Raw genomic sequence first — 68,269 nt, forward strand, 5'->3', positions numbered from 1 at the left:
ATTTGAATCGAAAAGATTCAACGACTCATTGGTAGGGTTATGCCCCTTTGAAAATTAACCGATGTCAGTTGGCCACTAAAACTCAGAACCCGTAAGTCGTAGCCACCTAGGATCTTCACCAATGATCATCAATCCATGTGACCATGTAAATGCTTCAAGGTCAAAGGTCAAGGTCATGACCTAGATTTTGACCGTAGCTTGTTATCGGATTTACTCTATAACCGTAAAAGATGGCTGATAAAATGTAATGTAGAAAATGTGGGTCTTATTGAGATAAGTTCAAACGTTTGTTATGTTGGATCCAAAGTTATTGGACCAACTATTATGGACCTAGGGCACCAAAACTGTTTTCGGGGTCCGAAATGAAGATTTTTTGCTTATAACTCAAACAAGGTTAGAGATAGAAAGAAACTTTGAATTGCAAAAATTTTCAGCATAATATGAACTACAAAATTAGGTCAAGGTCAGAGGTCAATGTCCCAGCAATGACATAAAAAAAACCTTAGCAACCATATATTTTTGAACTTAGAAGGCTATGAATAGTATAAAAATGATTTTTTTAATACTGGAAATCACATTTTGTCCCTAGCAACGACATATAAATCCTTAGCAACCACTTATTTTTTTTAACTTTAAAGGCTATGAATAGTAGATCTGACATTTTTAATACTGGAAGTAATACTTTTGTCCTTAACAATGATTTTTGTCCTTAGCAACCGCTTGTTATAAACATGAAAGTCCTTAGCCACCATATATTTTTGAACTTAGATATCAATAATATATATATTTATTATTATTTTATTTTCCACCAAACTTTAACGGCATTTGGTCATATAGGGTACAATTGCTCAATTATTCACAATGCATTATCAATAGGGTACATTGTCTGTTTGGAACCTGACAATTAAAAAAAAGGTATAAAATTCTGAATAGATTCTGAAATTAATTAAACTCATCAGCTGCTGAAAGTACATAATAAATTATTTCAATGAAAAAAAATTAGCATTCTTATCACTTGAAATATCCTCGACAAGCAGTGGTTAAGGCTCGGGGGGAGGGGGGCACTACCTATATACAAGGTGATAGGATGTGCAGCTGGAATAGGTCACCTTTTCAAGCTTGAAAATATGCGAATAGGTTGGGAAAACTATCAAAAATATATGATAAGGTCAATAAAGTTCCCATAACATCTTCGTCTGTCATCCTTCTTGGTGTTCCCGGTTGTTTTTTTATCAACCAACTTCTCTCTTTTGACACTTTGGTATTCCACTCTTACATTACACACCACATGAAACCCAAACAATATTGGAAAAGGTTACATTTTTGTCTACGCAATATATGAAAAGGTATACATTTCTAAAATCTTAATTATATGAAAAGGGTGGGGTGACAGAACCCCAGCGGTACCCCCTATTCATTAAGTATTGAAGTGGACCCCCGAGGGTTAAGGACGCTCTCAAATTCCGCACTAAATGACACTGCATAATTGTCAGTCAGCCTATTCCAATAGGAAATAAAATGTCACAGAAACTTTCAAATGTATCACTCTAAATTATAGTTATTTTGGCACATAAAAGCATATAACATCCAATAATGAACCTCACAGATTTTTATTCTTACTACTTGTAGTAGTGCCGTACCATCTGCAAAAAGTTCCCGGTGAAATGTAAACAAAATGGGGACCCATGGTGTAGGGGAGTGTAACATGATTTTAGAGTTAGTCATAGATATACCTCTAAATTCCTCCTATCAAGAGACAACACCAGTATGTTGGTTTGACAAGTGTATGACAGTATTTTTTAAGAAAATATATGAAAGGAAAGACCTTTCAATTGTTCGTGAACAATTGATCTTTAATTTTTTTATTACATTTTGTGTTATGTTTAAAAAGAGGTTAGACTCTATCAAATATTTTGTTGTTGTATGATGTGCTGTTACATTCCTTACATAAAATTGAGAATGGAAATGTGGAATATGTCAAAGAGACAACAACCCGACCGAAGAGCAGACAACAGCCGAAGGCCACCAATGGGTCTTCATACATGTTTAACACAATCATATTCTATGTGTGCCTTTTTCTATGTCAGAAACCTTTAAATCGGTGGTTTCCTTTGGTTGCTATCCGTCATATTTGTTTTATTTGTTCTATTGTTTTGTAATGAATCAGGTCGTTGGTTGTTTTGTTTCAATTTTGTCCATATCCAGAAATCAACGCCACTTTGCTTATTTGAATATTATACTAAAGAAATCGGATACGGGTCACGGAAATTATATTGAAATGATAGGGAATTTAGAAAAAAATGTCTGTTTTAACTTTGATTTAAGTGATAGACAGGTTGCCGGGGCAGAAAATAAATATACACAACAATATACACCATTTAAACGAAATATAATGACTGGCGTTGCAAAAATCAAGGTTCCTGAGCTATTTTAAAAATCGAAGCGAGAGGCTTTTCACATTGCAGTCTAAAACACAGGCTAAAATGGCTGAAACGTCAAATTTGCAAACTTCGTGTTGAAAATTGGCTAACAAGGTCATTAGAAATACAGGTTGCCGGGGTGAAACTTGAAACTTGAATGTCCAAAGAATAAGCAAGTCCAAACCTTGTATGTGTAGTCGTTGAACTCTAGGTTCCCACGTAAAGTTAAAATGCCTCTATTTCAAGAAGAATAAACTCAAGAAAACACGAAAAATTCACTAAATTCGCGTTCATTGTTTTGATTTTGACCGCCTGACAACTTTACGGAAATATCAGAGTGATTATAAACAAGGACTCTGTGACGGGCAACTTATAATATCCGTGTTTTAAAGATTTTAATGATATCAAGCCAGTCCAGTTCAAAATATTATCACGTGGTACAATTCTCATTTACATATTATGAATATTAATTAGCAAAAGTACTACTAATTTCTGGCTATGCACATCATGTCATGCCAGGGTCCTGTATAACTGACTCTACAGTAGAGATTTTTCTCATTGTTGAGAACGTACTATGACCTATAGTTGCTTATAGCCACAACATTTGAAATCTGGTGATAGTTGTCAAATTGAAAAGCATTACCACATCTCCTTAATTATTTTTATATTATAATAATTCTTCCAATTTGTCTTTAAGTTATTTTGAAAAAGATGAAGATCGAATTTTTATATTACCCAAAGAGAGGGACCTATATTGTACATAACAGGTCCTTAGAATGTTTTAGTATCCACGTTTGAATCACACTGCTCCTAGAGTAAGAAGTTTCACAGTATTGAATTTGCGTATTCAATAGAGTGAAGACAGTGTGGTTTGAACTCAAAATGGACATAAATCACTCTAAGAATGCGGGATAAATGTTTGGTTATCAAGTGTATTTTTAATATCTGAATTCGTTTTTCATTTTGCCAGGGTTTTGTCTGTTTTTCCATGACTTGTTATTATGACATTTCCATTAAGTATATTCCACCTCATATTATGATCCCCTTCTGAATAATAAGATAAGACAGGTGTTAAGCGACATTTGGGTCTTTCAAAATAAATGAAGCATGAGCGTTCATACATCTTTACAATTTTTAGATTCTGATTTGAACTTGAACAAGTGTAATAAAAAAGATTGATTGAAATTGTTAAGTCGCAATAAGTATTAAAAGTATAAGTGATGTCTGAAACAGAAAGTTCTTTATTAAAGTACACATATACTTACCTGATACGGTTGATGGTAACACAGACCCGACGAATGTATGTGATCTGATTGATATCTTAGTTTTAGATGCATGTTTTCTTTTAGTAGTTGATATTGGGTTTGAACTAGCTGTCAGTAACTACGAGTACTGTCAGAACTATATGTTGTGTCTTTTTTTATGTTATGGATGTATGTATACCCGGCCACATCTGGTCTGTGTTTTTATTCGATGCATTTTTGCTTTGTATCGACCCGATGATTTAAGCTCTTTTCAACTGATTTTTATATTTTGTTTTTATGTTGTGCTGTAACACCACTGTCCCAGGTTAGGGGGACGGTTGAGTGCTCACAAACATGTTTAACCACACCACATTCTTTATGTGTCTGTCCCATGTTAAGATCCTCTATTAAGTTTTTGCCGTTGGTTCATGTCTGTCATATTTGTTTAAATTTTTTTGTAATATTAAATTAGGTTGTTAGTTTTCTTAATTGAATTGTTTCTTATTTTTCATGTTGGGGCCTTTTACAGCTGAATATGCGGTATGGCATTATAAATATTGTGTTTCTGGCATGTCTTTCACATCATGTATTTTAAAGGTAAAATTACATCTGTTGGGAATTATAACTATAAAAAAGGAAAACAACTGTTACACATTTTAAATTTCATGCGTCCGAAGCGCTTTTCTGAATTTACCTTCATCAGCAACGCTCAAAGCCGATAACTGAAAGCCGATGATGTATAAGAAACGAAAAAGTTAAGGAGTTATATGACCAAAAACGGATCTTAAAATAATAGCCAAATAAATCTAAGGTCAACCTTTCATGAGGGAGTTGAAACCTTTATTTCTTCATGATTATAAAATTATAAATATATAGATGTCACGTTTTGTTCCAGTTACATTCGTCGAGATAGCGACTACATTCACCTGGTAATATCCACTGGTTAGGTCAATAAAAAGCGATTATAGCTCAAATATGTTTAAAACACCTGATGACTTACGATCAATCTTAGTCGTAATTTTTTTTGTGAAATCGAATACAGTCTTTTGTTAAACACTGTATGTTGACTTCTTTATGAATTTGGATTGCTTAGTCATTGATGTATAACTCATATCTCTTCTTATTCATATCTGTTAACTGTATTCACATTGTCCCCACACTATAGGTATTTTATCTCTTTCCTTGGATTGTGACATTATCAAATGCGACTTATTACCGTTTTTTCCCTACGAGTAACGCAACGGGTGCCGCGAGTAGTAAAGTAACTGTTTAATCTTTTAAAGCTACTAACTACGTTCATATTCTAGAGCTACTACGCTCATCTTCTGGAGCTATTACATTCATCTTCAAGAGCTATTACGTTCATCTTCTAGAGCTATTACGTTCATCTTTAAGAGATACTACGTTCATCTTCTAGAGCTACTACGTTCATCTTCAAGAGCTACTACGTTCATCTTCTAGAGCTAAGTACTACGTTCAACTTCTAGAGCTACTACGTTCACCTTCTAGTGCTACTACGTTCACCGCCGTTTTTTTTGTGATATTTGTGTCGCTCAATCTTCAGTTTGCTGTGTAGTATTTTGCTATTACTGTTTGTCTTTTAGTCGTTATTCTTTTATGACATCGTGTAACAATTTTTATCAAACTTATGATTTTTGATTGCCTCGTGGTATCTTCTCAATTCTTTTTGATATATTATATATGTTCCTGTCTGTTGTTGAAAATCGTATGTTTAAAAACAAGATGTGGTATGATTGCTAATGAGACAACACTCCAACAGAGATCAAATGACATATAAGTTAATAACTATAGGTCACCGTACGCCTTCAACAATGAGCAAAACCCATACCCTCTGCCTTCTGGATGACCTTTGGTTTTTGATGTCGTTTATGTATTGCTCTCTTTAATACATAAATACGCGGTCGATATCTCTGAAGTTGTTCACGTTTCATGTAATTGTTGAAATAAACTTTGATCTTGAATTTCGGTCATTTTTCAATATTTACATATAGAAACTTGAAATCAAGGCTGTAAGAATCCAAAAGTTAATTCATATTTTATGTTATGTAAAAAGTAAAATAACAAAAATATCGAACTCCGAGGAAAATTCTAAACGGGAAGTCCCTAAGTAAATGGCAAAATCAAAAGCTCAAACACATCAAACGAATGGATAACAACTGTCATATTCCTGAACTGGTACAGGCATTTTCGTATGTAGAAAATGGTGGATTAAACCTGGTTTTAAAGCTAGCTTAACTTATCACTTGTATGACAGTCGCATAAAATTCCATTATATTGACAACGATGTGTGAACAAAACAAACATACATATTAGGTAAAAATGTACATTGCATTGTATATGTCAACAAAGAAAAACAAAAAGGCATATAGACAAAGCACATTAGCAAAAACAAAAGACAAGAAAGCATGATAAGGGTTCTTCGTGCTTCATGATTCATTACGAGCGTTATCGAGTTCTTTTCAGGAAGAAAGATGTTGTCATTCTCTTCCAAACTTTGTTTAAGGTTTAGTGTTCAAGGCTCAAATTAATGCTTGATTTTTTTTAATCAAGAATATTTTTATGGTCATTGCAATATTTAAAATTAATGCTCGACTTCTTTTTCATGCATTTTATTTTTGGATTAGACTAAATAATAATAGTAGTCTTCATTATCATAAACCATAAGTTACAATGGTACAGAGATATACATACATATAAGTATACAACAAACTTATTTATAATAACACCAGACACATGACCAAACACACAAGCATGCACAAATTATCAGTAAACATCCACATACACATACATCATTATGTACAATATAAACAATAATGAGGAGTTATGATTTTGCATGGAGAATAGATATTTTACTTATTTTCCGTATAAATCTACGTACTTTTTCTATTTCAAACATGTCTGTACAGCTCATGATTCCTTTGAATTTCAAAATATTTTGTCTTTGTCACACATTTTCATCTTTTAGCTTTTTCCTGTCAATTGCAAATGTTTTACATTCCAGGATATAATGATATTCATCACTAAAACAGTTATTATCTCATTTCAGACATATTCTTTTTTCCTTTCTATATCATTCCACCGTCCTGTTTCTATATGTGATCTATGATTTCTGATTCTGGACTTACAACGCGTATAGATATCTTTACCTTCCGATATTTTAAAAAAGTTTTTTGTCAAATTCAAATGTTTCTATAAACGATTTATATTATATACATTTTGATGAATTTAACATAAGACATGCTATTCCTGTCTAAACCGATCATATAGGCGCATCTTTTTGAAAACACAAGCCAATCTGAGCTAGGAAAAGTTAACATGTCATCCAGTACAAACACTTTTAACCATGGCGATTCAAAATGACTGTCGACTGACAATTTGTATAATAACTGATACGCTAAATAAGAAAGATTGTAATCAATCCAGACAGAAGTCGTGGCTAATATGCAATCATTTTTAGTTTGATATCTAGTTGAACAGGAAAAATGCCAAGTTCGACATAAATCATATAATTTTAGGTGGACGATTTCAACTTAAGTAACAGTTTACAAAATTGCAACGGTATCTTTTCGATGCACTGCGTATTTTTGCAAAACCCGAAAATATATGAGCCGTAAACAATAATTGACTTTGCCATTTCATTAAATAGTTCTTCTTGACTTTCCAGTGATAAATTTTGAATGCGACCTCTTTTCAAAACATCAATTGCTTTTGTTGCCTTCTCTGCTTGCTTTACCAATCGTATGATATTAATATGGCTAATTTATGTATATTCCGTTTTAAATGGTGCAATATATGCACCGTTGCATATAATTGCTCACATCCACTTCATATGAACTTTGGGGGATAGTTGTCTCATTGGAAATTTTACCACATTTCCTTTTTTTATAAAGCTTAAGGGCATGCAAATTTTGATTGAATGGTATACATCTAACGCGCAAGATAACCGCAGTTATTTTTTTCTGTCAACAATCCTATCCTTTTTTTTTTCTATTTAAGGTATCCCCGAGTGTGATTTATATCCAAAACTAGTGGATTCCCATCTACTAAGTTTACCTAAGGTTTCAGTGGGGTTCTTTTGCTCAATCTATGTTTCCTATGAAGTGTTATATGAAATGTTGTTTGTTTGTCTTTTTTCATTCCGCCATAGTGTTGTTTGTCTTTTGTCATAGTTTTTGTATTTATTGCTTCCTTGGTATCTTCTTTCCATTTTTTATAGAATATATTTTTCTTTCATACATATTCTACATTCATTCCAAACACAAAGTTGAAAGTAAATTCTCTATAAATTCTCTATACATTTGGATTTGTTTTCAGAAATGTTGCTTTACATCAGAGTTAAATACAGTGTCTCCAGATTTTACATGTCTTTCCTTAACCATAATTCACACCAAGGTCAACGTTAGAATAACAAATTTGCACAACTATGAATTTTACCTTACTTATATTTCTCAACTTAAATTTTACTTCTAGGATGGACCAGCCATTTGTGTATGACTGACTTAAACGAGTGTAAGCTTAAGGCAGATATATGTAATTCTGGAAAATGCACCAACACAGTTGGTAGTTACCACTGTATCTGTCCACTTGGAACTTACGGTAAACAATGTGATATAGCTGAGACATGTGATAGTCATCCCTGCAAAAATGGTGCTACATGTGTAGTTGGAAGCAGTAATACTATTTCATGTAGATGCGTATCTGGGTATTCAGGACCGAGATGTGAAATTAGTCCTCATTTGAAATCAACAAAATCTCTGGCAACATCTACAACGAAACATATAACAACTAAGCAATGCCCTAAAAACTGCAATAGACGGGGAAGATGTAGCAAAGGAAAATGCTTTTGCAGTGCCGCATGGACTGGAATTGACTGTTCTATAACTAATCACTGCAGCACACATCCTTGTAAGAACAAGGGAAGATGTATCAATAGCGCAAGAGGACATACGTGTAATTGCACCACTGGATGGACTGGTATAAATTGTGAAAAACGTAATTATTGCTCACAGTCTCTATGTAACAATGGTCACTGCACAAATGGACAGACCTCATTTTCTTGTTCATGCAGCAACGGCTGGACGGGTACTAAATGTGATGTTCGGGACTACTGTTCAACACATCCATGTCAGCATGGAAGTCGATGTAGAAACCAAAGAAATACTTACCAGTGTCCGTGTTCATCTGATTGGACCGGGAAAAACTGTAGTATTAGAAATTACTGTTCCGGTTCTCCATGTCAGCATAATAGTACATGTACAAATGGAGCTAATACATACTCTTGTGTATGTACAAAAGGCTGGATTGGGAAGAATTGTAGCATTCAAGATTTCTGTTCAGGAAAACCTTGTCAACATTCCAAGTCTTGTACAAATACAGGTAACTCTTATTCGTGTCAATGTGATAGTAGATATACAGGAAAGAATTGTGAAAAAAGCAATTATTGTTCTAGTTCTCCATGCCGAAATAGGGGCACATGTTCAAACAAAGAATCTACGTACACATGCACGTGTCCATCGCCTTGGATCGGCAGGAGTTGTGAAAGAAGAAATCATTGTGCCAGTTCACCTTGCAGTCATAACAGCACATGTACAGCCAGAGGAAGCACCTTTTCTTGTTCTTGCTCACATGGATGGATTGGTACCACGTGTGATACTAGGAATTATTGTTCGAACCGACCTTGTCAAAATGGTGCTAGATGTTTAAATAATGGTACATCGTACATGTGTGTCTGTTCCAGTAGATGGACTGGGCAGAATTGTCAAACGAAAAATTACTGTTTCTCTAACCCATGTAAAAATAAAGCGGAATGCTTAAATAAGGGAGGTAAATTCTTGTGTAATTGCAGAGCAGGGTGGATAGGACATACATGCGAAATTGTAGATCACTGTACATCACATCCATGTCTGAATAATGCACAATGTACAAATAAAGGAAACGGATTTTATTGCACTTGCTTACCGAAATATATCGGACAAAGATGTGAACAACAAGATTTCTGTTCAAGTTCCCCGTGTTTAAATGGAGGTAATTGTACTAACAACAAATCTTCATACTCATGCCACTGTTCAAATGGATTCATAGGTAAGAAATGTGAACAAAAAAACCAATGTGTATCAAATCCATGTAGAAATGGGGGTCAGTGTCAGAACAGCGTACATAACTTTCAATGTAGATGTACACAGGGATGGTCTGGACCGACTTGTCTCTTGGAAACAGGATGCCATAATAATACATGCCATAGTCATGGAAGATGTACAATGAGAAGTAATAACCCTGTTTGTAGATGTTATACCGGATGGCATGGGGATAAATGTGAAACAGAAGATCATTGTTCCAGTCATCCATGTCAACATAATAGTAATTGTACAAATAATGTAAATACTTTCTCGTGTCATTGCACTCACGGATGGATAGGAAACACATGTACTGATACTGATCATTGTGCCGGTAGTCCATGTAAAAATACGGGAAAATGTAGTAATTTAGCAAATGGTTTCAGATGTCAATGTGTTAATGGTTGGGGTGGAGCAACATGTCAAACAGAAACAAAATGTCATACAAATACTTGTAACAACCATGGAACATGTCGAAATAGTCGAAATAATCCTATATGTACCTGTCTTAAAGGTTGGCGTGGGGATTATTGTGCCGAGTTAGATCACTGTTCTAGCCAGCCGTGTAATCATAACGGCACCTGTACTAATAGTGGCACTGCCTTTTCCTGTCGTTGTAGTAAAGGGTGGATTGGAAAAACATGTACTGATATTGATCATTGTGCTAGTAGTCCGTGTAAAAATTTGGGAATATGTAGTAATTTAGGAAATGGTTTCAGGTGTCAATGTGTTAATGGTTGGGGTGGAGCAACATGTCAAACAGAAACAAAATGTCATACAAATACTTGTTACAACCATGGAACATGTCGAACCAGCGGAAATAAACCTATATGTACCTGCCTAAAAGGTTGGCGTGGTGATTTCTGTACCGAGGTAGATCACTGTTCTAGTCAGCCGTGTAATCATAACGGCACCTGTGCTAATAGTGGCACTACCTTTTCCTGTCGTTGTAGTAAAGGGTGGATGGGAAAAACATGTACTGATATCGATCATTGTGCAACTAATCCATGTAAAAATACGGGAAAATGCAGAAATTCAGGAAATAGTTTTAGATGTCAGTGTTCTAATGGTTGGAGTGGAGCAACATGTCTCACGGAAATAAATTGTCATAACAATACTTGTAACAGCCATGGAACATGTCGAACCAGCGGAAATAAACCTATATGTACCTGCCTAAAAGGTTGGCGTGGTGATTTCTGTACCGAGGTAGATCACTGTTCCAGTCAGCCGTGTAATCATAACGGCACCTGTACTAATAGTGGCACTACCTTTTCCTGTCGTTGTAGTAAAGGGTGGATGGGAAAAACATGTACTGATATCGATCATTGTGCGACTAATCCATGTAAAAATACGGGAAAATGCAGAAATTCAGGAAATAGTTTTAGGTGTCAGTGTTCTAATGGTTGGGGTGGAGCAACATGTCTCACGGAAACAAATTGTCATAACAATACTTGTAACAGCCATGGAACATGTCGAACCAGCGGAAATAAACCTATATGTACCTGCCTAAAAGGTTGGCGTGGTGATTTCTGTACCGAGGTAGATCACTGTTCTAGTCAGCCGTGTAATCATAACGGCACCTGTGCTAATAGTGGCACTACCTTTTCCTGTCGATGTAGTAAAGGTTGGATTGGAAAAACATGTACTGATATTGATCATTGTGCTAGTAGTCCGTGTAAAAATTTGGGAATATGTAGTAATTCAGGAAATAGTTTCAGATGTCAATGTGTTAATGGTTGGAGTGGAGCAACATGTCTTACTGAAACAAATTGCCATAAAAATACTTGTAACAACCATGGAACATGTCGAAACAGTGGACATAAACCTATATGTACCTGTCTTAAAGGTTGGCGTGGTGATTTCTGTACCGAGGTAGATCACTGTTCTAGTCAGCCGTGTAATCATAACGGCACATGTACTGAAAGTGGTTCTACCTTTTCCTGTCGTTGTAAGATGGGATGGTTGGGAAAAACGTGTGCTGATATTAATCATTGTGCAAGCAGTCCTTGTAAAAACTTGGGACAATGCAGAAATTCCGAAAATAGATTCAAGTGTCAATGTAGTGATGGTTGGAGTGGTACAACATGTCTGAATGAAGTAAAATGTCATACTAGTACATGTCTAAATAATGGACAATGCTTAGAAACAAATGGTAAGCCTTTGTGTACATGTACCAGTGGTTGGACAGGATCTCAATGTTCAGACGAAGATCATTGCGTTTCAAATAAATGTAAAAATAGTGGAAAATGTGTTAATAATAAAACTGGATATTTATGTAGTTGTTTAGTTGGATGGAGTGGAACGTTTTGCGAACTGGAAATGGGGTGTCATCAGAACACGTGTAATGGTCGTGGTAGCTGTAACGAAACAAACAATTCCTTTAAATGTTCTTGCAATAATACCTGGACAGGAGATCAATGTCAGATTAGAGATTACTGCCTGCCAAATCCCTGTTTAAACGAAGGTACATGTAAAAATTCAACACAAGGTCCGTTTTGCTCTTGTAAACCAGAATATTTTGGAACAAAATGTGAGAGCATACGTACTACTACCGTATCTACTACAGAACAAACCACGACCAGTGCCACGCCTACATATAGAACTACAGTAATGGCTTTGATTCCGTCAATCGTCACAGATTCGTTAAAAACAACAGGAAAGAATATATCGTCGCATAACACAAATAAACAAATGCATACTTCCAATTATCGTACATCTACAGTCTTGGGGACAAAAACCGTTTTACCTTCAACGCAAAATTCTCAGTCTGCGTCGCAGCCTTCATCAGTACAGACCGTTACAAGCACGTCTACACAGAGCATGACATTTTCATCAAAAATGAACTTTATCGAAACATCCACAGGTCAGTTTTCAGCTTCAAATCCGTCTGTGACAAATGAACCGCTACTGACTACATCATCTTCAACACAACCAGTAGGAAGTACAACAACACAACAACATTCCACTACAGGTACATCAATCACAGGTCAAACAGCAACAATTAAGACAAGTAAGGATCGTGTAAAAGAATCCACCACAAATATACACACTACAAGTGCAAGGCCGGAAACTAATCTGTTTACTGTAAGTAGTGGTCGTGTTAAAGAATCCACCACAAAACTACATTCTACAAGTCAACCAGCAACAAGTGCAAGGCCGGTAACTAACCTGTCTCCTGCAAGTAGTGGTCGAGTAAAAGAAGCCACCACACATCTACATTCTACAAGTCAACCAACAACAAGTGCAAGGCCGGTAACTAACCTGTCTACTGCAAGTAGTGGTCGAGTAAAAGAATCCACAACAAATATAAAGACTACAAGTCAATCAACAACTGGTACCACACATTCGTCAACAATGTCTTCTACGATTCCAACGATATCTATCAATACTCGGCAAACGACTTCAAACAAAGTTCTTACAGACAATCAAACCGCGATAATGACAACTTCAAGGAAACCGAGATTGACACCGTCTACGCCTAACCCGGATGCAACAAAAAAAGTTGGTAAGTTTGTTAAAATGTAGTACTGTCCCTTCTATAAAAAGATTTAAGTGTATATAGCTGCAATGAAATACTTTTGCACAAGATTAATAGATTACATGCAAATTAAACTTTTTCCAACATCATTATACATACTTCAGTGAAATTTAGTAAAAAGGCCAAAGGTTTGGACGAAATAATAATACTTTAGGAAATATTGACTTTATCATGTTTAGAGTTAATAATTTTACCAAATTGTGAAATGAAGAAAAAGCTTTTTAAAAAAAGAAAGAAATACAGACTGTATTCCAATTTTTTCAATTCTTATTTTATATGGCAGGATAAGACATGACTTTTCAGTTGCCTAAAAAAGATTTATTTTTATTCGGCGACATAATTAAGTTCTTTGCAAGTCTTTCCTGGGCAATTTACCCATTAACATCAGTGTTTACTTTGATAGAATAGTTTTGGGGTAAAATAAAGTTACTATCATGGACCTCGTCATTTCTATGATCACCACTTAAGCTGTTTCAGATGATTGGTACTCTTTGTTTATGTGCTTAATGTCAAAGATTTCTTTTTCAGGCGTACATGCAACACTGCAGTTCAAAGGAGTTGTTAATGGTAATGGCAATGGAAAAACCATGAATGAAATTTTGACGGGCATAACAAACCTTCTACAGGATAAAAGCTGCAAGAAAGTGGAAGTGGAATACCTGAATAAACAAGAAGATATGAGGTATGTGTTGATGATTTCTGTGTGGAAACTTTCTTTGTCAGTTTCTGTTTAAGAATTTCCAGACAATCTTCGATAATATAAATAAATTTAGTAATGTTTGGAAAAGCTATTGCAATTTTTACTTTGTCGATTTCAGAGGATGATAATCTGTAGCAGTAATTATCACTTAGCTAACAACCTATTAAATGTCCCGTTATATTACCGTCCTCCATATGGAAGACAAATACTTACTTCTTCAATGAGATACTGTTATTGAATATAAATAAAATGAGATCTTTTAAAATACGAATTTGATCATATTTTTCGATTTATACATGTGATGAAATTTTTTTTCTTTTTATGCATGTACTAAACACATTTTTCGTTTTAAACATGTACTGAAGATAGTTTTCGTTTTATACATGAACTGAACATATTTTTATTTTTATACATTTGATAATCACATGCGTCCCTTTTCTTACATATATAAAACACATTTTTCAGTGATAAAACAACAAGCGTATCTGTAAGAGTGAAATGTGATCGAACATATCTAACAACGGAAATGTTAAACGACAAATTTAAAAATATCCCAGAGAAAGATTTAAAAGCAACTTTTCCTCTTCCAATGATCACTAAAACAGAAACCAAGCCACAGACTTCAGACAAGGTAAAGTAATGGTAGTTCAATTGACAATAGTTAATGGTATTTGGCCTTCAATGTATCCTACGATCCTGTAATGTCCAGAAAAGATTGCTTTGCACAAGAACCGTTCTATGTACTACATACACATTTTGACAAACATTTAATCTAGTTTAATTGTCGCGGCAAAATATTTGGGAATCCAAAACATTAAACTAAATATTGAAAGCCAGAAACAACTCAAATATGAATCTATCTTAACACAGCACATCTCTTTAAACAAATTCCACATTTTCTTGCCGATACTAAAGAGCTGGCTTACATGGCTGGTGATACCCTCGACAATTACAGAGATATCTACAGTGGTAGAAGTTACATTGAACTATTACTATTTAATGCATCAAGTTGATTCAGAATTCTTCTAGTCAATTTTTCTTGCTGTGAATAATTTGTTCCTTTAGAAATAAAACAACAGTGACTTATGCGAAAACTAAATAAATTCTATAATTTATTTCAATTCTGATAAACAATATGATGATGTAATCGTTTTTTGCTGTACGTCTATTGGCAAATATTTCATGTATGTTCAGAACGAGAACAAATAAATAAGTAGAACAATAGGTAGGTCCTGCAAAAGGGGGTCGAATGGGAGGAAGGGAAATTTGGAATACCACTGGAAAATGATGGTAATACAGACTCGAAATGTTTGAAATTCTTACAGGCTTTCAGCAGACCATTTATATATAAATTACAAAAAGAGAGGCGAAAGATACCAAAGAGATATTCAATATTGCATATAACTAATGTATGTTAAGGAGGGCGTATGGCAAGAGCAAATCTTTGATCCCAAAATTGCAAAAACGAAGAAGTAAAATTCTTCACTCCTTTCACTATAATGTAACTTTAATGATTAGAACGATATAGTCTGGTCGTTTGTTCTGTAAAAAATGCATGTGTGATGCCAACGTGACGTCACAAACAGGTCCAAATTTACATATTAACAATTGTAATTTAATAAGTATAGATTATTACATGGCATTTTTCATATCAGACCCTTTATCGGTCCTAGGTCATGATATCAGCCCAAGAGCCGCAGGCTCGAGGGCTGATATCATGAACGAGGGCCGATAAAGGGTCTGATATGATAAATGACATGTAATTATCTTTTTATCATATACTTCAACAGAAGAAATACAGACAAGAACTATTAATTAAAATTTTGTCTTTCTATGAATTTTTAGATAATAATTTACAGACAACCAAATACAAATTTCTTAACTTTAATTGTTTTTATTGATATTACAAGCATTTTATTTATCTTGTCACAACAATTATCATGTTCTTAGTTTGAAATTTGCTCCTCAACCATTTTGTGAAAAGTCTTAAATCACTTGCGGTTTTCCGCACTGTGTTGTCGTTTTCGAACAAATTTCCGGAAATGCACTAAGTTGCATGTGATAAACGTCACGGAAATTAACGGAAAGGCATGTGATAACATTCCGGAAGCAGTCAATAAAGGTTCCTTTATCAGCCCGCTGAGGAAATTCTTAGGAATCTGATCAATAAACCTAGTAATCCTTTCATAGCCTTTTAATATTTTTAAATGTTATTGAACTGTAAAATTTTAGTAATATTTTATACAAGTATATGATAAAAGTCTATATAATATATACAATATATATGATATAATAAAATATACGGTTTTTGGTGAGTTCGTGTTGCTCAGTCTTAAGCTTTCTATGTAGTGTTTTGTGTACTGTTGTTTGTCATTTCGTCGTTTTTCGTTTTTTGCCATGGCATTGTTAGTTTGGGCATTGTCAGTTTGTTTTCGACTGGTGATTTTGAATATACTTTGGTATCAGTTCATTCTCTTTTAATACAAGCTAAAGCCTTACACTAAAGTTATTTAACTCAAATAAATATATTAGAATCAGACATCTTGTAGCAAATAAGGCTGTTTCTTATAGCAAAGAACCCAAAATCCGGCTTTTAGACGACCTTTTTGTTTGCAATGTTTCCTCAATTGAAAAATTTGGAAATAAATAATTAATACAAATTTCAAAAGTATAAATACTTCTGATAAACTAGTGTATTGTAAATATCTAAAGGATCGTGTTAGATTGTTTATAATACTCACTCAAGGAGCCCAAAATATGTGACATAATCATACCTTCTCCGTTGTATATCTTTATGTTTAAAGTTAATTGCCTGATTCTAGAATAATCTCTCATATTGTATTGCAATTATAATTGTACACAACGACACAAAAAAAAATATTCCCAAAGGTCTACATAGTCTATAAACAATGTGTGTTATGTTCAATGTAACGTATGAAAGCAGAAGTCCATTACTACGGCTAGTAATGGACTTCTGATGATAGCCATTTTTGCACGACACGTGTAAACTATATTTGCTTGTAGGGTAGGTCACAGCACATCAGTTTGTTTTGGTTTTTTTTTTTTTCAGGCATAAAATATGTAATTGTATAATAATATATAATTCATGTACATCCTTTTTACACCGAATATCTGTTTTGCAGTCCTGGGCGTCGTCGAATTGGCAGATACTTGTTGGTGTCCTTGTGGGAGCCTCTGTAGTTATTGTCGCATTCATTGTTGCAAAGAAATATTTCACGTAAGCAGACATGTAAACTTATTATATCGTAAACCACAGAACTGTATTTCATAGGTTATATATTTAAACTTTCATTGTGCAAATATGAAAAAAGTTGCTGTACGATTTTGTACTATTTTTGTACTGGAAATGAGCTGAGTAGTTGTGCGCCTTTCCTACAAATATTAGTCAATACGCCATATTGTCTAAAATCTACAAAAAAGTCTTGAGTTGAGAAATTGAGAAGATCAATATTACTCCTATCAGAACTTTACTTTTAAAAGCCATTTTTAATATGTGTTTTAAGCACATTGTTTAACGAGTTGACAAGTATCTATACAATACAAATTTAATGTCTACTCAGAATAGTTATGCAAGAATGGAATATTTTACTTTCGAATTAAAATTATTCAATTTGTATCATTAAAGAAATCACATTCATATATGTTTCAAAAGACTTTCCATCTCACGTGGATTTTACGACTGTGCTGCGTTGTTTTCTCTTACACAACTGTCTCCGATATGGGGAACGGATGAGTGCTGTCAGACCTTATTGTTACGTTTCATTCCTCGTACGATTTTTTTTTCGAAATTCCTGTTTAAATTGAATCTTTCTAGCTTAATTTGAAGGATTTGTTTTCCGTGAAAATATGCATATTGTCTAGATCCATTTTTGTTAATTTATTCACAAATTTAATTGAGTTTCAACAACGAGCGAATGAAAGTAAAATTTTCCATTCTTTGCAGGAAACATAACAGTACAACAGACGTACTAGATGATATGGTGCTTGTAGGCCAAAATAATTACAGCCAAAATGACCTGTCTCCTTCTGGAACGTTTACGTACTCTGAAAAATTATAATGTAAGATTTAAGTAGAATTTTCAAATCGTTATTTCACGGACTAACGTGTTGTTGAACTCTGGGTATTATTTAAAATATTTCTAACAAAGTTACACGTACATAGTTTGATTCGTTCGATGCCAAGTCTGAATAAAAAGAGACACATATACAATAGTTATACATATTAAAGTAAAGAGAGAACTATATTTGATGGTCGTTTCCTCGTATATCGATTTAGTTTAAGACTCTCCACCAGAGCCCAATTACAAGGAATTTAACAACTTTAGGTCACCGTACGGCCTTCAACAATGAGCAAAAGCCATACCGCATAGTCAGCTATAAAAGGCCCCGAAATGACAAATGTAAAACAAATCAAACGAGAAAACTAACGGGCTGATTTATGTACAAAACAAAGAACAAAAACAAATATGATATACAGCAACAAACGACAACCACTGAAATACAGGCTCCTGACTCGGGACAGGCACATACAGAACGTGGCGGGGTGAAACTAGTTTTTTGGCACCCAACCCTCCCCCTAACATGGGATAGTGGTGTAACAGTACAACATAAGATAAACCATAAAAATCAGTTTAAAAGGGCTTAACTCATCAGACCGATACAAAGCAAGCAGAAAGACATCTAACAAAAACACAGACCTGGCGTGACCAATATCATGAAAAAAACCTGAAAATTATATTTTATATTCTGTGAAATGCAATTGCTGAACAGATTAATCTTGCTCTTTAAGAAACTCTTACTGTATGACTGACCGTGAATTTGCCAAGGAGAATAACTTTGTGCATGCACAAATGTTTTCAATTCGCGATATAATTAAACTTGGTATTATTCTAAATCAATTAAACTTTACACTAGTATTTGGGGCTCGGGGATTAAAAAGACAAAAACGCTCCCGCTTTTTCATCTTTGAAAGCATTTAGTGTAAATAATGAATCCCAAAAAGGTTATCAATATTTGTATAGGTAAGTTTTTTTTTTTATTTTCCCTACATAATCATTTTATCTAAATCTGTTAAATTTTGAACTCCGTATATCTGATACTCACGGTAACATATATGTTTTTCAATCAATTATAAATTTTAAAAAATACACATTTTTCTGGAAGTTTTGGGAAAATTCTATTATATATTTATCTTAGTGTCAACCCATCTTTAATGTCACTATTTAGAATTATTGCAAGCGGGAATTTTCTTGATGCATACAACACAGCCAGTCTCTATGAATTACGGAAAGCACATATCATTTAATGACATTTTTACTAAGTACCTAGTTATTTCCATGTTATGTTTTACAGGAAAAGAAGATCGTATGATGTTAGGATACTAGATGATTGCGACTACGAATTAGATAATCAAATAAATGGAGGAACAAAATTTACAAACTTTGAGTAATATAACTTTCCTTTATTTTTTCATGAATCTACAATGCGTGCAGACATTTTTTTCATTTGAATTTAATTTTGTACAATATCATTGTTCATGTGCATTATATAATGACCCAATAGCAATTTTAGTTTTTTTTTTTTTTTTAAATAAAAATTGTAAAACGAAGTACGATTGTATAGATAAGTGTAAATGTTTGTGCAATTGTGTACTTATTGTGTATGTCTTTTCCACTCAAAATTATACATCTGCTGGTGAATTGTTACTCCCCATTTGTATTACCGACCCAGTAGCCATTACTTCGGTTCTGGCATGAAAATACTGATATTAATTTAAGTTAATGAATGCATCTCTCTCATGCACAGGTCTCTTTCCTTGTCTGGGTTTGGCTATACTTTTGGTCCTTTGTCTGGGTTTGGCTATACCTTTGGTCCTTTGTCTGGGTTTGGCTATACCTTTGGTCCTTTGTCTGGGTTTGGCTATACCTTTGGTCCTTTGTCTGGGTTTGGCTATACTTTTGGTCCTTTGTCTGGGTTTGGCTATACCTTTGGTCCTTTGTCTGGGTTTGGCTATACCTTTGGTCCTTTGTCTGGGTTTGGCTATACCTTTGGTCCTTTGTCTGGGTTTGGCTATACCTTTGGTCCTTTGGGTCTTATCCGCTGTTTTTTCAACATTTGTATTAGTTAAAAGATTTTTCAAATATTTTGGCCTCGAGCATCACTGAAGGGACAACAATTGTTGAAATGTGCATCTGGTGTAGTAAAGTTGGTACCAATAATGATGTTAAAGATCGGAAATGACAGAAGCGGCCATCAAAATGGCCAACTGAGTCCTGTTAGCTTAACTTTTACCTGAGGTAGTATCTATCTGTTATAATTTATTTTAGCAGCAGGAGCATGTATTACTTATTTTGTAACCAATTCAGATTTAATTGATGTTAAGTCCTGTTTGCGAAATTGGAAATAAATGACATGGTTTGTTCTCCAACAAAGTATATATTACTATAATGAGTATATATTACTATAATGAGTATATATTAACATAATGAGTATATATTAACATAATGAGTATATATTAACATAATGAGTATATATTAACATAATGAGTATAAAATATAATACACTCCAAGATATGATATATATCAAAAGGGTATTCAGAAACAGTAAATCCGGAGAAAACAATTATCTTGATAATGAGCATTCCGAACGCAATAGAAACTTTTTCCACATTAATTTTACAATGACATCCAATGATCATACTCGGCTGTCTTACGTTCAACCAGTTAAATAACAATTCTTTATTATTCCCCTTATATCTGTGATTTGAAATCTTTTTTACATTTGCATGATGTTATTGGAGTAAGCTGTATATCTGTAGAAGAATATTTATATTAAACTTTTTGCTTTATTATATGCAGACGATACAGTTCTGTTTGCCACCGCAGATGAAGCTCTTCAGTCACAATTAATTACATTTAATGAATATTGTAAACTTTGAAACTTATTGTGAATTCTTGTAAAACGAAAATGATGATTTTTTTCTAAAGTACGTTTATGTCAAACTGTCCATTTTCATTTTGATAATGTTGAACAGAAGTTGACAAAGACATATTTGAGATCGACATTTTCAAGAACAGGTAGCTTTGCAAGTACCAAAAAATTATAAGTCACGAAGGCATATCGTGTATTCAAAAGGAGAAGAGTCCTATCTGTGAAATGTATGATATGTTTGATAATATAGGGGAGCCTTTTTTACTTTATGGGTTTGAAATTTTGGGGTTTAAGTAATACAGAGAGAGTAAACTTGAAATTTTGAGTTCGAAATATCTTAAGATACATTACCAGATAGACAGGTAATGTTTTGTAGATTTAAAACTGGTAATCATAGATTACCAACTGAACCTGGTAGACGGATCGATTTAGATAGACAAAGAAGATATTGTAACTTGTATCAATTCAAGAATAAGGTGACGAATTTCATTTTCTTTTGAATTGTAGATCTCTGACTCACGAAAAAAATTTTTTTTGCAACAGAATAAATATTATTAAATTTTGTAAATTATTACAAATAACACATAGACATAAGGTAAAATCTATATGTAAATTAGGTTAGGTAAAATATTCACTAGCAGGTCTTCCTGTTTAGCCTTTGTCAAACCGTTTTCCTATTATAAATGATCTTGTATAGTAATTGTAACATTCTTATCTTGTCACTATCTAAGTTGTATACTATGTTTGATCATCCTTTGTACCAATGTGTTAACAGTAGTTTAACTAATAAATTGTCTTGTCTTTACCATTGTACGAATAATATCTCATTTATATACCATTAGTTATCTTATCCAGTAGTGTTGCGCAACATTTTTCTGTAACTAAAATAATAACAGGTCTTTAAATAAAATGATTAATCAGTCGGAGTGCTATGTGTACTTTTTGTTCATTTCTGATTGAAGCATTGTTTTAACAGCTTGAAATCTTGTAGAGTCACAACAAATACTCGCTACTGTCGGGTTAACTTGATTCCGGGTGTTTCAGTCATCAAGATACCATTAACTAAAAGAAATGTAAAATCGATTAACCTTTCTTTATCTAACAACCAAGTACTCACATTATAAGCTTTACGATATTATATTCCCAAACCCACTTGGAATGTATGTACAATGTACATTATAGACGGACTGTGTCAACTCCAGTCTTGTAAAGTGTAAGTACAAAATGTATAATATTTGGTATAAATCTCTTGTGTTTATATAACGTTTAAAGGATACAATGTTCGAACTGTAATACTAAATTTTTTTCAATAAGTTATTTTTTAAAATATGCAGAAATTAAGATTTGCATCGTGATCGTTTAGTTAGTATATCGAAAGGCTCACTTATTCGTATTTTTGCCTTTTTCTACACATTAATCTACACTTTATTTATTTTCTCCATTGAAGTGGCAACCAAGGCCAGTACAAAATAAAATCCAACGATGGACGAATGTATATAACATATTACTTGTATGATAAGTAAATGAAAATTTTATTTTACTTTTATTTCGTTTTTTTATTTGCGGCAAATAATAGCTAAGTAAGCGGTAAAGCTAAACATGAAATATGCATGTATTATAGATAAGTATATTACTAGATGAAACATTTATTTTTATTGCGAAATACCAGAGACGTTAACAACGCACCTTCAGAATGTGGCGAACTTGGTATATATACCAAAACAGGGGCGGATCCAGAACCTCGATGTCTAGGGGGCACCATGAAACCAAAATTACACATTGGTTGTGGGGTGTGTGTGGGGGGGGGGGGGGGGGTGTCAGATCATCGTTTCTATATTTCTTTATCTTCATTTTTACCATTTCACTCTATTCTTTGATCTCTATTATATTCGTCCTAATTATGCATGAAATATTTGCCACTGGACATTAAGCAACCAACAATCAATCAATCTGTTCTTTATATTTCATCATCTTTTTATCCTGTTATCTATAGTTTTTGGTCCCGCTCCTAATCTAACTTTTTGCCCATAATTCTCTTATCTGTAAACCCCATTCATATCCTCATAAATGGTGACCCATTCATAGCCTCATATATGGTAATTGAAACAAGAAAAATATTCATATATTAATTTACTGTATGCTTGGACTAATAGATAAATGTATTAGTCCCATATTATATTATAAAGTTAGTCTTATAAAAATACAATAGTATTTTATTGATGATTATATATATTAGACAATGCCAATTCATTTTTTTGTGGAAAAGGGGAAGGGGCCAAGACGTTTTTAAAACAAATTGTTGGTTTTCCTTTGAAAATAAAAGGGAAAAGAAATACGACTTTCAGTTAAAAAATCTTGTTTGATATTGAAAAATAATATTTTGTTGTTTAAGAAAGTCACATAAGAGACAGTTTCGAGAAAAAAATACATTCACAAAAAGAGTAATGTGAGTCTTTTGTTATGAAGACATATCCCATATATCGATACCAACATTCTTGACACTAAACATCTATTTGTACCTATTCTTTAAAACACAGATTTTACTTGTTAATTTCTTTCCTGATCAGAAGATTCAACTAGGTAATCAATCTTAATCTGTAATATTGTATTAAAAACCAATAAAAATATTCGTACTATTCCAATCAACATGTACATGTACATGTAGTTTATATAAAAGTTTTTTTCAAATCCATAAAACGGATTATATACCACGAAAGAAATTTCAAACGATTTTATGCCAAAAATCATATATATATCGTAAAATAACATGATATCATTAATTTCTGGGGCGATCCATCTGCGTACGCCCCTGGGTCCGCCACTGATAAACAGTTGTTTTATGCCTAAAACTAACGTTACCTTCATGGATATGCAATGTTGCTGCTAAACATTAAAGACAAATTTACACTATGTATACATTTATCTGTGGGAAAGGAAAAAACACCCTTTAAATGGAAAATTTAAAATACCGTTGAAGGTAGAGTGAAATTTAATCTCTGTCAACAAGACTTTCAGATAACTATGACAACACTACTATGCATCATCAGACATAAACGAACGTGTTCGAAAAATTCTATTACTTTCGCAAAATAACTTGCAAACATTTTAAAAGTGACACAGGCAGGAAAAAGGTGGAATGGTTGGTCTTCATCGAGCTGAAAGGCGTTAGGTGTAAAGTTTATCAAACTGATATAAGGCAATTACTTCATTTGTGAGATGTTTTGGGCAGCAACTTGTCAACAATGTTAAATTGAAACGGACATGATTATGTCAACATAAGGCTTATAGTGATAGGCAATAAAATTGAGAATGGAAACGGGGAATGCGTCAAAGAGACAACAACCCGAACAAAGAGCAGAAAACAGCCCAAGGCCACCAATGGGTTTTCAACACAGCGAGAAAATCCCGCACCCGGAGGCGGGCTTCAGCTGGCCCGTAAACAATAGTGTATACTAGTTCAGCGAAAATGGACGCCATACTAAACTCCGAAACATATAAATGAACCAAAATTTAAAAAACATACAAGACAAACAAAGGCCAGACGTTTCTGACTTGGGACAGGTGCAAAAATGCGGCGGGGTTAAACGTGTTTTGTGAGATCTCAACCCTCCCCTTATACCTCTAGCCAATGTGGAATAAACAAACACACAGCAATACGCACAGTAAAATTCAGTTCAAAAGAAGTCCAGGTCCTATGTTAGAATAGGTAACAGAAGAAACTAAGCAAAATGACAATAATCAACATAGATTAACAAAGGACTACTAGCAGTTACTTGAAAGATTGTCTTTATCATATGAAAATCAAGCACAATCCCCCTCCCGTTAGGGGTTTAGTATCATACCATCATAAGATATACGATCATACGTATCATGCAAACAACTGGTTTTAGTATAAATGTGTTTATTTCCGATGCAAAGTCCATATGAGTGAATCAATATTAATTCCAAAAAATGCCATCTTTAACGACCTGACAACAGTATCGTAACTATATCCCTTCTGAATAAGTCTGTTTAAAGGTTTGGTTAGCTTTTGAGGTGAATGACGACATTTTTGTGCTGTGTATAGAATATTACCATAGAAGCTGGGGTGTGAAATACCTGAACGTATAAGATGTCTGCACGTTGATTTATATTTACGAATGATGTCCTTGTACCGATGATAAAAGTTAGTAAATATTTTGACAAATTTGTGATATCGAAAACCCTGGTGATTTCTTTCGTTAAAATCAAATACGTTGTTACATCTACGAGCGATCGAACAAGTTGAGATATATATACATCATAGGATGGTGCCAAGGGAACGTCGCCATCTAAAAATGGATAATTAACAATAGGAAATGAAAAATCATCTCTTTTGTCGTAAATTTTAGTATTAATCTTTCCGTTAGAAATATAGAAATCAAGATCCAGGAAAGGGCAGTGTTCATTGTTAGTACTAGCTTTATTTAAAGCCAGTTCAGCAGGATAAATCTATTTAGTGTACATACTGAAGTCGTCATTATTGAGAGCCAATATATCATCCAAATATCTAAAAGTATTATTAAACTTTTGTATCAGATATTCACACCAAACGTCAATGTCTAAATTGGCCCGAGTTCAAATAATTATAGGAAATTGTCAGTACCATGCGTCAATGTCTAAGTTGGTCAGATTTTAGACAGTCAAAGGCAAGTGTCAGTACCATACGTCAATGTCTTAATTGGTCAGAATTTAGATAGTGACAGGCAAGTGTCAGCACCATACGTAAATGTCTAAATTGGTTTGAATTTAAATAGTTATAGGAAAGTGCTCATACCATATGTCAATATCTAAATTGGTCAGAGTTCAGATAGGTATGGGCAAGTTTCAGTACCATACATCAATGTCTAAATTAGTCAGAGTTCAAGTAGGTATAGGCAAGTGCTCATACCATATGTCAATATCTGAATTGGTGAGCGTTTAGATAGGTATAGTCAAGTGTCAGTACCATACGTCAATGTTAAAATTGGTCAGAGTTTTTATAGTGATAGGCAAGTGATAATACCATACGTCAATGTATAAATTGATCAAAGTTTAAATAGTGATATGCAAGTGCTCATACCAAACGTCAATACCTAAATTGGTCAGCGTTTAGATAGGTATAGTCAAGTGTCAGTACCATACGTCAATGTTTAAATTGGTCAGAGTTTTTATAGTGATAGGCAAGTGTCAGTACCATACGTCAATGTACAAATTGGTCAGAGTTTAGATTGTTATAGGTGAGTGCTCATAACATAACGTCAATTTCTAAATTGGTCAGACTTTAGATAGTTATAGGCAAGTGCTCATACCATACGTCAATGTCTAAATTGGTCAGAGTTTGGACAGTTATAGGCAAGTGCTCATTCTATAGGTCAATATCTAAATTGTCCAGAGTTCAGACAGTGATAGCAAAGTGTCAGTACCATACGATTTCAGATCAGTTTATAACTATAGACTACCTTCTAAATCCCTTGTTGGATGAAAAACATGGATGTAAAAGATAAAAGCTATGTGTACAAATAATACAAAAATCCTAGCTATTTTAATCATATATTGTAAAAGTAAAACAAGTAATAAAGACCTGAACATTAGAGTTACAAACCTGGGAATGCTTTTAGAAAGAGTCCAAAGACATTTTATATGTGTATCTAGGACAGATGTAATTCTTTGTTTAAAAATGATCTTCCCTTGACGAGATTTTTGTTTGTGACTTGTGCAGTTCGGTGCAGTATTCTTTTTAAACATATGTTATCGTGTTTATATCACTATTAATATATGGACCGTCTCGTTCAAGATTTTAATCTTAGCGTTATTTGTATTGTTGTCTGCCTTCGTTTTTAATGGAAATTCATTATCACAGAATGAATAAATACGAATGATAAAGTGACTTGCTGTAGATTACCCTGAATGTTTAACTTTCGTATGTCAATCTTTTTTGTCCAAGTAATGTTTATAAGTTTTCTTTCTCCAGGATATTTAAAAGACAGTAATGATACAAACTGTCTCTGTTCTGTTGCTAAATTATAATACGTTACTTGGATCGGTCTAGATATGTGTGACTACGAATAAATGAAGATTTTTCCGTCAAAAGGTACATTTTTTTCTCACGTTTTACAACAGTTACAGTGTAAGTATATGTACATTTAACATTCATTTGCTTTAGAAACTTTCAATTTTAAAAGGCTTACATATCAAAATATTAGAAGGACGAAATCATTTTCAATTCAATGTTTGCAATAGATCATAGCAAGTTATCAATAATCAGTAATGTACAATTAAATGTATGAGTATGTTGAAAAATAATGTGTGATAAATACATAATCTCAAAATAAAGATAGCTTATCACAGTCTAGTTTACGGCAATGAAGTCATATGTGAATTTTCTGTCTTATGCTAGTGTAATTGTCTGTTAGACCAAAAGGAGAAGTTATCAGTATCACCGAAGATTTTGGAAAATATCAGTTGAACTATAAATGGAAGGTACAATTGCACATATAATTGATTAATTGTTTGTGTTTAACTCCACTTCCATCACACTTGGCTACTTCATGGCGGCCAGTTTTAATTGATGGAGGCAGCTGTAGTACCAGGAAAGAACCAGCAACCTGCAACCGGAAAACTTTCAATCATAGTTAATTAAGATCTGAGTCAAACACACTTTGCCACTAGCGGGGTTCGAACTCACAGCCTCGGTGTTGACAGGCTAGTGACCGCTTTAGACAAACTACTTAGACTACTCAAACAACGAGGCCCCACAATGGAACTTTTTTTTCAGAGATGAATAAAATGGCATAACTAAGAAGAAGTATGGTGTAAACCCTTACTTTCTAAACCATGTAAAATTTAAACAATGCAAGTAAATACCGTGATCAACGTGTAAGGAAGACATCTCCATCAAGTCACACCAAGGCATGGAATATATATATCACTATAAGAATAAATAGATGTGGCATGATTGCAAATGAGATCATAAACAAAACGTATACATAAAATGCCCCGACATGAAATAATTTAAACCAGAAAACCAACATATTTATATCTATTCTTAAACAATAAACGAAATATAAATATGGCAGACAGCAACCAATGACAATCAGTGAGTTACGACTTAGGGTAGGTACATACTGAATGTGGCGAAGTTAAACATGTTTGTGAGTGTAACCTTCCCCTCCCCCTTTTTTTAACCTATGGCAGTGGTGTAACAGCACAGAGACGTCGCAAGATACTGGTGTTACTTCGAAAAAACGTGCTCTACCTATTCTAAAACATGTTTCAGTATTAAAATTTAAAAAATGTACTGCTAGCATGCGATATATCAAAAGAAATTTATTATATTCTCCTGTTAAATATTGCAATCATTATGCAGTGCGATGATAAATAATAGTCCAAAGCTCGTAATATTTTAATTTGTATCCTGTCCCGCGTAAAATTTTGCATGATGCTGTTCGACATAAAATGAGTGTAGCGGATTCTTTTTTCTGCAAAATTGCTTATTTTGTATATCCCCGTTCATGGACGTCAAAACACCTTCATAACGCAATATTCGCTTTCCCTTCAAAAACGGTTTGGAGTCGAACAAATATGGGAATCAGATGACGCACGAGGTGTGTCCCGTATCAGTTAATGTTGTGAAATTTAACGTTATATCAAATTTAAAGATAAAGTTGCTATTCATAAAATTATATTGATGTCCAAAGAATTGTCCCCTTAACACAAAATGTGCTTTGATGCATTACATGTGTATTCTGAGTGCCAGAAAACAAAACTTGCATTCAACAAGATTTATGATTCAAATTACACAAAATTTGAAAAGTACAAATGCTCAAGTAAGTATTGGTACATGCATGTAGATAGTGTGCTACTGAATAAAAAAGATATCTATAAACAGTTGTGTCCGATCCAATGTCTCCCGGGCTCATTTTTAACGTTTTGAACGTCGAGACACGTGAATACTAGTATACATAAAGCACTGGTGCTAATACACATAAATAACTTACAAAAACTTCCTAAGTTCAGGAAAATTAAAACAATGACTCCACTTGTAAAACTATTTTCATGTATTTCATGTGATGTGTGTGTCGAACCAACCGCGGAGTATGCTTAAATCAATTCAAAGTTTGTATAATTCGTATTCATACGATGGGAAGGCCGGTAAGCAATGAAGCTGATCCGGAAGATGAACAAATAGAAGAAGTAGCTCCATTGTTGATTTCCCGAGTGTTCATCGGTTCTTTACTTTCCGTGTTTACAGAGTAATTTGTAACAAGTAAAACGGTCATTATACCTGCTGCATAAGTTGCTTTTATCTGTTCCGAAATTAAAGCAAACAAGGACATTTTTTTTACCAGAATCATAACGTTTAGACACTTTAGAAAATCTTAATGATTACATGGAGATCATAACCAAAAGCCTGTAAAAAATCATCATAATTTAAATCTTATACAATTACTTTGTTAAGAGAAAGAAACGTTGGAAAATAAAACGGCGTAAGCGTGTTACTGTAAGTGACACCAATATCTTGCGACGTCTCACAACATACACACAATCAATGTACCCATAAAGCCAGTTTTCAAAGTTTACTGGCCTCATTTGGTGCAAGTAAATGAATTTGTATGTATATAGTGCAATACAATGGTTGTCTTAGTTGCTGTCTGTCATCATTTAAATTTTCAAAAATATATTCGAAATTATCCACCTGATTCGGCCTATTGTTACTTATTTCATCGACCTTGGTATTAATTTCTCGTATAAATCTTCACACCAAAATGTCATACTTGTTCGTTGTTCAGCTATCGCAATAATAGATGCATTTTTTACATCGTCGGGTTGGATTGGTATTCCATGTGGTGTTTGGTTGACTTTTGTTTGTTTTTTCTTCGACTGATTATTATATGTATTTTCTCTTTGTACCTTGTACCTCTTTTGTAAAGGTTGTTTGAATAACAATACATTACTGTTTTGTCAAATATTTGCATATTGAAGTATTTATACAAGTCAAATATCTTAATAAGATAAGAAAACATTAGTATTAGGTAACTATATTTCTGCAAGTGATTAATGATAACTGACATATGTTTTTTTTATGTCCAGCGGAAAATATCGCAGGACGGAGTGCATGTCTTATAAGGTACCGTGTTTTGTTCTTGGCCCACAAGCTGTATTTCAATGTGCCTGTTCACAAGATATGATTTCCGCACAAAAATATGTGCGACCCTACTCGGAATTATTATTCCGACTCCTAACTAACCAAACTCTGCTCTTATTTCTCAATCCGTGAGTTTTGAGGCGGGAGTAACAGCAAATATTAGTTTTAAAGTTGTTTATTTGGTCATATCATGGGTCGGACTCATGACATCTTAGAAGAACACGATACCATAAGGCAAGTACCTGATTCCAATTTCCAATAAAATATTCTTGAAAAAAGAGATGGTGCCTGCAGTTCTAACATTAACTGATGATGTCGAGTATTTGCGGAGAAGGAGGATGGGCTTCCTTATTTCTTTATTTGTTTCTTGTTTTACAATTCATAAAAATATTTTATGAAATAAGATTTCACTCCATTCTGAATTTAATAGCCGATTAACCAAAAATGTTAATGTAATGCTGTTAAATTCGTGTTTACAAAAACAATCAAAGTACTGAAGTACTTAACATCGGATGACTGCAAGATCTTGTGGATGGTCATAAGCACTTGTCTCAGAAAAAAAAATTACATCTCTATACCTGAAAGTGAGGTTAATGTACCGATATATTTTTTTTTCTTAGAAAAGTTCGTGCGTGGATGATAAATAAATGACAGGGAATTCAACCTCACCGTAATTAATATGATATTGAAGTGATACAAATCAGTATACTCTGGTTTGTTGTTATATATTATATTAATATTTGTATATTACAGTTACATGTATATATAATTTTCATCCATGTGTATATCATTCTATTCTACTATATGAATAATAGTGCAGTGCAAGTGCATGGTGGACACTCTTCTGTAATTATTCGATTTTTCTAATAGATTGGATTTGAGTAGGCATTCATATTTTCCCGCAAAACTTTCAATCTCCCATGCAGAGTTATCGGTCCTTGAGAGAGAGAGAGGACCAATAACTCTGCATGGGAGATTGCAAACGTGAAAATGAATTTATAACAAGCGATAAGGAATGTTATTTTGCACTTGATAATGTCCTTGTATTTATCATGTTTATAGATCGGTTACAATCCCAACACGAAAGTTACGTAATGGAAATCTAGGCGACAGCAATACACCGGAATGCCCTCACGGTCTTCCGATGTAATAATGTTAACAATGATATACAATGTAATGAGTGTCGTTATACTTTATCAAAGCAAATGAAAGATATATTAGTCAGAGTAGCTATGATATTTATCAGTTAAATATGTCATGATTATCAGTAAAATGAACTAAAATAGGGTGTTTTCAAAATTCTGCAAAATCGGTGCATTTGACCTTTAAAGTAGTATCAGATTTGTACGGTTCCATATTTATTTAAAAAGAAAATAATTTAACCGTAATATATATGATACATATCTACAAAATATATCAGGAATAATTTACAAAACATATTGAACACCAATACAAAATACATTAACAAATGATTGTCCTATAGAAACACACTTGATTACAAGATGAGTCAAATATGAAGGGGAAAGAAAACACAAATGTCTAGAGACTATTTTTCTGATTTTTTTATTTCAGTTTTCATTGTTCTACCTTATAATTCATTATATACAATTGATCACACATTGCTCTCTGGACTGACTGTTTATCTGATAGGTAATTAGAACAGCCAGGTATTTAGTAGACATAAATCACGATAACTGTGATACGAACATGTAAATATTTACAGAAGAAAGTATAACAAACATGAACTTTATAGATCAACAGATAGATAGACCGACTTTTTGAAAACTAACCCAACTACAACAGTACGTGAACTTGTTGACGTCAAACTATCTATATTCATATTGTACAACTCGTGTGGTACACCAACATTTCAGTAAATGAAATATCCAATAGGTGAATACATGGTTTTAACCTATTACATGCATGATATCCATTTATCTGTTCGTTGCCACAAAATATCTTCCCTTTTTCTTTAATGCTACGACTTTTAACAGATTTAAAAAAAAACTACTGTGTCCTCCCTTTTTAAGTGCTGCTGTGAAATAAATCTTCGATTGGTGAAAGAATAACCAAAAAAAAAGATTTGTTTTTATATACATGCACACAAGCATCTCAACACCTATCATCTTTTTTCAGTGTTTTCATATTACCTGTAAGTTGTACAGTACTAACAAATGGAAAGCAAAGTGACGCTTGAGAGTGTGTCTAAAATGAATACATTCAAACGGCACCATGAAAACAGAGCTTTCGACTATGATGAAGACGGACTTCCTGTAGAAAAGGTTGGCTATATCAAAAACTCTTTTGTAATAGATGCAAAGACATAGTGATCTCCTAATTAATAAACGTCTTACTCAGAAGATATTTATTTTCTCTTACTACTTATTTGAATTTCTAGAGAAAAACAAAAAGCAAAATTGAGTCTTGAAAATAACTGTATCAAAATCTCTCATGCGAACCTTCCGTGTAATATAAAACAAACACAATAATTACCGGTATATGATATTATGACAGGAGATAACAAATCAATTGAGGTAAAGGTAATACGAATATCACTACCCACTAGAGGCGAGCTAAAATATCAAAACTAGATCAAAACACAACATCGGAAGAAAACACATATGTAATTACACTGCCCACAAAAGGCAAGCTCAATACATCAAAAACAAGATCAAAACACAACATTGCATGAGAACACATATGTAATAACATTACGCATGATAGACAAGCAGCTCAATATATCAAAACTAGATCAAAACACAATATCGCATGAGAACACATATGTAATAACATGACGCACAATAGGCAAGCTCAATACATCAAAACTAGATCCAAACACAACATCGCATGAGTACACATATGTAATAACACTGCCCACAAGAGGCAATATAAAAATAAGAAGATGTGGTATGATTGCCAATGAGACAACTCTCCACAAGAGACCAAATGACACAGAAATTAACAACTATAGGTCACCGTACGGCTTTCAACAATGAGCAAAACCTATACCGCATAGTCAGCTATAAAAGGCCCCGAAATGACAAATGTAAAACTATTCAAACGAGAAAACTAACGGCCTGATTTATGTACAAAATAATGAACGAAAAACAAATATGATATAGAGCAACAAACGACAACCACTGAATTACAGGCTCCTGACTTGGGACATGGACATACAGAATGTGGCGGGGTTAAACATGTTAGCGGGCGCCCAACCCTCCCCTAACCTGGGACAGTGGTGTAACAGTATAATATATTAACAAACTATAAAAATCAGTTGAAAAGGGCTTAACTCATCAGATAGATACAAAGCAAAAACAAATAACAAAAACACAGAGTGGACGCGGCAAGGCATTTATACATCCCCGCAACAAAAAGACACTAAGTACGGATCTGAGAGTACTCGCAGTTACTGACAGCTAGATCAAAGCCATAACAACTAATAAAAAAATCATGCATCTTATACTAAAATATCAATCAGTACACATCCAACATCCAATGGATTTAGTGTAAAGACGTCATAAACAGTCAGAAAAAAAAACACGACCTTGTGCAATGCCAAGATACAGGTATCGACAGATTGTAGAGACGTGAATATGCAAAAACACAAAACACAACATTGCATGAGAACAATTGTAACAATTGAAACAGCATTTGACAAAATTGATTGAATTTAACACATTTACATGTAATTTAGAATCTCCATGCAAACTTTTCTGCCAAATGTTTTAAGATATTGTATTATAAATATTTATAATGACCTTTAAACGATCCTGAAAACAGTAATTTTTTTTAGCGAATACTGCAAGAACCAATTATTTTTGCTACTTAAACTCATTTCTGATGAACTGGTACACATAACATATTCTTATGCTCGACTTTTAATGTCCCAAAGAAAATACTATGGTCCATAGCCTTTGATTACCAGGGCGACTACATGTCTGCATTGCTAAATATGAAAAAATAGAACCTATGTCTAATTAATAGAACACATATTCGTTGTGGATTATATCTGCACTCTAAACCTGCATCATTTTGACAATATTTAACACTTTAATACACTCTTCTTAAGAGTAATAATTTTAACACAACAACCCAACAGATTGTTTAGAGAAAAAATTCTTTCTCGGTCATAAACATGTCTATCTTTTAATTCATAACAGAAAAATGGAGCACCAATTCCTCCACCTGACTATGGTTCAATCGAGAGTTCTGGATTTAACAAAGTAATTGAAGTTACACAATCTGGGGTTTCTAATTTTTACAACAAGAATAGTCGTGTTATATGGATTATCATTGGAGTTATAGCGTTTGCATTGTATTGCTGGTACCTAGTGGAAGCAATGTTACATGAATTCGGCACGGAACCAGCCTATCGTCTTTTGATTGGAACCATTCTAGTGCTTATATTCATTGTGTCTTTAGCAATTATATCGAAGCTTCCCGCAAAGAGTTGTAACCCTCGTCTTCGCCACTGGAAAAGGATTTCTGCATGGTAAACATTTTGTAATGAGTTATAGGTTCGATATAATGGATCATGTAATATAAAACAGGGGCTCTTGAAGAAAAGCAATAGACACTTTAATTCAAAAGTATATGACAGCTAAGACTAATTATAAGGTCAACAATGACTGGAAAACCTTTATGTCATTATAAAAAACTTTAATGGATCCAATACCCCACAAGCTAGAAATGACCGTAGATCTGAACACCGCCGCAAAATTTAATAAATTAACCATCTTTAAAAGGGGATAGAGGCATTGTGACAATTATCCGAGTATAAATGAATTCCTTTATTTGCAGTATGCTTGGTGTTTGTAAATAATTTAAAACATTGAAAAGTTGCAAGGGATACTGTAAAAGTTTAAGAAAACTTCATTATATGATGTCAAAAAGTAATTTAAAATTGAAGTTTAACTCGAAGAGAACGTTGTTTATGAGGAAGTGGATGGTAAACTGTGTATGGGGTCAACCTAGGACATTTTATTTGGAAGTAGAGATGCGTGATTTCAATTTACACGACACGTTTTCATCATCTACACTCGAGACCAAACGTTTAGAAATCTAAAAATATAAATCATTTGAAAGCATAAATATCAAAACGACATAAACAGAATAACTAAAACTGTGTTAAGTCAATAACAACGAGGGTGTTACAACCTTAGTTTAAGTATGATTAGATAATTAGAGCTATTTTCCTAATGCTTGTAGTTTAAAGGTTTGGTTGGCTTGCTTGCTTTGATTATATAAATGTTTGATCAAGCATTGTAATTAAGGTTGACATCTGCAATCAATAGATAGGCAGGGCTTCAGCTTGTATACATTATACTTAAATGTTATTGGATGTTAAGTATAATGCAGAGTATAATGTATACAAGCTGAAGCCCCGCCTATCTATTGATTGTAGAAGTCAATCTTAATTACAATGCTTGAGCAAACATTTATACAAGCAAAGCAAGCAAGCCAACCAAACATTTAAACTACAAGCATTAGGAAAACAGCTCTAAGTAACAGACATTTAATCCCACAGGCTGCTGAAATTAAACGCATAACTAAAAGTTAGTCGTAAACATGTAAAAACAGCGAACTATGCACAATCGTCATAAAAACGAATCTTTGTTTAAAATATTCAGTTTCTTTAGATTTTCAACATGCACATATGTAACTGTTAACTCTAAAAGTAATTTAACACTGACAAGTAACATAGGATTACGATGTTTGTCATAGTTATAATTTTCTATTGAATCGATACATCAGTCTCTACTAACTTGATACATTTGTTGCATTATTTTAGGACTCACAGATCTGTTGCAGGAGGCCTCATTATTTTTGCAATTGCATACATAATAGCTGAAATCGGTTTCAAAACGCCAAGGAATCTGATTTCACTTGGTGGGATGGCAGTGTTAGTTCTTTTTACCTTCGTATGTTCACACAATCCTGCTCGGGTAGGTGTCATAGTTTTTCGTCAGATCTATTGAGAGAGAGAGAGAGAGAGAGAGAGAGAGAGAGAGAGAGAGAGAGAGAGAGAGAGAGAGATCCATTTTATCAACACTGAAACACAAGAATTATGGAAAGAGAGAAAGAGACAGAGAGAGATTATTTTCACATGTTAATACTTAGCAGTGAACAAGAATATATATATATAAAGGGGAGTAAATCTGACTCCATTTTATCATCACTGAAACACAAAGAGAGAGAGAGAGAGAGAGTTTTTTTTTACATGTTAATACTTAGCAGTGAACAAGAATATATATGTATATATATATCAGCAGGGTTTAAGAACATTTGTTGTTCGACCTGTTAGTCAAATGCGTTTTGTTAAAATACACCTTTTCACTTTTTTGGTCTTTTGGAAAATGTTGTTTGTGCTGTAGTTAGACCCCTCTAACAAGAAATTTGTTTTATCCAACGCAATCATAGGTTTGAACGTTGTTTTCAATTTAGACTTGTTAGAGTAAGCCTGACTTTCTCCATTTTATCATCACTGAAACACACGAAAGAGAGAGAGAGAGAGAGAGCAAAAGTTTTTTTTTAACGTTACATGATATTATGAATAGTTTACTGTTATTATAGGTGAAATGGCAACCAGTATTTTGGGGTATAATGTTACAGTTTATATTTGCCCTGATTATTTTGCGGTGGGAAATTGGATATGAAATCTTCCAGTGGTTAGGTGATAGAGTCTTGGAATTCCTACAGTATTCAGATGACGGAGCAATATTTGTCTTTGGAGAGCGATTCACAGACCATTTCTTTGCAATGAAAGTAAAAATCCTACTATTTTTTTTAATTAAATGAACGATTTTTTTTTTGTTATAAACTCTCACTTTTTACAGTTCATTAGTTTCCTTTTGACAGAAATGTATACATTTGGTAAAAGTTTTTCCATATTTGAGCACTATCTTCATTTCAATTATTCTTCAATATATAACTAGTAACAATAAATTCTTTCTACAATATATGAACATGATAAATGTGAAGAAAGCTTATTTCAAAATAGACTTATTTTATAGTCCAATGCTTCATTAAAATCTAAAAAGAGATAGTTTTATGAAAATAAGAAGATGTAGTATGATTGCCAATGAGACAACTCTCCACAAGTGACCAAATGACATATAAATTAACAACTATAGGTCACCGTACGGCCTTCAATAATGAACAAAACCCATACCACATAGACAGCTATAAAAGACCCCGAAATGAAAAATGTAAAACAATTCAAACGAGAAAACTAACGGCCTGATTTATGAACAAAATAATGAACGAAAAACAATACGATATACAGCAACAAACGACAACTACTGAATTAAAGTTCTCCTGACTTGGGACAGGCACATACAGAATGTGGCGGGTTTGAACTAGTTTAAATGAGCCAACCCTCCCCTAACCTGGGACAGTGGTGTAACTTAGCTTATCTGTTTTGAAATCATTCTTTTACAATGCTGTTAGCTAATGCGACACACTTTCGTTTTTGAGTAATTGTGCGCGAAGTTAGGAATACTACACTCCTAATGTTTAAGGGTTATATCAAGATATCGTATATATTTAACGTATTTTCAACGTTTACATTTTTTTCCCTACCTACAGATACGGACTACACATACATAAAAAATTATGATATAGCTCAATGAAACAAACCGCTCACGAGTGGCTCCCGCGGTCGGTAGATTGTTAGTTATTATTATTTAATAAAATGGACTAAAATAAATTGCCTGCGTAAATGAATTTTGTTCAATCTTTGATATCTATCCATTTATCGTTTCCTATAGGTATTACCAGTAATCGTATTCTTCAGTACGTCTGTGTCTGTCTTGTATTACCTTGGTGCCATGCAGTTTATCATTCGGAACATTGCAAAAGGATTAGCTACAGTTCTCGGAACGTCTCCTGCTGAATCTCTGAATGCAGCTGGAAATATATTTTTAGGACAGGTATGTCGTTGTATATACTATGTAACATAAAGATAAATTATAAATATTGTAAATAAAAACAAATTATTGAAACAACATGTACGTGTACGTGTAAATGTCACATTTACTGAACGCAATTTTTAAGTACTGAAATTTTGTCTTTCTCCAGGGAATCCACCTTTTAGAACTTTCTGATTAATTGATTTGTTTGTTCTCATGCCAATATAAATATGAGGAAACGAAGCGGTGGAATAAAGCAACTATAGGTCACCGTATTGTCTTCATCAATGAACAAAACAAAAACAAAATGTATAGTCGCTACAAGCGGCCCCGACATGACAAAGTTTAAAACAATTAAAACGAGATAATCAAAGGCCTAATTTATGATAAAACAATAAAAGAAAACCAAATATGACAGATGGGATGAAATCCATGGTTAACAGAAAGCGTCGACTGGAACAAACGTCACATTATACTAGCTCAGAGCCGTAAAGTCTGTGTGCCGCTAACTCTTATGATGCATGCTTAAAACATAACAAATTATAATTGCTATGCAGTTATGAACACTTTGGTCCTAACTCTTGTTGATACTTATATTTTGGAAACAAGATGTATTTATTACCGGTAGTTGCATTTGGTTTTGAACTATCTTCCAAAAACTGCGATCAATCATAGATCGGTACTTTATGTCTCATGTTTTTTGTCTTTCTTTATTTGATGTTAGTACTTCGTGCCTATCTAATGAGTCAAGCCCTTTCCAACAGATTTCTTCAGTTTGTTCAAATGTTGTGCTGTTATCCCACTGTCCTAGGTTCATTCGGGAGAGGGTTGAACCCTTGCAAACATGTTTAACCCCGTCGCATTTCTATATCTGCATATCCCAAGTCAGGAGCATGTACTTCAAGTAATCGTTGGTTGCCCACAAAATTTACGATTTCATTCAATCACAATCGCCGTTACAAACGAGTAATATGAAAATTATTAGCTCTTTGTTAACAATGTGGGAAATAGGTAATATTAAACTATCGTCGGTTTTGTTTTGAAATTCTAAACCAGGAGATGAAAGCTAATTTAATATGGTTTCTAGACAAGTAATCTCTACAATTTAAAACATGAGAGTAAGAAAAAAAAAGAAACTGGTAACATACTCGTGATTGGACTTTGGACTATGAAATAAGGTAACATATAGATTTTAAAAAGTGCCCTCAAGATGTCTTTTGTCTGCAGTTCCTGAACCACTAGTGACATCCGTGGCGTTAGTCTTGTAAATGAGTTATAACCTGAGATAAGACATAAAACAAATATATCTAGTCTTACACTAGATGACAAAATATAACACAGAAAAGACAGACAGCATTGAGGAAACATTGAGAAAGGAATCCTTCAAATGTAAAAGAGCAGTGCTTTCAGGAACAGTTTCTCATTGAACTTGATGTCTATGCCTAATAACCACTTTTCTTTTCGGGTTTTAAGTCTCACATAGTTCAAGTGTCCAATTGTGAGTTAAAAGACAAACACTTGTTGAAATTTATAACTTAATACTCTCTAAACATTATTGTTATGTATTTTAAAGATTACGTTTAATTCTTCAACAGACAGAGGCACCGTTAATGATCAGACCGTTCTTTGAGAAGCTAACAGTATCAGAGATCCATGCAGTATGTACAGGTGGATTTGCTACGATAGCTGGAAGTGTAATGGCGGCTTACATCATATATGGGGTATGGAATAAACAGGATAATAAATAATACTGGTGCAATCAAAAGCCAGACTAGCAGTGTGACTCAACTCGAGAAAATTTATCAAACAATTCCCCCAAACAAAGTTTTTCTTCTTCTCTCATGCGGAACTTGAGTTCTCAAAAACCATAGGTCGAATCACTTTTAAAACCTTAGGACATACAAGCCATATGTCCCCAGTTGTACATAAAGGTTAAAACGTGCGGATTGAAGTGCTCAAGGTATGGTTTGAAGAATTAAAATGGGTTAAGTCTACATTGGAAATGTACAGGAAAAAAATTAAAAGGTATGTTCAAAGTAATTATTTCTGCATCAATTGGGACCAAAATTGTCACTGGTTTATACTTGGTACTTTGACAACTTACCCCCATACAATAAATAGTTGTCATTGTACAAATGAACTTCAAAAGGATGTGATTTCAAACATATGTATCATGGAATTATATTGACCCACGCTTTTTTTATGGAAAAAATTGATATCAAGGATGTGATAATGAAAGCGTAATGGAACTTTGTTTTGAAGACATCGTAACAGCATCCTCATAACTTCTTGAACTAAACTTTTGCCAATAAAACGTACATATTGTATGCAAACTTTGAATAATAAAACTTACATTTAAGTCTGTACACCCATTGATTAGATGAATACTCTTAAACGAATCTATTTACTAGTAAGTTCAGTTATGTCTAATCTATACATCAGATGCCAGCAAACCATTGACTTTCTGCTTTCAGTTATATCTAATCTATACATCAGATGTCAGCAAACCATTGACTTTCTGCTTTCAGTAATGTCTAATCTATACATCAGATGCCAGCAAACCATTGACTTTCTGCTTTCAGTTATATCTAATCTATACATCAGATGCCAGCAAACCATCGACTTTTTGCTTTCAGTTATGTCTAATCTATACATCGGATGTCAGCAAACCATTGACTTTCTTCTTTCATTTATGTCTAATATATACATCAGATGCCAGCAAACCACTGACTGTATGCTTTCAGTTATGTCTAATCTATACATCAGATGTCAGCAAACCATTGACTTTCTTCTTTCATTTATGTCTTATATATACATCAGATGCCAGCAAACCACTGACTTTATGCTTTCAGTAATGTCTAATCTATACATCAGATGTCAGCAAACCATTGACTTTCTGCTTTCAGTTATGTCTAATCTATACATCAGATGCCAGCAAACCATTGACTTTCTGCTTTAATAGTGATGTCATATCTATACTTCAGAGGCCAGCAAACCATTTAATTTCAGCCTCAGTTATGTCACATCTATACATCAGATGCCAGCAAGCAACTGACTTTCTGCTTAAATAGTGATGTCATATCTATACTTCAGAGGCCGGCAAACCATTGACTTTTTGCTTTTAGTTATGTCTAATCTATACATCAGATGCCAGGAAACCATTGACTTTCTGCTTTTAATATGTCATATCTATACTTCAGAGGCCAGCAAACCATTGACTTTCTGCTTTAATTATGTCATATCTATACTTCAAAGGCCGGCAAACCATTTACTTTTAGCTTCAGTTATGTCTTATCTATATATCAGATGTCAGCAAACCATTGACTTTCTGCTTTCAGTAATGTCTAATCTATACATCAGATGCCAGCAAACCATTGACTTTCTGCTTTCAGTTATATCTAATCTATACATCAGATGCCAGCAAACCATCGACTTTTTGCTTTCATTTATGTCTAATATATACATCAGATGCCAGCAAACCACTGACTTTCAGCTTTCAGTTATGTCTAATCTATACACCAGATGCCAGCAAACCATTGACTTTCTGCTTTAATAGTGATGTCATATCTATACTTCAGAGGCCGGCAAACCATTTAATTTCAGCCTCAGTTATGTCATATCTATACATCAGATGCCAGCAAGCAACTGACTTTGTGCTTAAATAGTGATGTCATATCAATACTTCAGAGGCCGGCAAACCATTGACTTTCTGCTTTAAGTTATGTCTAATCTTTACATCAGATGCCAGCAAACCATTGACTTTCTGCTTTATTATGTCATATTTATACTTCAGAGGCCGGCAAACCATTTACTTTCAGCTTCAGTTATGTCTAATCTAAACATCAGATGCCAGCAAACCATTGACTTTCTGCTTTCAGTTATGTCTAATCTATACATCAGATGCCAGCAAACCATTGACTTTCTGTTTTTATTATGTCATATCTTTACTTCAAAGGCCGGCAAACCATTTACTTTTAACTTCCGTTATGTCTTATCTATATATCAGATGCCAGCAAACCATTGACTTTCTGCTTTAATAGTGATGTCATATCTATACTTCAGAGGCCGACAAACCATTTAATTTCAGCTTCAGTTATGTCTTATATATACATCAGATGCCAGGAAACCATTGATTTTTGCTTTCAGTTATGTCTAATCTATACATCAGATGTCAGCAAACCATTGACTTTCTGCTTTAAAAGTGATGTCATATTTATACTTCAGAGGCCGGCAAACCATATACTCTCAGCCTCAGTTATGTCTAATCTATACATCAGATGCCAGCAAGCCACTGACTTTCTGCTTTAATAGTGATGTCATATCTATACTTCAGAGGCCGACAAATCATTTAATTTCAGCTTCAGTTATGTCTAATATATACATCAGATGCCCACAAACCATTGATTTTCTGCTTTCAATTATGTCTTATCTATACATCAGATGCCAGCAAACCATTGACTTTCTGCTTTAATAGTGATGTCATAGCTATATTTCAGAGGCCGGCAAACCATTTACTTTCAGCTTCAGCTACTAGTATGTCATATCTATACATCAGATGCTAGCAAGCCACTGACTTTCTGCTTTAATAGTAATGTCTAATCTATACATCAGATGCCAGCAAACCATTGACTTTCTGCTTTTATTATGTCATATCTATACTTCAGAGGCCGGTAACCCATTTACTTTCAGCCTCAGTTATATCTAATCTATACATCAGATGCCAGCAAATCATTGACTTTCTGCTTTTATTATGTCATATCTATACTTCAGAGGCCGGCAAACTATTTACTTTCAGCTTCAGTTATGTCTAATCTATACATCAGATGCCAGCAAACCATTGACTTTCTGCTTTAATAGTGATGTCATATCTATACTTCAGAGGCTGACAAACCATTTAATTTCAGCTTCAGTTATGTCTTATATATACATCAGATGCCAGCAAACCATTGACTTTCTGCTTTTATTATGTCATATCTATATTTCAGAGGCCGGCAAACCATTTACTTTCAGCTTCAGTTATGTCTAATCTATACATCAGATGCCAGCAAACCATTGACTTTCTGTTTTTATTATGTCATATCTTTACTTCAAAGGCCGGCAAACCATTTACTTTTAACTTCCGTTATGTCTTATCTATATATCAGATGCCAGCAAACCATTGACTTTCTGCTTTAATAGTGATGTCATATCTATACTTCTGAGGCCGACAAACCATTTAATTTCAGCTTCAGTTATGTCTTATATATACATCAGATGCCAGGAAAACATTGATTTTTGCTTTCAGTTATGTCTAATCTATACATCAGATGTCAGCAAACCATTGACTTTCTGCATTAATAGTGATGTCATATTTATACTTCAGAGGCCGGCAAACCATTTACTCTCAGCCTCAGTTATGTCTAATCTATACATCAGATGCCAGCAAGCCACTGACTTTCTGCTTTAATAGTGATGTCATATCTATACTTCAGAGGCCGACAAATCATTTAATTTCAGCTTCAGTTATGTCTAATATATACATTAGATGCCCGCAAACCATTGATTTTCTGCTTTCAATTATGTCTTATCTATACATCAGATGCCAGCAAACCATTGACTTTCTGCTTTAATAGTGATGTCATAGCTATATTTCAGAGGCCGGCAAACCATTTACTTTCAGCTTCAGCTACTAGTATGTCATATCTATACATAAGATGCTAGCAAGCCACTGACTTTCTGCTTTAATAGTGATGTCTAATCTATACATCAGATGCCAGCAAACCATTGACTTTCTGCTTTTATTATGTCATATCTATACTTCAGAGGCCGGTAACCCATTTACTTTCAGCCTCAGTTATATCTAATCTATACATCAGATGCCAGCAAATCATTGACTTTCTGCTTTTATTATGTCATATCTATACTTCAGAGGCCGGCAAACTATTTACTTTCAGCTTCAGTTATGTCTAATCTATACATCAGATGCCAGCAAACCATTGACTTTCTGCTTTAATAGTGATGTCATATCTATACTTCAGAGGCTGACAAACCATTTAATTTCAGCTTCAGTTATGTCTTATATATACATCAGATGTCAGCAAACCGTTGACTTTCTGCTTTTATTATGTCATATCTATATTTCAGAGGCCGGCAAACCATTTACTTTCAGCTTCAGTTATGTCTAATCTATACATCAGATGCCAGCAAACCATTGACTTTCTGCTTTAATAGGAGCAACTGTGATCACCCCAGGTTTTTGGTGGGGTTCGTGTTGCTTAGTCTTTAGTTTTCTATGTTGTGTCATCTGTACTATTATTTATCTGTTTGTCTTTTTATTTTTGGCCATGGCGTTGTCAGTTTGTTTTCGATCTATGAGTTTGACTGTCCCTCTGGTATCTTTCGTCCCTCTTTTATGTCTAATCTATATTTCAGGTGCCCGCAAACCATTTACTGTCTGCATCAGTTATGTCTGCTCCTGCTGCTTTGGCAATGGCCAAATTATTTTGGCCTGAAACAGAAGAAACTCAGGCGACGAGTGAAGATGTGTACCAGATGGAAAAAGGGTATATCATCAAATCAGAGGCACCAGTAGTTTATCCATGTTCAGATCACATAAATCCATTAAGATAGTATTAAACTTTTTAATGTTTAATACTATCATCAAAGATAGTATTATTAATAAAAAAAAAGATAAGGAGATGTGGTATGATTGCCAATGAGACAACTACCTGTTTACACATTATTAATACAAATCTCTGCATGTACTTGACAAACACAAAGCAAAGGTGCAGCAAAAAAAAATAAGGAGATGTGGTATGATTGACAATGAGACAACTACCTGTTTACACATTATTAATACAAATCTCTGCATGTACTTGACAAACACAAAGCAAAGGTGCAGCAAAAAAAAAATAAGGAGATGTGGTATGATTGACAATGAGACAACTACCTGTTTACACATTATTAATACAAATCTCTGCATGTACTTGACAAACACAAAGCAAAGGTGCAGCAAAAAAAAATAAGGAGATGTGGTATGATTGACAATGAGACAACTACCTGTTTACACATTATTAATACAAATCTCTGCATGTACTTGACAAACACAAAGCAAAGGTGCAGCAAAAAAAAATAAGGAAATGTGGTATGATTGACAATGAGACAACTACCTGTTTACACATTATTAATACAAATCTCTGCATGTACTTGACAAACACAAAGCAAAGGTGCAGCAAAAAAAAATAAGGAGATGTGGTATGATTGACAATGAGACAACTACCTGTTTACACATTATTAATACAAATCTCTGCATGTACTTGACAAACACAAAGCAAAGGTGCAGCAAAAAAAAATAAGGAGATGTGGTATGATTGACAATGAGACAACTACCTGTTTACACATTATTAATACAAATCTCTGCATGTACTTGACAAACACAAAGCAAAGGTGCAGCAAAAAAAAATAAGGAGATGTGGTATGATTGCCAATGAGACAACTACCTGTTTACACATTATTAATACAAATCTCTGCATGTACTTGACAAACACAAAGCAAAGGTGCAGCAAAAAAAAATAAGGAGATGTGGTATGATTGCCAATGAGACAACTACCTGTTTACACATTATTAATACAAATCTCTGCATGTACTTGACAAACACAAAGCAAAGGTGCAGCAAAAAAAAATAAGGAGATGTGGTATGATTGACAATGAGACAACTACCTGTTTACACATTATTAATACAAATCTCTGCATGTACTTGACAAACACAAAGCAAAGGTGCAGCAAAAAAAAATAAGGAGATGTGGTATGATTGCCAATGAGACAACTACCTGTTTACACATTATTAATACAAATCTCTGCATGTACTTGACAAACACAAAGCAAAGGTGCAGCAAAAAAAAATAAGGAGATGTGGTATGATTGCCAAAGAGACAACTACCTGTTTACACATTATTAATACAAATCTCTGCATGTACTTGACAAACACAAAGCAAAGGTGCAGCAAAAAAAAATAAGGAGATGTGGTATGATTGACAATGAGACAACTACCTGTTTACACATTATTAATACAAATCTCTGCATGTACTTGACAAACACAAAGCAAAGGTGCTGCAAAAAAAAAAGGAGATGTGGTATGATTGCCAATGAGACAACTACCTGTTTACACATTCATAATACAAATCTCTGCATGTACTTGACAAACACAAAGCAAACGTACAGCAAAAAAAGATAAGGAGATGTGGTATGATTGCCAATGAGACAACTACCTGTTTACACATTATTAATACAAATCTCTGCATGTACTTGACAAACACAAAGAAAAGGTGCAGCAAAAAAAAATAAGGAGATGTGGTATGATTGCCAATGAGACAACTACCTGTTTACACATTATTAATACAAATCTCTGCATGTACTTGACAAACACAAAGCAAAGGTGCAGCAAAAAAAAATAAGGAGATGTGGTATGATTGACAATGAGACAACTACCTGTTTACACATTATTAATACAAATCTCTGCATGTACTTGACAAACACAAAGCAAAGGTGCAGCAAAAAAAAATAAGGAGATGTGGTATGATTGACAATGAGACAACTACCTGTTTACACATTATTAATACAAATCTCTGCATGTACTTGACAAACACAAAGCAAAGGTGCAGCAAAAAAAAATAAGGAGATGTGGTATGATTGCCAATGAGACAACTACCTGTTTACACATTATTAATACAAATCTCTGCATGTACTTGACAAACACAAAGCAAAGGTGCAGCAAAAAAAAATAAGGAGATGTGGTATGATTGCCAATGAGACAACTACCTGTTTACACATTATTAATACAAATCTCTGCATGTACTTGACAAACACAAAGCAAAGGTGCAGCAAAAAAAAATAAGGAGATGTGGTATGATTGACAATGAGACAACTACCTGTTTACACATTATTAATACAAATCTCTGCATGTACTTGACAAACACAAAGCAAAGGTGCAGCAAAAAAAAATAAGGAGATGTGGTATGATTGCCAATGAGACAACTACCTGTTTACACATTATTAATACAAATCTCTGCATGTACTTGACAAACACAAAGCAAAGGTGCAGCAAAAAAAAATAAGGAGATGTGGTATGATTGCCAAAGAGACAACTACCTGTTTACACATTATTAATACAAATCTCTGCATGTACTTGACAAACACAAAGCAAAGGTGCAGCAAAAAAAAATAAGGAGATGTGGTATGATTGACAATGAGACAACTACCTGTTTACACATTATTAATACAAATCTCTGCATGTACTTGACAAACACAAAGCAAAGGTGCTGCAAAAAAAAAAGGAGATGTGGTATGATTGCCAATGAGACAACTACCTGTTTACACATTCATAATACAAATCTCTGCATGTACTTGACAAACACAAAGCAAACGTACAGCAAAAAAAGATAAGGAGATGTGGTATGATTGCCAATGAGACAACTACCTGTTTACACATTATTAATACAAATCTCTGCATGTACTTGACAAACACAAAGAAAAGGTGCAGCAAAAAAAAATAAGGAGATGTGGTATGATTGCCAATGAGACAACTACCTGTTTACACATTATTAATACAAATCTCTGCATGTACTTGACAAACACAAAGCAAAGGTGCAGCAAAAAAAAATAAGGAGATGTGGTATGATTGACAATGAGACAACTACCTGTTTACACATTATTAATACAAATCTCTGCATGTACTTGACAAACACAAAGCAAAGGTGCAGCAAAAAAAAATAAGGAGATGTGGTATGATTGACAATGAGACAACTACCTGTTTACACATTATTAATACAAATCTCTGCATGTACTTGACAAACACAAAGCAAAGGTGCAGCAAAAAAAAATAAGGAGATGTGGTATGATTGACAATGAGACAACTACCTGTTTACACATTATTAATACAAATCTCTGCATGTACTTGACAAACACAAAGCAAAGGTGCTGCAAAAAAAAAAGGAGATGTGGTATGATTGCCAATGAGACAACTACCTGTTTACACATTCATAATACAAATCTCTGCATGTACTTGACAAACACAAAGCAAAGGTACAGCAAAAAAAGATAAGGAGATGTGGTATGATTGCCAATGAGACAACTACCTGTTTACACATTCATAATACAAATCTCTGCATGTACTTGACAAACACAAAGCAAACGTACAGCAAAAAAAGATAAGGAGATGTGGTATGATTGCCAATGAGACAACTACCTGTTTACACATTCATAATACAAATCTCTGCATGTACTTGACAAACACAAGGCAAAGGTGCAGCAAAAAAAAATAAGGAGATGTGGTATGATTGCCAATGAGACAACTACCTGTTTACACATTATTAATACAAATCTCTGCATTTACTTGACAAACACAAAGCAAAGGTGCAGCAAAAAAAATAAGGAGATGTGGTATGATTGCCAATGAGACAACTTCCTGTTTACACATTATTAATACAAATCTCTGCATGTACTTGACAAACACAAAGCAAAGGTACAGCAAAAAAAGATAAGGAGATGTGGTATGATTGCCAATGAGACAACTACCTGTTTACACATTCATAATACATATCTCTGCATGTACTTGACAAACACAAGGCAAAGGTGCAGCAAAAAAAAATAAGTAGATGTGGTATGATTGCCAATGAGACAACTACCTGTTTACACATTATTAATACAAATCTCTGCATGTACTTGACAAACACAAAGCAAAGGTGCAGCAAAAAAAAATAAGGAGATGTGGTATGATTGACAATGAGACAACTACCTGTTTACACATTCATAATACAAATCTCTGCATGTACTTGACAAAAACAAAGCAAAGGTACAGCAAAAAAAGATAAGGAGATGTGGTATGATTGACAATGAGACAACTACCTGTTTACACATTCATAATACAAATCTCTGCATGTACTTGACAAACACAAGGCAAAGGTGCAGCAAAAAAAAATAAGGAGATGTGGTATGATTGCCAATGAGACAACTACCTGTTTACACATTATTAATACAAATCTCTGCATTTACTTGACAAACACAAAGCAAAGGTGCAGCAAAAAAAATAAGGAGATGTGGTATGATTGCCAATGAGACAACTTCCTGTTTACACATTATTAATACAAATCTCTGCATGTACTTGACAAACACAAAGCAAAGGTACAGCAAAAAAAGATAAGGAGATGTGGTATGATTGCCAATGAGACAACTACCTGTTTACACATTCATAATACATATCTCTGCATGTACTTGACAAACACAAGGCAAAGGTGCAGCAAAAAAAAATAAGTAGATGTGGTATGATTGCCAATGAGACAACTACCTGTTTACACATTATTAATACAAATCTCTGCATGTACTTGACAAACACAAAGCAAAGGTGCAGCAAAAAAAAATAAGGAGATGTGGTATGATTGACAATGAGACAACTACCTGTTTACACATTCATAATACAAATCTCTGCATGTACTTGACAAAAACAAAGCAAAGGTACAGCAAAAAAAGATAAGGAGATGTGGTATGATTGACAATGAGACAACTACCTGTTTACACATTCATAATACAAATCTCTGCATGTACTTGACAAACACAAAGCAAAGGTGCAGCAAAAAAAATAAGGAGATGTGGTATGATTGCCAATGAGACAACTACCTGTTTACACATTATTAATACAAATCTCTGCATGTACTTGACAAACACAAAGCAAAGGTGCAGCAAAAAAAATAAGGAGATGTGGTATGATTGCCAATGAGACAACTACCTGTTTACACATTATTAATACAAATCTCTGCATGTACTTGACAAACACAAAGCAAAGGTGCAGCAAAAAAAAATAAGGAGATGTGGTATGATTGCCAATGAGACAACTACCTGTTTACACATTCATAATACAAATCTCTGCATGTACTTGACAAACACAAAGCAAAGGTACAGCAAAAAAGGATAAGGAGATGTGGTATGATTGACAATGAGACAACTACCTATTTACACATTCATAATACAAATCCCTGCATGTACTTGACAAACACAAAGCAAAGGTACAGCAAAAAAAGATAAGGAGATGTGGTATAATTGCCAAGAGACAACTACCTATTTACACATTCATAATACAAATCCCTGCATGTACTTGACAAACACAAAGCAAAGGTACAGCAAAAAAAGATAAGGAGATGTGGTATGATTGACAATGAGACAACTACCTGTTTACACATTCATAATACAAATCTCTGCATGTACTTGACAAACACAAAGCAAAGGTACAGCAAAAAAAGATAAGGAGATGTGGTATGATTGACAATGAGACAACTACCTGTTTACACATTCATAATACAAATCTCTGCATGTACCTGACAAACACAAAGCAAAGGTACAGCAAATGTATTGCTGTTCTTCATTTCACAGTCACAGTAAGACGTTCCCTGCTACTTTAATTCAAGACCACCCTAACACCATTTTGAGCAGAACCAGATAAATAAATTTGATCAAAGAAAAGACTTCTGAACAAATATATATAGTGTACATCTAAAGACACATCTAAAGATATAGAGATCAACCTTTTTTAAAAGTAATTTCTTGATTTTTCTTGTAAAATTGAAGGTTATCAATCAAAATTTAATACAATAATGGGTATAAAATTCGAACCAAGAGGCATGTAATGATTTTTTTGGTAACATGTATGTATGTGTGTGTTGATTCTTTGACCACAATATGTGGGTGGTTCAACGGCACGAGGGAATAAAATATTAATATTAGGGTTCTCGTTGTAGAACAGAAAGAAACGTCATCGAGGCTGCATCTCAAGGAGCATCAAATTCAATTAAACTAGTGGCTAATGTTGCTGTAAATCTTATAGCATTTGTTTCTCTTCTTGGATTTGTTAATGCCACATTGAAATGGTTCGGAGAAAGAGCTGGCATGAAGCCTCCCGGTCATGAGTATTTGACATTTCAGGTAGATTTAGATTGAATTTTGATATACATGTATAAAAATGGGTCGGCTTATTTGCTTATTTTAGACTTGCATAACGTTTAAATAACTTGTATTTTTTATGTGAGGTTTTCCATGTATATAAGCGAAACTTTTGTGACATTGAAGTTTATATATAGCGTATTTAATTCACCATTCTATTTTTTACTTCAACTTACTTCAATAATTTGATAACTGCTTGATTGACTTTGATACATGTCCCCGATGGTATCATCACCTCAGCAGTCGGTGTTTCGGTACTGATATGATTTAAAATAGACTTTTGCAATTAAATTCTCCGTTGATGGATTTAGAAGTTATAAGAAAAACCTAAGGTTCCAACTCCCTCAGCAGGGGAAAGATGACTTCAGATGAATTTTGTTTCACTTAGGCCCCTTTTGATCAAACAGCTCTTCACTTGTTTGTGAAGTTATACATTCTTGGCTTTCAACTTTTGGGTATGAACGTACTGGATGGAGGTATATCTAGAAAAAAGCATCAAATTTATAAAGTGTTATTGTCATGTTTTTAATTTTTCCCACTTAATTTTAAGTTTTCTTTCACATGTGATATCCACTGAAATATAGTTGTTTAACCAAATTATTTTAATTTTCTGTATTTTTCGTTCCTATATTCTTTACATAGGAGGCATATCTACATTTGTAATTGTTTCATTGCTTTATTTGTATTTTCAGTATATTAGTATTGAATGTATCAATTTTCCCCACTGTATATCTGATGGATCAGCTGATATTTTTCATTTGTATAAATGAATTTTGTATAATTTCATACACATGATAGTTTCATAAAATTTAATATTTTCAGTATATTTGTTCGTATGTGTTTTATCCTTTGGCATACCTAATGGGCGTGGAAACAGTCGACTGTGGAAGGGTAGCTGAGCTGATTGGTATCAAAACATTTATAAACGAGTTCGTGGCATACACAGCACTGTCGAAATATATAAACAATAGGAATAATCTAACATGGTATGAAGGAATGAATTTCACGGATTACAATGCCACTTGGCATTATGAGGATAGAGATATTGTGTATGATCACATGAATATTACCTTGGACAAGGGTATATTACAGGTATGTCATATGAATATTACTTTGGACACAAGTATATTACAGGTATGTCATAATAATATTACTTTGGACAAGGGTATATTATAGGTGTTTCACATGAAGGACAAAAGAATTAAAAATAATACTGAACTCCAAAGTATAGAATTAAAAAAGAAGGAAGTCCATAAAACCTGACAAAATTAACTATATAGAATATTCCTTTTTGACAAAGGTATATTACAGTTATGTCGCATGAAAATTACTTTGGACAAGGATATATCACATTTATGTCGCATGAATTTTACTTTGGAAAAGGGAATTTTACAGGCATGTCACATGCATATTGCTTTTTGACAAAGGTATATTACAGTTATGTCGCATGAAAATTACTTTGGACAAGGATATATTACAGTTATGTCGCATGAATATTACTTTGGTAAAGGGAATTTTACAGACATGTCACATGAATATTGCTTTTTGACAAAGGTATATTACAGTTATGTCGCATGAAAATTACTTTGGACAAGGATATATTACAGTTATGTCGCATGAATATTACTTTGGTAAAGGGAATTTTACAGGCATGTCACATGAATATTGCTTTTGACAAGGATATATTACAGTTATGTCACATGAATATTACTTTGGTAAAGGGAATTTTACAGGCATGTCACATAAATATTGCTTTTTGACAAAGGTATATTACAGTTATGTCGCATGAAAATTACTTTGGACAAGGATATATTACAGTTATGTCACATGAATATTACTTTGGTAAAGGGAATTTTACAGGCATGTCACATAAATATTGCTTTTTGACAAAGGTATATTACAGTTATGTCGCATGAATATTACTTTGGTAAAGGGAATTTTACAGGCATGTCACATGGATATTGCTTTTTGACAAAGGTATATTACAGTTATGTCGCATGAAAATTATTTTGAACAAGGATATATTACAGTTATGTCGCATGAATTTTACTTTGGAAAAGGGAATTTTACAGGCATGTCACATGCTTATTGCTTTTTGACAAAGGTATATTACAGTTATGTCGCATGAAAATTACTTTGGACAAGGATATATTACAGTTATGTCGCATGAATATTACTTTGGTAAAGGGAATTTTACAGGCATGTCACATGAATATTGCTTTTTGACAAAGGTATATTACAGTTATGTCGCATGAAAATTACTTTGGACAAGGATATATTACAGTTATGTCGCATGAATATTACTTTGGTAAAGGGAATTTTACAGGCATGTCACATGAATATTGCTTTTTGACAAAGGTATATTACAGTTATGTCGCATGAAAATTACTTTGGACAAGGATATATTACAGTTATGTCACATGAATATTACTTTGGTAAAGGGAATTTTACAGGCATGTCACATAAATATTGCTTTTTGACAAAGGTATATTACAGTTATGTCGCATGAAAATTACTTTGGACAAGGATATATTACAGTTATGTCACATGAATATTACTTTGGAAAAGGGAATTTTACAGGCATGTCACATGAATATTACTTTTGACAAAGGTATATTACAGTTTGTCGCATGAATATTAGTTTAGACAAGGATATAGTATAGTAATGTCACATGAATATTACTTAAGAAAAGGGAATTTTACAGGCATGTCACATGAATATTACTTTTGACAAAGGTATATTACAGTTATGTCACATGAATATTTCTTTGAACAAGGGTATATTACAGGTAAGTCACATGAATATTACTTTGGAAAAGGAAATTTTACAGGCATGTCACATGAATATTAATTTTGACAAAAGTAAATTACAGGCATGTCACATGAATATCACTTTGGACAAAAGTAAATTACAGGCATGTCACATAAATATTACTTTGAACAAGAGTATATTACAGGTGTGCCAAATGAATATACCTTAGATAAGGGTATATTACAGGTGTGTCACATAGATATCAAAGTTTTTGAGCTGCAGTCCTCTTGTGCCGATGGCTAGTTTTCAGATCTATCATTTGCGTCAAATTGTATTTTTCAATAGCGTCAACATGCTGAAAGCATTTACACCAATTGACTCGCATGCATATTTATCAAATACAAACATCGGACCTCAGATAATTATAAATGAGACTCTTGTTGCACAAAGAAGGATGTAAAATAAGACGATTTTGTATCGCCCTTGCAATTTTAGAGGTAAAAAGAATGTGTCATGAATTAAAAAGACTTCAACTTTTGGCTTAATACAAAAATAAGATTTGGTATAATTGCCAACGAGATAACTATCCACCAGAGACCAAATGGCGTGGATGTAAGCAACTATACATAAACAAAGAGATGTGGTTTAATTACCAATGAGAAAACTATCCACAAACATATAAGCAACTGTAGGTCGTCGTACGCTCTTCTACAATGAGCAAAGTCCATACCATAAAGTAAGTTATAAAATGCAAAACAATTCAAACGACTTGATTAACGTAAAAAACAAATATAACCTCTTGGACCTTTCACACATCTTCAGTGGCTGTTACTTATTTTTCTCATTTATGTCATTGGTGAGTCATTTGTAGACAAAACGCGCGCATGCGATACAAACTTTTAAGACTGGTATCTTTAATGACTTTTTTAAAACGTTTTTTTTAATGGTTAGTATATATAATTCCAGTCTTGAATTCTGACGTTATGCAGTCATTCGCAACTCAAACAAAGAAAAATAAAAATATGTGCCTTACATAAATGTAAATGACGGAAAGATTAAGCAACTTTGTACCGTATGTAGTGTTCATTGTATCAATAAAATAATCAAACCCAGTAAAACAATATGCACATCTTTTTTGGGGTTTTTCTAAAAGATGTATGCGACTGTCATACAAGTGAGAGGTTTAGCCAGCTATAAAACCAGGTTTAATCCACCATTTTCTACACAAGGAAATGCCTATACCAAGTCAGGAATATGACAGTTGTTTTCTATTCATTTGATGTGGTTAAGCTTTTGAATTTGCCATTTGATAAGGGATTTTCCGTTTTGAATTTTCCTTCGGTATTTTTGTTATTTTACTTTTTGCCATACAAATACATGTATGTTTATCATAATTAATTAAACTTGTTGATAAGATTCCTTTTTACAAAGCGTGGATAAAAGGTGTATTACCATTTACATTGGAATTTAATGTTTTGACCAAGCGTGTTAGCAGGTTATAAATAATGGTATTCACCAATTTATCTTACCTCCTATACATTTCTAGGAATATGATTGGTTGAATAGCAACCGCGTGGCGATCTTGTATATTTGATATGGTTTTAGTAGGCGGGGCTTATTTCAAAACACGGTTAGTAGTGGTGTTACGTCCCTTTATAAAAACAACACGGTGTTGAGGAAAAATCTGAAAAGGTTTCAACAGACGAAGAAATTGATGATGAACGATTGAAATAAATTCATAAAACACATTTAAAGCTCACAAGTTGTTATTGTTGGCATTTGTTTTTGTATAGACCAATGGAAGTAGGTTCTTAATACTAAGTATTGAAGACTTAATCACTTTGATAGGCCACTAGTCTAAATACCACATGTTGAGATAGTCGCTAAGATAAATTCGTTACACAGTGTGCTAGTGACCTTATACGATATATATGGGGTCAGTAAATTCCATATGGGGATTCGAGCTTCGCACATACCCCATATGTAATTTACTGACCCCATATATAACGTATTAGGTCACTACAACACTATGTAACTAATAGTTTACGTATATAGTGATCTTCGATGTTGAAAGTCGAAATAAAAACATTTTCATATGTATGCACTTTTTCAATTCATCTTGCGTAATACGTTAATATTTTTGGAAAATCTGGAAAGGTTTGACGAAATGCAAGAATTTGGAAAACAGAAGTTAAGGCGATAAAGTCTCAGGACTTTTCATTTAAATGTATTGGAAGAAATTAATGTTAAATTTTAAATAATAAACTATGATATACATTGGTGTATACTATAATAAACAGAATTTCAAAAATTGTGTAAGAAGTATTTGTGAGGTAATACATAAAAAGGGTAACAGGAAAAACAAACAATTCTGGACAGTTCAACAGACAACACCAAACACAACACCCAAATCTTCCGACCTGTCTTCCATGTAGTTTAGAAGGATAATAGAGAAACCGAAGAAGGCTAGTGACCGGGACGTCTAAAACGAAATTTCTACAATAAAATAAGAATAAACAAAACAGATGTTCAAAGATTCGTTTAAAGCAAAGATAACCTGGTTTGTTCTATTAAAATTGCATGAAAAAATAATTTGCATTTTTTAAAAATGTTAATAAGAAAAGGTCTAGTTGGGCAAAATTTTCAAGCATTGCTTAAGAAAAAGTCAGTACGGTTCAAATTATTAACAAAAAAATTTAAGTGCGAGATGTGAACATCCTTCATAATGCTAACGTATAAACTGTTTTGTAGGATAGATCTGTCGTCATTTCAACGTATGCTTTGTGTGGATTTTCAAATATATCATCTATTGGAATACAGCTTGGTGCGTTAGGTGCAATGGCTCCTTCAAGAAGAAGTGATCTGTCACAAGTCATTATAAGAGCAATGATAGCTGGAAACATTGCTTGCTTTATGACGGCTTGTATATCAGGTAAGCTTGTAATAATAAGAGCAATGATCGCAGGAAAAATGGCTTGCGTTATGGTAGTTTTCATAAGAGCAATAATTTCTAGAAACATCGCTTGCCTTATGACAGCTTGTATATCAATAACGTAGTCTTTATAGGAGCAATGGTGACTGGATACATTGCTTGCATTGGAAGGCTTGTATATCAGGTAAGCTATGAATAATAAGAGTAATGATAGTGGAAAACATAGTTTGATTTATGACGGCGTGTATATCAAGTAAGCTATAAATATTATAAAAGCAATGATTTCTGGAAACATTGCTTGCTTTATGACAGCTTGTATATTAAGTGAGTAGTCTTCATAGGAGCAATAATAGCTGGAAACATCGCTTGCTTTATGACAACCTGGATATTCGGTATACTAGTCATTAATAGTGCAATGGTCGCTGGAGACATCGCTTGATTTAGGAAGGCTTGTATATTAGGTAAGCTAGTAATAATGAGAGTAACGATCGCTGGAAACATGGTTTTAAGACGACGTGTATATCAGGAAATGTAGACATTATAACAGCAATAATTTCTGGAAACATCGTTTGCCTTCCTTATGACAGCTTGTATGTTAAGTAAGTAGTCTTTATAGGGGCAATAATAGCTGGAAGCATGGCTAGATTTATGATGGCTTGTTTATTTGGTAAGCTAGTTATTTAAAGAGCAATAATAGCTGGAAACTTTGCTTGCTTTATGACGACCTTGACATTCGGTATGCTAGTCATTAATAGTGCAATGATTGCTGAAAACATCGCTTGCTTTGTGGCGGCTTGTATAACTATTATGTTAACTAGTCACTATAAGAGTAATGATTGCTGGAGACATCGCTTGCTTTATGGTGGCTTGTATAACTTTTGTGTAAGCTAGTCATTATAAGAGCAATGATAGCTGGAAACATCGCTTGCTTAAGGAAGGCTTGAATATCAGGTAAGTAGTCATTAAAGAAGCAATAATCGCTGGAAACATCACTTGCTAATGACGACTTAAATATCAGAAAAGCTAGTCATTATAGGAGAAAAAGATTACTGGAAACATTGCTTGCATTATGTCGGCTTGGTTTTCAGAAAAGCTCGTCATTATAGGAGCAATGATCGATGAAAACAGTGTATGCTTGTATATCAGATAAGCTACTGAAACTAATTGAATGTGTATCGTTAAATGGACATTCCTTTATTTGGGATTTTCTGTATTTTTACAAGTAAGAATTTTTTTAACATTTTGAGTCTCCTTGACTTCATTGTCTTATTAATTAATAAACTCACCATACTTATAAATACATATTTTATTGTTACTCTTCCTATAAGATCAATAAAGGTATACCAGAACACAATATTCGAAATACTTTAATGCATTATTACTAGAGATTGCAGAAATTTAAGACGCTTTTTTGTACTGTTTATCTCTAAATATACATAGATCAATGAAAAATTGTCATTGCAATTTACATAGCCAAACATGTTTATGCTAACTGTTGTCGTCTCCTTGTTTTCCTTTGAAAGAGTTATTATAATTGAATTTTCATTTAAAAAAAAAAACAGATGCAAAATGTTTGTTCAAACAAATTATTACTATTCTTTAAACTTTTTTTTTATTGCAGGTCTGTTATATGAAGGAGAATTGTAGACAATGATCTATAAAGCATAATAGATAGCTGTGTCGGTTATGACTACGCATGACAAATATTTAATGAGTTGAATCCCTGGTCATTCCCTTTAACGAACATCACTTTTTGTTTTATATGAGAACTGTGTAATGTTGAGTATATATTGATAATCATATCACATTTCATTCTGTACATACATACGGCCAGATGATATTTGTGTTCTTCATATGAATAGGCTGTACATTTGATTTTAAGGATGTTGTGACGACGCAGTTTGTCCCTAATAGCAAGAAAATATGAGAATGTGTTGTCTCCACATTGGTATTTTGTTACTTGATCTCATGTCATAGTTTTACTATGAAGACAAATTATGAAGTCCAAGGAGGTAAATAAATAATGACACAATTTTACCTTAAATATTTTCTACTCTTTATTCAGTTTGAATTATATGTGTCAACCCCAAAGGATAAAGTCAATTTCATTTGTATTCCCAAAGCCTGATAACAACAACAATATTAATAAATAATTACAATTGTTCAATGCGAGTCAGGTATTGAGTCAAGTGCATGCGGTCCTTGTGAAGATTTTTTTAACGGGTTTTTTTTATGGATAAAGGGATATTTTTACCGATTTTAGGGGTGAGCCGGATGCTCTCCCTCTGCAGTATATACCTTCACATTGCTACGATATAAATATTTATCGAGCATGTTTTTAATTTCGTATTTGATTTTTTTATCGATACGTTTTTCAAGTATTCAAGAATTAATTTTCAAAATAATTGCTATGTGTTGAAAAATAATTATTGGCTACGTCTTGAGGGAAGACTTGTATTATTTTTTAATTTCTGTTTAACTGGAAATAGGTTTTTTTGTTTATATATGGAAATATTCTCAAAAAAAAAAAAAAATCGTTTTAAACGTTTCATACATATAACTAAACGTCATGTTTATTGCAACTGCAAATAACGCAGGTATATCAAGTTCACTTTTGCGCAAAAAGTTTTTTTTAAACTCATGAGGTCATTATTTGTGGTGTTTTCAGTAGAAATATTTTGCTATTTCGATACCTTTGAAAGTCGCAAGTTATGCGATGCAACGGATACGAAAAATGTATAGAAAATACATTGTAAGTATGATGCTTATAGATGTGCGCCTAAGAGAAGCTGTGCAGCAGTTCCATAAATGCATGGTGACGATATCTTGACTGACAAATCAACAACTGCGAAAATTTAAACAAACCGCCAGATGACGTCTTACGAAAATCTGAATTCTGTAGTAAATGTTCTTGTAGAAAGACAACCTCGAATATAACAAGCTCATGAATTGATATGGTTGGTTCGTCGAAGCACAGGTATTTGGGGCATGGACCCCCCTTTTTTGGCCCCAATGTAAAAAAAAAATCTATTTATTTTCCATATTTACAATTTTCTACAATGTGTAAACATATACCAAATCTCAAAAATCCATAAATAGTCGATTACAATACCCTTCCTACTATCCACACAAAACCCAAGTGAAAAAGCCTTTTTTGAGACTTGGTGTATTGTAAATATGGAAAAACAAATAGATTTATTTTTTTTCACATTGGGCCCGAAAAGGGGGGTCCATGCTCCAAATACTTGTGCGTCGAAGGTGTGAAGCTGTACTTGCGTCAAGAGAAGGTCAAACCGATATGCGATAGATCCCACACAATGACATTGCGTATTGAATTTTTAACTGTACTGTCGTTTTGTACATCTTTTGATTTTACACATTTTATTATTTGTTTTTACCATATTGTTGTAAATCATTTTTGTTATAGCTAGCAAAATATAATAATTATTTGTTATGTTGCAAAACTATTGATTTCTCAAGTCGTGTATCGTTTCTTTTGTTGACTAGTATATGGTACCTACGTCCACTATATTATAATATCCTTGAAAATAAAATTTAAATATTACAATTTGTGTACTTTTTCCTGGTTTTTTTTTTTGAAAGTATGATATAACAAGAAAGGGTCAGAAGTATGTTTGCCTTATATTCAATGGCATTATGTCATCAAAGACTTGTTTTTTTCTGGATACCAAACTGACGACGAGGCTAGGTTTGACGTGACCGTTTTGTGTATATTTAGATATATTTAGCTATGTTGAAAGACGTGCATAATGGCAAATTATAAAAAATAAAAAAATGTTTAGTCTATAAGAAAACTTGTAAGATATCCGCTGCTTATTTGTTAAAATGGATGCAATTTGGGTACTGTGACGTTAAGTATTCTGTATGGCCAGTGTCGCATTCAACATAGACGACAAAGAAAGATAAATTGAAAAACCAAAAACATTAATATACACAAACGAGACCAATCCAAAGCAGTGAACCAGGTGTGTGGACAAAGAAAAGACAACGAACCAGGTGTACGGACAAAGTACAGAAATGAACCAGGTGTACGGACAAAGGACAGAAACGAACTAGGTGTAAGAACAAAGGACAGAAACGAACTAGGTGTAAGAACAAAGGACAGAAACGAACTAGGTGTAAGAACAAAGGACAGAAAACGAACTAGGTGTACGGACAAAGAACAGAAACGAACTAGGTGTACGGACAAAGAACAGAAAACGAACTAGGTGTAAGAACAAAGGACAGAAAACGAACCAGGTGTACGGACAAAGGACAGAAACGAACTAGGTGTACGGACAAAGGACAGAAAACGAACTAGGTGTACGGAAAAGGACAGAAACGAACTAGGTGTAAGAACAAAGGACAGAAAACGAACTAGGTGTACGGACAAAGAACAGAAACGAACTAGGTGTACGGACAAAGGACAGAAAACGAACTAGGTGTAAGAACAAAGGACAGAAAACGAACTAGGTGTACGGACAAAGGACAGAAAACGAACTAGGTGTACGGACAAAGGACAGAAAACGAACTAGGTGTACGGACAAAGGACAGAAACGAACTAGGTGTAAGAACAAAGGACAGAAACGAACTAGGTGTAAGAACAAAGGACAGAAAACGAACTAGGTGTACTGACAAAGGACAGAAACGAACTAGGTGTACGAACAAAGGGAAAACTACGACCTAGGTGTACAGACAAAGGAAAACCGAACGAGGTGAACAGACAAAGGAAAAAAACAACAAACCAGATGAACGGTCAAACAAAGGAAAATATACACAAACAAGTATGTACGCACACCTACCAAAACCGGAGTGGAGTAAAGATAGGCATATCCTTCTTCGCATAAGATATTCGTCAAATAAAATGAGCAATGGTTTAAATCAGTCAGTTGTGTTACAATTTGCCTAATTCGTGATTGCATAAATACAACTTGTTGTTTTATTAAAAATGTATGCTGAATATACCTCTGACAGTCGTTTTATCGATGCGCTCTCTAAATGAATTCTATGAACTGGTACAAGCTCTTTGGTATATAAACAGTGTTTGAAGATAATGTAATATAATATTACTTAGACACATATGTAGTTTGTGCAGTTCACATTTATTCCTACTTAGAAAAGGTAAATTATATCTGGAAACTTTTTTCGTCAAGTTTATTCCATTGTTAATTTTGTATCGAATGTCCTTTGGCGTCTATTGATTGATGAAGACTGCCAAACTAATTTGTGTTTTATGCCTATTTTCCAAAACCATACGAAACAGTAACCTCGGAAGTAAAACCCATGCTTCGTTTTGGTTGTGCGGGATGTATAATTACGCAGCAATCGTTCGGCCGGAATGACTGTCGCACTCCATGCTCGTGAAAGAACCATTGCAACAACTATCTCAGTGGTCTTTTTCGAGAGAAAATGTGTGCCCCTATCCATCACATCCTCCTTTTATAGCCATTCTAAATTTGATACTTTTTATCGCTGTCGACCTACCTTGTAAAACCAACCTTTATGAAATATTTGTCACTGTACCTTAAGCAAACAACGATCAAGCGTTCAATCAAATACGTAATGAACAACAATCGCACATGTAATCAAACCACATACAAATTTCATAACGCACTGTGTATTTAGCAGCAAATAAAAAAAGACAGAAAAAAACGGCAGAAATGTAGCATAGCAATTATAATACATGCATTAAGTTGAATTTTAAAATACAGGTGGGAAGAAATCAAATTGATAGTAAAAAAAACAAATACAGGCAGGAAAATCATTAAATAATAGTCAATCGTAAGCATATCAAAACAGTAATTTGAAATCAGTAAACTGAGGGCTAAAAATTTATTTGCCTACACGATAAGCAGCAATATACCAAACAATTCCAGGATTTTTCAAGATTTTAAAAATATGAAAATCTAATTCGTCTACAGCAGTAATTAAAAAAAATAATTTTGGGCATATTCCACACTGTTTAGCAGCAGTGCGTTATATAAATTAGTCATGAAGAATCACTACAAGGTATACTATTAAATGAATATTATACGAATACGAAAGCTTTCTTTAGATTCGGTATTGTTACAAACTACAAAACATTATCTCCATAGAGCTTTTGACCGAATACATAATAACATATAACATACAACAATATAAATAGCATAATCATGCAAGCAAACTAAAAATAGAGAAGCACTCATAAAAGTATGCACAGCACAAGCATGGCAGAGCAAATAATACAGTCATGCTATCATAACTATAAAAGAGCAAAGTAATGTAAAATAAGCTCCGTGAAATAAAATGAAAGCTTATCTACATGCAGAACAGCGACATTCCAAGCCTTTCCAGAACTATTCAAGACGCTTGAACTGAGAAAAACTGTTCTCCGTTCTGAAATGGTCCGGAAGACTGTTCCACAATGTAGCAGCAGCAAATTTTAAACTTTTCTTACCGTAAGTAGTAGTTTTAACAGGTGGGATATCAAGTATATTGTTATATCTGAAAGATTATTTCGATCGTTTTACCTTTAATATAAGACTTGTACAAACATATATACGTGTGAGAAGTTATTAACCATTTTAAAAGTTTCAATTGCCATTGTTCTCACTCTTTTGACTTCCAGAGACGGCATCTTCGCTTTTTTCTAGTAAATTCTCATATGAACTATAGAAGTCCTCATATATACCAAAAAATCTCAAGCAGTCTAGATAGTGACATCCATGCCCATGACGGAAGGCACAAAGATATGGATTTAAAATAAGATCACAGTAATCACCAATGGAGTTGTCTATTATGAAAATCTGTTTGAAATTATATAAAGTATGCCGTTTGCAGTAACATGAACAAAATACGAGTGTACAGTTAAACAGCACACACGTATGTGTAATTATTGTTTTTTGTTTTTTTTTTTTTCAAAATAAAAGCCACTGTCACCTCCATGTTCATATTTTAGTGTGTGTATATTTTCAAGCGAAACCAGTTATTGTAAATATGACATTTAGTACTGTATGTGATATATGTATAGTCTGGTTTCACGTAAACTTCTACTTCTACCGCTGAGTAGCCACCGTCAACAGGTTGGCTATTCTGTCACTTTTGGGTGTGCGCATGAATAATATTGAAAACACAGAAAACAAAATAAAGGTGATATATATATTTAACAGTGATGGTTAAAAACAAGTGACTATATATTTATGTTTTAGTCAGGAGCCTCTTGAAGGATTCAAGAGTGTCTGATTTATTTAACATGGGCGTAGCTGCCGTTAGGCACTTTAGGCACGTGCCTACACATAGTTTTTTCACAAATATTTTTTTTATAAAAAAAAATGACAACAACATTATCTGTAGATGCATGTGAAGTCGTCAAAACTCTTTAATTATAAATGTCATTTGTACACCAGTCTATCATCCTTAGTGAATAGAGTATTGGATAGAATTGTATGTACAATATATCCCACCTTATATAGAAATTAAAAACTAGATCTTTGGTTCAGATCATTTCACTTCTATCAACAAATACTTGAATGAACCTCAGCATGCTCAAAACCCTGACATTTTATGCTTAGATACTTGATTTTTGCTATTAGTTATTGTTGGCTTTCAACTAGATTTCAACTTGGTCTTTATCCGACCTACAATAAAACCCTTGCCAAAGTTTGGCTGTTCGGGATGTATAAATACGCAGTCACGTCTAGTCAGAGTGTGGACGTTAAATCCGATGCCTAGTTTAGAGAGAATCACGGCCACGCTTTCTGCACGTTAAGAACACTTGCAACAACTCGTTGATGGGTCCATAGGTGGTTCCTATCCAATAAACCCTCATTTTCCAATGGCATTTCCAAATTTCCAGACCTTCATCCTGGACGACCCCTATTACAGGACCTACCTGTTATATTTATTGTAAATTTGAAATTGTCCTGAAAATGCATGAACTATTTGCCACTGGACGTTTAGCAATCAATCAATCAACTAGCTTTCAGTAACTTTGAGTACTCTCAGATCTACGTATAATGACCATAATTACTCAAATTCCTAAGCAGGTAGGGATTTTACAGTAAGGATATCAGAAAATGTGAATTTCTTGAATTTTGTTAGCTGGTATGAACAGAACCGAACTTCTGCATTAGCCATCGACTGTGTGTGTGTGTATGTTTGTGTGGCAGGGGGAGGGTGAAGGTTTAAGAATCAAAAGATGAATGGTCGATGCCTAGCCCAAATGATTGTATTATTATATATAGTAGTCTCAGTGTTCACTTGCCTATTTTTTTAATGAAGGATCGTCATTATGTATTATCAATTATCAATTATCCTCAAACAGAAAGGAATAGATATAAAAATACCAAACAGGATGTACTGCTTAATTAAAAGGCTACGCTTATCTACGCTGGGCAAGGCTTATTGTAAATTTAAAAAAAAATTAAGATTTCCCATTGTACTGCGTTAATTCATCATCAGTCAGATGTTATTGTAAGATTATTCATAATTCTTCGAATTTCTCTTCATGTATATCATCATGATGAAATTACCACTAAATTCTATGTTTCTTGTACACAATAGAATCTTCAGCAATAAAGTATTGGCTCCATATACTAGAGTCAAATAATTCTCTTGCCCTAAAAATATACAAAGCAATGGGGGAAAAAACAACTCATGGATAATAAATATGAAAAATCTTATTTTAAAACTTGGATTTCATTTTATTAACATTCAAGAGAGAATCAAAGATACAGCCTTTCAAAAGCAAGAAGAGACTGACATCAATCAAAATAAAAAAATAAACTTCTTTTATACTAGTATACTATATAAACCAAATATAAGACCCTCATATGTTGATCAATGCAAATCCAAATGTGACAGATCAACAATATGTAAGTTAAGGATAAGTGCTCATACTTTATCTGTTGAAAGAGTGAGATATGTAAATATATCGAAGCAGAGTAGAGTCTTTGCTGCAACAATGGAGACATTGAAGATGAACTACATTTTCTTTTAAAATGTTCATCCTATAAATATTCGAGAGATAACCTCATTAAAAAATTAAATAATGTTTTATTGAACAACAAATTACTTTCCTTGTCATATAACTTGCTTATATCAGTTCTAAATAGTAATTCTCCAACAGTATTAAAAATTGTTGTGAACTATTTGAATTAATGCTTGTTGATGAGAAACTCATTGTCAAAAGGTACTTGATTTTATTTTTTTTTAAATTTACAAATTTTTCTCGTACTAATCCACTGTCACTCCTTCATACATATGTTATTGTAGTTTGTCTGTATTTTGTTACCATGCATAACCATTAAATTTATTGTTAATTTGTTAGTGCTAATAAAGTTATCTTATCTTATCTTATCTAATTTGTGTTTATCTTTTTGGAGATGTGGATCCCATAAAGCACTCGCATACTCAACTGTTGGTTTTACAAGGGAGATGTAGGCTTTTTCTTTGATATCGGTGTTAAAGATGTTGAGATTTCTTCTGAGGAATCCAATTGTTTTATTTGCTTTTAGGCATATGTTTCTGATGTGATTTTCCCACTTTAAGTCCTATCTTCAACTTCCACTTCATTACTCGTCAAAATCCATACAGGACATCTAATATAACGAGGACGTGTGTGCATGTGAGTAGTGTGATGTGCGCAAACAATCCAATAAATAATAAAGCTCCGGTGATTAAAAATATAACAAGTATGTACACTATACAAAAGTTCAAGCTCTTGGTCAAAAATTAAGAGATGCACGTTTAGGGAGAATTTATATTCTTCCAAAAATTCACCGCCTTGAAACGGAGACGTTCAAACAAATACAACATAATGGATTAAATGTATTTCCACCTGGCAGACCAAAGTGTGGTTCCGTAACTGAACTTATCGGTCATTATGTTGATTATTTTCTTATACCTATAGTTCAAAATCAGTCTACATATATAAAAGATACTACATCGTTCATTAATATCATTGAGAAATTAAAACCTATGGCAAATAGCCTTTTGTTTCTTATGATATAACACAGATGTTTACTAATCTTCCTCAAGCTGCTTTATTAAGTGCCGTTGAACGAGCCTAGCTATGACAATTTTGACAAATCAAACTTCAAAGTCTATGCTCCGACGGTCAATGTATTAATACATCTTTTGAGACTCATTTTAGAAAACAATATATTTGAATTTTATGGGAAAATTTATAAACAAATAATAGGTACGGCAATTGGTGCAGTCCCTTCACCGGAAATCTGTGACATACTTATGTTCGAAATAATGAATCGAATAATTTCTGCATTTCAACATAAAAACAAAATATTCTATCATGGCAGATATAGGGACGATGGATTCATAATACTATGATATGATGGGATTATAGATTTTTTTCGTCTAGCAAATAATTATAACCCCTTATTGAAGTTCACCTATGAAATCTCAAACGAAAAAATGTCGTTCTTAGATGTTGATGTAATTAAAGGTCAAACATTTACAACACATGGCATTCTTGACCTTGAAATACATTTTAAAGAAACAAATTCTTATCTCTATCTGCACAGAAATAGCTGTCACTCACAGTATGTTTTCCGAGGATTTGTTAAAGGTGAAGCAATACGGCAGATATAATAAGAATAAGAATAAGAATATTTATTATTCCAATCAAGGGCCCTTGATGGGCAGCATAACATGTACACATAAAACAATACATCATGATTTGTAACAGAAAAACATTTTTAACTATTAAAATGAAACATTAAAAAGTTCAGACAGATGTTATTATCTTCATTCTATAAAAAATCACATACATTTAATTCCAGGCAGGATCAGAACTATAAAATCATTACAATTATCATTGTTATTACATACATAATTAACATTTCGTCTAACATCTAACCAGGCTCAAGCTAGCAGCCACTCGCTAGCAGCCACTACGCTAGCAGCCAGTTTTCGGATATGTCTATGAACCCAAAAGTTGCATGAGATTCAAACGTACTCAAAATGTTTTTATTAATATATAACTACTATACTATTAGTTTTTAATATATAATTAAGCAGTCGAAGACACTATTCAATGAATTTAAAAAATTCATTTCCTGTTCATTAACTTAAAGACAATATTAATCGTTTTAAATATACCAAACAGCGTACTGCACGCTTTAAATTTTTAATAGTCAACAGTTTTGAGTGTATATAGAATCGTAAATAGTTATGAAATTATTGAAATGCTTGCAAAATTGCTTGTAACATGGAATTGACTAAGACATCAGAAATTATTTTTGTGATATTGTGTCAAATGGCTTTCCATATTCTCGGCATCCTGTCAAATAGTTCCTGAAAAGTTAACATTGTTCTGCATTACAAGAATAGAAAGTTGCGCTCGTGCTTTAATTTTATTTTAATCAGACAAATATGTTTTAACGAAATTTTCTATTTCTAAACCAGTAGATTTCGTTTACTTTTGATTAGACGAAAGGTTTATTTTTTGTACACAAAGTATGGTGGGCAAGGAAATTATTTATTATCTATTTAAAAAATAGATCCGTGCTATACCCCGATTTTGAATTTTGGTCAAGCAGGCCCTAGGTCACAAGCTTCCGTTTGCACCTAGTGCGG

The 68,269-nt window shown here is 33.6% G+C and overlaps 2 protein-coding genes across 2 annotated transcripts; both read left to right on the plus strand.

Moving 5' to 3' along the window:
* The first annotated feature begins 8,156 nt into the window (after nt 1-8,156).
* LOC127727826 (sushi, nidogen and EGF-like domain-containing protein 1) lies at nt 8,157-14,171 on the plus strand. Its single transcript, XM_052234940.1, has 6 exons — nt 8,157-8,173; nt 8,535-8,767; nt 9,023-9,193; nt 9,566-10,252; nt 12,662-13,303; nt 14,155-14,171. The coding sequence occupies exons 1-6, from the start codon at nt 8,157-8,159 to the stop codon at nt 14,169-14,171; spliced, it is 1,767 nt and encodes a 588-aa protein (XP_052090900.1).
* Nucleotides 14,172-34,475: 20,304 nt separating this feature from the next.
* On the plus strand, nt 34,476-59,194 carry LOC127727827 (solute carrier family 28 member 3-like). Its single transcript, XM_052234941.1, has 10 exons — nt 34,476-34,627; nt 35,927-36,080; nt 36,709-36,900; nt 37,905-38,066; nt 39,641-39,766; nt 44,457-44,587; nt 50,810-50,993; nt 51,834-52,103; nt 56,515-56,695; nt 58,317-59,194. The coding sequence occupies exons 1-10, from the start codon at nt 34,476-34,478 to the stop codon at nt 58,340-58,342; spliced, it is 1,578 nt and encodes a 525-aa protein (XP_052090901.1). The 3' UTR covers nt 58,343-59,194.
* The last annotated feature ends 9,075 nt before the right edge of the window (nt 59,195-68,269 follow it).

Source organism: Mytilus californianus, unplaced genomic scaffold (genome assembly GCF_021869535.1).
Source record: "Mytilus californianus isolate M0D057914Y unplaced genomic scaffold, xbMytCali1.0.p SCAF_2, whole genome shotgun sequence".
Classification (NCBI taxonomy): Eukaryota; Metazoa; Mollusca; class Bivalvia; order Mytilida; family Mytilidae; genus Mytilus; species Mytilus californianus.

What these genes read in the sequence shown, in the direction of transcription:
- LOC127727826 (XM_052234940.1), top strand. An exon ending in ATCTACGTACACATGCACGT is followed by an intron (nt 9,194 to 9,565) that starts GTCCATCGCCTT and finishes GCGAAATTGTAG; the next exon opens with ATCACTGTACATCACATCCA. An exon ending in AAAATGTCATACAAATACTT is followed by an intron (nt 10,253 to 12,661) that starts GTAACAACCATG and finishes AAACATCCACAG; the next exon opens with GTCAGTTTTCAGCTTCAAAT.
- LOC127727827 (XM_052234941.1), top strand. Translation starts at nt 34,476, where the DNA reads ATGTTACATGAATTCGGCACGGAACCAGCCTATCGTCTTTTGATTGGA. An exon ending in GTTCACACAATCCTGCTCGG is followed by an intron (nt 36,081 to 36,708) that starts GTAGGTGTCATA and finishes CTGTTATTATAG; the next exon opens with GTGAAATGGCAACCAGTATT. An exon ending in GTGTACCAGATGGAAAAAGG is followed by an intron (nt 44,588 to 50,809) that starts GTATATCATCAA and finishes TTCTCGTTGTAG; the next exon opens with AACAGAAAGAAACGTCATCG.